This window comes from Ananas comosus, linkage group 4 (genome assembly GCF_001540865.1).
Source record: "Ananas comosus cultivar F153 linkage group 4, ASM154086v1, whole genome shotgun sequence".
In the NCBI taxonomy this organism is placed as follows: Eukaryota; Viridiplantae; Streptophyta; class Magnoliopsida; order Poales; family Bromeliaceae; genus Ananas; species Ananas comosus.
This window is the reverse complement of record NC_033624.1, coordinates 5,018,950-5,078,736: the sequence shown is the minus strand read 5'-3', so window position 1 is coordinate 5,078,736 and position 59,787 is coordinate 5,018,950. Positions and strand designations below refer to the sequence as shown.

Here is a 59,787-nt window from a genome sequence, read left to right as displayed (position 1 = left end):
AGCACCAAGCACTTGGTGCTTGTAAGTTTTTTACCGTTAGATCTACTCCTCGGATCATTTTCAACCATTAGATTATACTATTCAACCAACTACCCACTGAACCCTAGGGGGCCCACATCATCCTAGCCGCATATCTCTTAATCCAATGGTTAAAAATCTACAAACACCAATAACTTGGTACTTTTAAAAGTATAGGAGCTCAATTTTATATATATATATATATATATATAAAATTGAGCTAGAATAATTTTAGAAGTACCACCTCCTTGGTGCTTATAAATTTTTAGCCCTTGGATCTACTTCTTGATTATTAATAGTCTTTGAATCAAACACTATTCCACCTACCACCACCTACTACCATCTATCACCATCATCCCAACCCTACATTTCTTCATCCAAAGGCTAAAAACTCAAAAGCACCACCTTTTTGGTGCTTTTGAAAGTATTCTAGCTCAACTCATATATATATATATATATATAAAACTAGACTGGAATACTATTAATAACACCAAGTCATTGGTGCTATTAAGTTTTCTGCCCATAGATTAAAAGATGTGTGGTTAGGATGATATGGGCCCCTAGGGTTGAGAAGGTGGTTGGTCGAATAGTATAATCGAACAGATGAAAATGATAAAAGAGGTAAATCTAACGGCAGAAAACTTGATAGCACCAAATGGTTCGTGCTATCGATAGCATCCTAGCCGGACACGGAGGCCTCCATGCTACCAAGTTGTTTTCAATGATGTAGCTTTCAAATCAACGATCAGCTCTATTAGACTTGATCTACACTATTAAAAGTATTTGGAAACTAAATTTCATAATTTTTCGACATTATTTGGTTAGTAATTAAAAGGTCTCAAAATTGATAATTTGAATGGTCGATGTGATGTGTTTGTGAATTTAATGGTGTAAAACAATCCAAATCTGATAAAATTTTTATAGAAATTTTTTTTTCACTATTTAGAGTAAGATCAGTACTTTTGATCTTAAATTCAAGTCTTTTATCATCATTTTTTATGAGATTTATATTTTCAGCCGTTCATTTTTACACAACTCGTTTGATAGTTAAATGATGCCGAAAAATTATAAAATTTAGTTTCCAAATACTTTCAATAATATAGATCAAGTTGAACAGAGCCGATCGTCGATTTGGAAGCCGCATCATTGAAAACAACTTGGTAGCACGGAGGTCTCCGTGCTATCGATAGTATACCAGCGCATATATATATATAGAGTGAGGCTACTATGCTATCGGAAGCACGGAGCCTTCCGTGCTTTCAGCTCGTTTTCGATGTTGCGACTTTCGAATCGTCGATCGGTTCCGTTAAACTTGATCTAGAGTACTTGGAGTACCTAGAAAATAAATTTTATTATTTTTCGATATCATTTGCCTAGTGATCGAATGGGCTCAAGATCAACAAATTTCAACGGCCGTTGTGAGCCGTTTGCAAGTTTAACGGTGTAGAAATATCCAAATCACGTGAAATTTTGATAGAAAATTCTTTATACTATATAAAACAAGATCAATATCTTTGATTTAAAATTTTAATGTCATATTATTACATTTTGTAAGATTTTTATTTTCAGCCATTGATTTTGAGCCACTTCGTTCACTAGGCAAATGATATCGTAAAATCATAAAATTTATTTTCTAGGTACTTCAAATACTCTAGATCAAGTTTAACGGAGCCGATCGATGATTCGAAAGTCGCAACATCAAAAACGAGCTGGAAGTACGGAAGGCTCCGTGCTTCCGATAGCATAGTAGCCTCACTCTATATATATATATATATATATATATATATAATATATATATAGAGAGAGAGAGAGAGAGAGAGAGAGAGAGAGAGAGAGAGAGAGAGAGAGTCCGGCTGGGATACTATCGATAGCACAAAACATTTAGTACTATCAAGTTTTCTGCTGTTAGATTTACCTCTTTTATCATTTTCATCTGTTTGATTATACTATTCAACTAACCATCCATTCAACTCTCGGGGGCCTACATCATCATAACAGCACATTTTTTAATCCAACGGCAAAAAACTTAATAGCACCAAATCATGCTCCTAGGTAATAAGACATTATTTGGATGCTAAAATCTAAAGGTAGCTCTTTTGGCCTTCGAAGCAAGAAGTTTGATTTTTTTTCTCCTTGAAAAGCCGATATCTATATTTGGTAGGATAGCACATTTCGGCCCTGGTTGGATGTTGGAAATAAGTTATCCTTGAACAACTTATTTGGCATGAAGTTTTTCTTATGCAATTTGCGGCAAAAAGTTTGATTTTTTGCTTCATGAAAGGTCTAGTTCTCCATGATTTGGTAGGATAACATATTATCTACAGTGTGATTTAGAAAGTGGAATATGTTATTTCGTTCTAGATGTTTGATCATATTTCTCATCTACCAAATATTACACTTAATTATTGAGAAAATCAAAAATATATCCATAGTAAGGTATTCATGGATCCATACAAGCCTTTCATCTACGAGATGATTTAACTTATTCCAGAAAAAATGACTTGAAGGGCGAATATGATATTCTATTCTAGACGTATAATCACATCTTGATCTACCAAATGTATGAGTTTCCTAAGTAAACCAAGGAGATGTAATGACGGTATATTTTGGGATTCAAACAAAGCCATATAGCCCTATGTAGATGCATGAAGATTTACTTATGATGATTTACTTAAGAAGTATGTATTATTTGGTAGATTAGGAGAGTGTTGCCTAATATGAATATCATATTCGGTCTTTAAATTATTTCTTCGTAACAATATAAATGACCTTATAGGTAAAACATGTCATTCTACCAAATCATGGATGTAAAGACTTTTAAATGAGCAAATATCAAACTCCTAACTACTTGTCATCCAAGAAAATCTTCATACTGTGCATGTTAGCATTGGAGATTTTATCATTGGAGATTTTATTCTGACAACCAAAGAAGGCCTAAGACAAATCTAGGACAATCTTCTCTCGAACTAGAGTTCTCTGACATATTTCAATAAAATAAATGATAGACAACACCTGTAGACCAAGCTATATATGCATCTTAAATCTCATGCTATGGAACGAAAGTAGCTTCTCTACTTATAGTTCTATGAGACAATCAAATAAACAACTGGCAGGCAATACCAAAATCTAACTTACACTACATGTCGTCGATATTAAAGATTAAAACAAAAACAAGTAAGAACAAAACAGATACATCATATATGAGCGTTATTAAGCATGTGCAAGGCATGAAGCAATACCTCTCTACCAGAATTAGCCTTCCGAAGGATGAAAATGGCTATCGACAAACATGCGGGCATGTGTATACACACACACACACACACACATACACAGAGTATTTTGAGGGGTGGAGCAAAAATTAAGAACTACAATTTGCACAGTTAATAGAGCAATGCTAGTGCTAGAACTAAAATTGGTTGTAATCTTAGAACTCTACACTCCAATAATCCATCTGTCTCTACTATTTTTATTGTAGTGTCCCTGGTGTTTAGTAGTTAGTGTGACTTCACCATCTATGGCTTGTCGATACGACAGGTGGGTGTTAAGACAAGTCAGAGTCATTTTGGCGCGAAATAGACGCAAAACGAACTCAGCGCAGTGCGAGAGTGAAGTATTGACACTGAATCTACAAAGTGTAGGATTTCAGTGTTGAGTACTGGTACCTAGGGAGGAGTACTGGTACCCCAGTGATATTGCAGAATTGGGTGCTCTCGGGTTTGCGCATGCCTCATGCTGAGTACCGGTACCTGTTTTCGAGTATCGGTATCGAGCTCGAACCCTCAGTGTCCGAGACTGCGGATTGTGGGGCCGAGTACTGGTATTCAAGCTGAGTACCAGTACTCCAGGTGGAAAAGTGAGTTGGTGAGGGGTATTTTGGTCCTTTTGAAGTGTCGTTCATCCCAACCAACCCAGCTTATATAGAGTTGTGTAGAGAGCCTTAGGAGAACAAATAGTCATTCTTCTTCTTCTCTCTTTCTAGCTGGGTTACGCCGTTCGTCGGGTACGCGCTGATCGAGCTCATCCGGATTTGACGTTTCTCCGGAGGACCGTTCGTGCACGTGGGTGTCTCGGTTGAGCTGTTGGAGGTCGAGCGAGCGCACGGGTTTCCTCCTGTCGACTTCTTGCCGACGTTGAGCGAGCGTTCGAGGTGGGTTAATGTTTACCGAAATCGTCGAGTTTTCTTCTAAATCCTAGCATTACCAGCATGTATTCTTGGCTTTGTTCATCATAGTTAGTGGCTCAAATTCGTGGATTTGCATGCTTTATTGACATCCAAATTTTGGAGCATTAATTAGTGATTTTAGATGTTGTATACATGTTGAACTGGGATTTGAACTAGGAGAAAACTCGTTAAACCTACACTGTCATTTTCTGAAAGTTACCAGATTTAGCTTTGAGCGCTGTGATTTTCTTGTATCCCCGCTGTTAGTGTGTATTGGATACTAAGATTAGTGTAGGTCAGTTTACGCTTGTGCTGGGGGCTGAGCTCGTTTTATAGTAGTGTGTAGACTGCTTCGTACTATCGGGTGCCGTCGCGGTTGACGGTGGACCAAGATTTGCATCAAATTGTGCCGAGGATACATGAGCTTTGGTTGGTAGACCAATTAGACCTATTTGCATTGACTACAGCATGTGAGAGCATGATTGAGCTTGGCAGAGACACGGTTGCATTCTCGGTTCGGTCGCGCCCACAAGTGCCACTCCAGAATGAGGCTTTGACTTGCGTTGATGTCACAGTCGTCCTGTTTTGGACTGTTTACTTGGACCGGTCATCCCCGTGGGTGGTGTATGGTGTAGTTTGGTTATAGGCATGGTGGGTCCGTTTGGGCAGCCCTAATGAGATTGGGTCAGAGTGATGCATGTTTATGTCTATAGATAATTTGTGTTGATTAGCGATAGTATAAAGGGATATAGCTGTAGAGTTCTTTCCAGCTTTCCTTACTATCCTGTGCATATCATTTCTGTAGACTTAGTGGATGGGCCGTTGAGGTCGGTGACAGTACCCACTGAGGACTACTCTGTTTTGTAGTACTTTTCACACCCAGTGGTTGACATCTTTTTGCAGAACCTTCATCTACTGATGCTGCTGTTGTGGATTCGAATCGAGGCAAGGGAGTCGCGAGCTAGAGCCGTCCTTTCTCTGGTCGTTTGCTAGAGAAGCACCTATCAGAGGTAGATTTGGGTTTTATGGACATACTGTTTTGTTGTTACTGTACTCGCTGGAGCGAGGAGGTGTTGTAGACCGGTGTATGTACAGTGAACCCATTTTGTTTTATATATATGTTTTAGCTCTAGTAGCTCTATACACTTAGTTATAGCTTTGTAGTGCTTGCATGTACAGTTATCGCTTCGTATACACGGGAAAGTTCTATGTATACTGCGGATCTGTTGGCGTGCCCGGAGAAACATTGTAATCCGGAGCGTGACAGATTAATTTGGTATCAGAGCTTAGAATTAGGTCGTTGGGATCTAGAAACCATAAGCTTGGTAGACCTTAGGAAAGCAAGACGCGAGTCGGCGATTGATTTATTAACTCATCCTAGAGTGGAGGGAGTGACTGAAGGAGTATCTGTTTCTACCAAGAAAATTATATCTGCTGTAGACGATATAATTTTTAGGAGGAACAGGGGCGACTTTGTAGACTTTCGCTTGATTGGGTCGAGAGTTGGTTATGTGTTGTGTCTGACTCTGGCTTTGGTTTCAGGTAGCCAAGTATCGACGCCGAGGTCGACCGTCGACGCGGGATCATTCCGCGCCATCAGAGATGCCGGAGCAGGCAGGACCGAGTGCACCCCCGGATGTGAGAGAGTAGTTGGCTACCTTGACTGAGGTGACCATGCTGTAAGGGGTGTTACTACAGAGAATGTGTGAGACTTTTACTCAGCAGTCGAATACAGCGCCCAGAGTGTCAGAGCAGCAGGCGCCACCTTCGACTACTCCAGTGGCCGCACCAGCCACAGCTGTACCCCCACCGGCGACAGTTCCTACCGCACCAGTTGCACCTACTGGAGAGGCATCTCAGATGTCAGAGGCTGAGCAGGAGCAGATGACCGAGAGGCTCGCTCGTTTTTGTCGGTTTGATTCGCCGCACTTCGATGGTAGTCGCACCGAGCCCTGAGTAGTAAAGGCATGGGTGAGTGTGATGGAGAAACTGTTTGAGGATTTCTTTATTTCGGAGCGAGAGCAGGTACATTTGGCAGTGCACTGTTTAGCAGGTGATGCGCACGCCTGGTGGAGGAGGACGCGGCATAATCGAGGTTTGGTTGCCCTACAGATGAGGTGGGACAAGTTTTGTGGACTACTGTACGGGGCCTATTTTCCAAATAGCGTGAAGCAAAAACTCAATGAGGATCTGAAGAAGCTACAGCAGGGGGAGTAGTCAGTTCAGGAGTACACTCGAGAGTTCACCAGGCTTCTTAACTGTGTTCCATTCATAGCTAGGGATGAAGCCCACAAGGTCTATCTGTATGAGAGAGGTCTGAGGCCAGAGATCTTTGTTTTGGTTCAGGGGCAAAGGTTGCGAACCTTGGATGCGTCGATTAAGTTATGCGTTGTGGGTCAAGAGGATCTGTATCGGTCCGTGAGCGAGCGACGGTGCCGAGGCAGAGTCAGGACACGAAGCACCCAGTTCCAGATGACGGAGGACAAACTAGTAGCAGGCGTCCGCCGAGGCCTCCACGATCACGCTCTCAGGGTCGTGGGTCTTCGGGGCGGCAGCGGTCTGGGGGGCTCAGCAACGACAGCAGCAGGGTACTCTGCAGTGTGTTATTTGTATGGGACCGCACTGGCATCGTTATTTTGAGTAGAGAGGGCCGGTGTTTTGGATGAGGATAGCCAGGGCATCTGTGAGCGGCTTGTCCCCGAGCAGCATCACCAGCACCTTCAATGGCGTTGGCCTCGCCAGTACCCCAGTAGACCTATGAAGTGTCTTTGAGCTACTGCGAGGATGACAGAGCTTCAGTGCTGCGACAGAGTGAGCGACGATAGCAGGCATCGAGTAGTAGGGTGTATGTAGCTCAGGTTGAGGACTCCACGGCAGCAGATCATGATGTAGTAGGTATCATTTTGATTTATGGTATTAGAGCTCGTACTTTATTTGATACCGGTGCATCACATTTTTTTGTTAGTCAAGCATTTGCATCATTACATGGATTAGCGATAGGGCCGCTATTGCCTGCAAGCGATGTGCAAATTTTCAACAATGTTTTACATGTGGCGGAGTGTTGTTGGGCTTGTCCAGTACAGTTGGGCCCTTGGATTATGCCTGCATACATGTTGGTCTTGGGGCAGTTGCAGGACTTTGATGTAATGCTTGGCATGGACTAGCTGGCTCAGTACTATGCGACGATCGACTGTGGAGTTAGGACAGTGACGTTTCGCGAGCTAGGCCAGGAGGAGTTCACTTTCAGAGGCTGCAGGAGTACGCTGTTTGCTACTTGGATCTCTTCGGCGAGAGCTAGACAGCCGATGAGCCGAGTATGCATCGCGTTCTTGGCGACGACAGTAGAGGTGCCTATGGTGACAACAGGACTCGAGGAAATCCTTGTAGTTCGCGAGTTTTCAGATATTTTCCCCCGTTGTTGACGACTATGCCGTCGGATAGAGAAATTGAGTTTGTGATTGACGTGGTTCCTGGAACTGCGCCAATCTCAAAGGGTCTCTACCGAATGGCATCGGCAAAGCTAAGGGAGTAAAGGCGCAGCTTCAGGATTTGATGGATAAGGGGTATGTGAGACCCAATGTGTTGCCTTGGAGAGTGCCGGTGTTATTCGTAAAAAAGAATGATGGTTCACTTAAACTGTGTGTGGATCACCGGGAGTTGAATACAGTGACAATCAAGAACAAGTATCATTTGCCGCGCATCGATGATCTGTCTAGTCAGCTGGAAGGATCTTGTGTCTTTTCAAAAATTGATCTCCAGTCAGGTTACCACCAGTTGAGGGTGAGGGCCGAGGATGTTCCCAAGACGGCTTTCCAGAGTCGGTACGGGCATTATGAGTTCACAGTGATGCCTTTTGGATTGACGAATGCCCCTATCTTATTTATGGATTTGATGAATCGAGTATTCATTGATGATATTCTGATTTACTCCCAGAATGATGTTGAGCATGAGGAGCACTTGACAATAGTATTACAGCTTCTGAGGGAGAAGAAGTTGTATACTAAGTTGAAAAAGTGTGAGTTTTGGCTTCGGAAGGTTTCTTTTTTGGGCCATGTAATTTCTGCAGCTGGAGTAGCAGTTGACCCGAAGAAGATTGATGCGATTCGGGATTGGCCGAGACCGACGACGGTTACTGAGGTGAGGAGTTTCCTTGGTTTGGCTGGTTATTACCGTCAGTTTGTGGAAGGTTTTGCGAAACTTTCCTCACTCCTCACTCGATTGACTCGAAAAGAAATTAAGTTCGTCTGGAGTGAGGATTATCAGAGGAGCTTTGATGAGTTGAGATAGAGATTGATGTCGGCTCATATCCTTGCCCTTCCAGTTATGGAGGAAGGATTCGTGATTTACAATGACACATCGCATAGTGGGTTAGGTTGTGTTCTGATGCAGCATGATAGGGTAATTACTTATGCTTCCCGGCAGCTAAAGGATTATGAGAAGAATTACCCTACGCATGACTTGGAGCTTGCCGCGGTGATTTTTGCTTTGAAGTTATGGCGGCATTATTTGTATGGTGAGCACTGTGAAATCTGTCACGCCCCGGATGTCTCGTTCCCCGGGCACGCCGACAAATCCGCTGTATACAAAGGAATTTTCCCTATATATGAAGCGACATCAGTACCTGTAAATCAAATAATACTACAAACAGTAGTATAGAGCTGCTCGAGTAAACAAAAGCTAAACAAACTGAGCTTCATATACATAGTTCAGAATCCAAAATACAGCATCACTTGCACTGGCGAGTTAAGTACTATGTACATAAGCTCGAAGTAAAACAACTACCTGCAGTAGGGTGCCTCTAGCTCTGCTCAGCGGGTAGGGCTCTAACTCGCGACGCCCTTGCCTCGATCCTGATCCGCGGAAGGCGTAGCAGCCGAAACCTGTGACTCTGCAAAACAGGGGTAACTTCTGGGCGTGAGAACTACTGTAAAAACAAGGAGTGCTCAGTGGGTGCCGCCCAAAACAACATCGGTCCACCCACTAAATCTACAAAAGGGAGCCAGGATAATAGAAAAAATGCAGGAAATAACTCAACCGCTGTAAGTCACTACACTATCATGCTCTACACTAACCAACTGTAGAACATGTCAAATCTGACCCAATCCAATCGGGACTGTAAACATACCCGTCCCTGGGACTGTGAATACACCCGTCCCTGCGCCGTTGCGACTATCGAGCTCTATCCACACTAACTGGTCCGTGGAGAGCAAGTCCAACTGGCATGAGCGACACCAACGCGAAAGCACAAAGGCCGTCTCCGGGGTGGCACTCGTGGGCGCTACCCAACCGAGTATGCAGCGTATCTCTGTCGAGCTCAATCAGGCTCTCAATAGCCAAAGTCAAGTAACCGGCTCAAACTGGTCTAACAACCAACAAGTAACTTGCCCTCGGCACAATCTGACGCCAAAAAGGCGATACGGGTCCACCGTCAACTCTGACGGCACCCAACAGTCCGGAACAACCTGACCGACCCTGTAAAAATTCACTCGACATACCAGCATGAGCGTAAATGCATTCTAAACTACCTGGAGTACTCGTCTTGAGGATACTGCGACAGTATAATTTTATAACGGCTCCTAGAGCTAAATCAGGCAGTTTAAACAGGTGACAGGTCCAAATCGCAGGTTTTCTCCTAATTCAATTTCCAAGTCCAACATGTATAACCTACTTAATTTATTACCATATACTCCAAATTCAGATTTGCAATCTACCATATAATCCATGAATTCGAGCTAGAATAGATTATCCAAAAATCGAGATCTATACATGTCGACGATTATGAACTTAGGAGTCAAAGCCGATGTAACCCACCTCGCACGCTAATCCCTGGCAGCACGGAACCCCCTCGGCTGCGACACCACCTGCTGGATCGACCAAAAACACCCGAGTCTCGAAATCGAGCTAACTCCAAACTAAAAACACCAAAAATCCTCAATTCAGTCCAAAATCCACAGCAGCAGAGAAGAGAAGGATTTCGACCAAGCTAACCTTCACCAAAATTCGTAAGTAAGGGCTTCGTGGATTCCTCTCAAAGTCCCGAATCCAACGAACCAAGTCTCGTCGCAATCCAATGCTCCTACGTCGAGAACAAGCTGAAATACTAACAGTTGACGACAAGATCCTGCGAATCAGCACTTAAGCTTGAATTAATGATACCCGAAGTATGCGCAGCAATTCCACAGAGCACTCACCTTGATAGATCCTCAAGAGTCGGCGCAATGTCGAGGACGACGGAAATCCACGCTCGCCCGAGCTCCTCACAGCACCAAGACGACACAACGTGCGCCCGAACGGCTCCGCGGCACCACGTCGGCGACGAAACTCCACCCGAGCTCCACCTTGCTCACAATCGGCTCTAGAGAGAGAGAGAGAGAGAACCAAGAGCAAAACTCTCTCTCTCAGCCTCACTCTACATATAAATAAGCTGGGGAGAGGAGGGTGATACGAACGAGGTAGAAAAAGACCAAAACACCCCCTCACCTACCCTGGTGTACCGGTACACGGGATCGCGTACCGTTACAGGAAGCCAACCTGAAAGCAGTACGCGCTCAGCCAGCGTAGTGTACCAGTACACCTCGCTGGCTGTACCGGTACAGCAAGCAGGAAAATCTGCTATTTTGCAGATTTCTTCGCTGAAAGCTGCCCTCGCGTCGCACGGAGTCCGTTTTGCGTCTATTTGACGCCAACGCTACTCGGACTTGTGCCGACACTCTCCCGAGCTGTCGACAAGCCTCCACAGTCAAACACCAGGGATCTCACATCTTTACCGATCATAAAAGTCTCAAGTGTCTGTTCACCGAAAAGGAGTTGAACCTGAGGCAACGTCGGTGGTTGGAGTTATTGAAGGATTATGATATTAGCATTTAGTATCACCCCGGCAAGGCGAATGTGGTGACAGATGGGTTGAGCAGGAAGTCGGTGCAGAATTTGAGCATATTGATTACTCAGCAGAGACTGTTACTTGAGGAGTTACAGCGACTGAGGCTCGAGATAGTGTCCCCTGGGACTACTGCAAGACGGATGTCTATGGTTTTATAGCCCACTCTGTTGGATAGGATCAGAGAGAAACAGAGTGGAGACTCTCATTTGTTGAGAATCCGGGAGCAGATAGAGAGGGGATAGGCGGAGGCCTTTACTGTGGACAATTCGAGAGTACTGCGGTATAGAAACCGACTGTGTGTGCCTGAGGATTCAGAGATCCGAGAGGAGATTTTGAGAGGGGTCATTACTCGCCTCATATGGTTCACCCTGGTGGAACCAAGATGTATAAGGATTTAAAGGTACACTTTTGGTGGAGGACATTGGCAAATGCGTGGCTCCGTGTCTGACTTGCCAACAGGTGAAGGCAAAGCATCGTGTACCTGCTGGCAAGCTTCAGAATCTTCCAGTACCTGAGTGAAAATTGGAGCATATCATGATGGATTTTGTCATGGGTTTACCGAGAGCACAGGGTAGATTTGATTCTATATGGGTGATAGTGGATAGACTGACTAAGTCTGCCCATTTCCTACCAGTGCAGACCACTTGGTTTAGAGAGTGACTCGCCCACCTATACTTGGATGAGATAATGAGGTTACATGGAGTACCTACCTCGACTGTATCTGATAGAGACCCGAGATTTATCTCGCATTTTTGGAGGAGCCTTCAGACGGCTTTGGGTACGCAGCTCCACTTCAATACAGCATTTCATCCACAGACAGATGGTCAGTCAGAGAGGACCATTCAGACTCTAGAGGACATACTGAGAGCTTGTGTTCTGAATTTTGGAGGATAGTGGTATCGACACTTGAGATTGGTTGAATTTGCGTACAACAACAGCTATCAAGCGAGCATTCGGATGGCTATGTTTGAAGCGTTGTATGGATTGAAGTGTCGATCACCCTTGCATTGGAGTGATATGGGTGAAAGGAAGATTTTGGGACCTAGATTTTGTTGGAGGTAGAGAAGAAGGTTAGGGTTCTGCGATGACATCTTGAGACCGCCCAGAGTCGACAGAGGAGCTATGTTGATACTAGGAGACGAGACTTGGAGTTTCAGGTTGGTGACCATGTTTTCCTGAAAGTCTCGCCGTCCCGAGGCATTCGCAGATTTGGAGTTCGTGGAAAGCTCAGTCCACGATTTGTTGGCCCTTTCGAGATTTCCGAGCGAGTCGGGCCAGTGGCATACCGGATTTCACTACCCCCGCGACTTGCTGGTATCCATGATGTGTTTCATGTATCGGCATTGAAGAGATATGTGTTTGATCTCTCACACGTGATTGACTTCACTCCACTTGAGCTTGGCGAGGACTTAAAGTACGAGGAGCGACCGGTGTGGATTCTTACTCGTGAGACAAAAGAATTGCACAACCGGGTCATACCGTACGTGAAAGTGTAGTGGAGTAATCACAAGGAGCGTGAGGCGATGTCTAAGCCGGAGGATGTGATGTAAGAGTCCTACCCATATTTGTTTGAGGCTCAGGATTAAGGTACGATTCTAAGTTTCGAGAACGAAACTTTTTATAGTGGGGGAGGATATAATGTCCTTGGTGTTTAGTGGTTTGCATGACTTCAGCATTTGTGGCTTGTCGAGACAAGTCAGAGTCGTTTTGGCACGAAATAGATGCAAAACGGACTCAGCACGGTGCGAGAGTGGAGTACTAACACTGAAATCTCCAAAGTGCAGGATTTCATGTTGAGTACCGGTACCTAGGGAGGAGTACCAGTACCTAAGTGATATTGCAGAACTAGGTGCTCTCGGGTTTTTGCATGCCTGATGCTGAGTACCGGTACCTGTTGCCGAGTATCGGTACCGAGCTCGGGTATCGGTACCCCAGTGATATTGCAGAACTGGGTGCTCTCGGGTTTGTGCATGCTTGATGCTGAGTACCGATACCTATTGCTGAGTACCGGTACTGAGCTCGGATACCGGTACTACATCGGGCTGGTACCGATACCTAGTATGCGAGACTGCGGATTGAGGGGCAGAGTACCGGTATTCAAGCTGAGTACCAATACTCCAGGTGGAAAAGTGAGTTGGTGAGGGGTATTTTGGTCCTTATATAGAGTTGTGTAGAGAGCCTTGGGAGAACAGATAGTCATTCTTCTTCTTCTCTCTCTCTAGCTAGGGTACGCCGTTCGTTGGGTAGGTGTGGATCGAGCTCATCCGGATTTGACATTTCTCCGGAGGACCGTTCGTGCGCGTGGGTGTCTCAGTTGAGCCATTGGAGGTCGAGCAAGAGTGCGGGTTTCCTCCTGTCGACTTCTTGCCGACGTTGGGCGAGCGTTCGAGCGTTCGAGGAGATTTTTGTTGTTGCTGTACTCGCTGGAGCGAAGAGGTGTTGTAGACCGGTGTAGATTTGTCGTGCTTACAGGTACAGCTATCGCTTCGCATACACGAAAAATTTCTATATATACGGCGGGTCTGTTGGCGTGCCCGGAAAAACATGGTAATTCGAGGCGTGACATTTATTATCCAAATTTTTTACTACAAGAGCCAAAAAGAATTGTTGATAGGAGAAATGCTATGTCTACAACTTATTCGATGGTCATTAATTGCTAACCGATTTGGTCCTAAATCTTTACAGTTGGTTTCTAATAAACATTGACTACATTTCTTTATTTTATTTATACCTTTAAATTTAAATGTAATTTAAATTTAGATTTTTTATTTTAATAAATTTTAACTTTTAAATTTTAAATTCTAAATATTAAGTTTGAAATTTCAAAATTCTAAACTTTTGAATTTTAAATTTGGATTGTAAATTCTGATATAAATTCTAGTTCGAATTTCATATTTTAAAGTCAGATTCGAATGTTATATTCAAAATTTAAAATAAAATTCAGCAAAAAAATTATTATTTGCAAACACTTAAAAAAATTTCCAAACAATTTTCTAAAATTATTCTAGAAAAAAAATCCACTTTCTTACTAGATTTAGACAAAACTATACAAGTTTTGATCAAATCAATTCTTCAAACCAAAATCAATTCTACATAAATTGTTTTTCAGAATCTATGCCTACCAACTTCTTAGACTCTCTTTGAATATATAAATATATTATTCAATATATTAGTTTGATTTACTCAAGAAATTTGTATATTTATAAGATGAGAAATATGATTAAATGTGAGAAATTGAACACTATACTCGACTTTCAAATCATTTTTTGAAAATAAGATAAATATGCTTTTCTACAAAATCTAAGCATCAAGACATTTTAAAAGTGAAAGAAATTAAATTTTTTCTTAACAATCACAATGAAAAAACTTCGGTTTGGCCTAAATTCTGAAAAAGTAATTTCTGCAGAATTGATTTCGGTTTGGAGAAGCGATTTTGGTTAAAAACTGTAGAGCATTTGGCTGAGTTAAGATAAAAGCAATTTTTCTGAATTGATTTCGTAAAACTGTTTGGTAAAAAATATTTTAATATCTGCATATAATAATATTTCTACTAAATTATATTTTAAAATAAATTAAAATTTAAAAATTATACAAAATTTAAAATTTGATATTTTAATTTTTTAAAAAAATCAAAATTTGAAATTTAAAATTCACAATTTGAATTTTTAAAGCTAAATATAAATTTTTAATTTCAAAAATTTAAAATCTAAATTTAAAACCTGACATTTGAAATTAAAAATATAAAAATTTAAAATTTAAAGTTTGAAATATAAAATTTCAAATTTAAAACTAGAATATTTAAAATTTTAAAAATAAAATTTTAGAATTCAAAATTAAAATTTAATAATTTAAAATTTAATATATGAATTTTAAAATTTTGAAATTTGTAATTTGAAAAATTAAAACATATAATTTTAAATTTTCTAATTAAATTTTAAAATTCTAGAATTTCAAATTTCAAATTTTATTTGAAATTGAAATTGAAATTGAAATTTTAAAATTTAAATTTAAAATTAAAATTGAAATTGAAATTTAAAATGTAAAATGTAAATTTTAAATTTTAATTTTTAAAAATTAAAAAAATAAATTTAAAAATTTAAAATTTAAAATTAAATTTGAATTGTATTTTGAAAATGGTGTTACCAAAGGCTTTATTGGACCGAAAATCAATTTTAAACTCGCTATCCATTAATTCATGCATATCGTGCAATATTAAGTTAACTATACGCGGAGGTAAGCTTATTATTCGGTCACGCCGTTCGTATAATAATTAGCACCATCTGATTACCGTTGTTAAATTACGCCCAAGTTGAGTCCGATTAGGAATCCTAGCTCCCAAACCCATATACAATCTTAAACCCAAGAAAGGAGCGCGCGAGGATTTACTAACGGTCGCCTCGATCACGATCAAATCTCTCGCTCTCTCCACCCCGCCAACTTCTTTTCTTGATCTCTTTCTCACCCTCCTCCCCTTCTCGAGCCTTTCTTGGAAATCCTCGTTCGTCTCCTGCCAGAAATCCACAGCGAGCTTCCTCCTCCGACTCCAATTAAGGTTCTCAGATCGATGGCGCAACAATGCCATCCCTCTTCCCGCGGAACGGCGCCGCGGCCGAGCCGGTCGCAGTCGGAAGAGTCGGTGGCCCTCGGCTTCGCCTTCACCCCCACGGATGAGCAGCTCATTGTCCACTACCTCCGCGCCTACGCCGCCGGCCAGAGCCTGCGCTGGGACCACGTCGTTGAGGCCCAAGTCTACTCCACGGATCCACGGAGCCTCCTCGGCGACGACGGCGAGATTGGGTATTTCCTCACCAAGAGGACCCGGCATGGGAATCGTGTGAAGCGCACTGCCGGCCGGGGGACGTGGACCGGCCAAACCAAGAAAAACGAGATCGTGTCCGCCGGCGGCGAAGTCATCGGCTTCAAAGCGATGTTCTCGTTCTGTATCGGCGACGACGACGACTGCTCATCCAAGAAACCATCCAAGAAGACGACCGGATACGTCATGTACGAGTATGAGCTGCCGTCGACAGCCAACCAGGGTACGCGGCAACAGGTACGCGCTAATCAACGATCTCTTGCTCGCCTTTTTCCGAAGATCACATTTTCTTTAATTTCGGGACTTAATTTGTCGAATTATAAACAGGGGGCATCGCAAGAACCGGTCCTGTGCTGCATCAAGAAGAGCGCAAGAGAGATCGCGAGGAGCCACAAAAGAAAGCGGGAGGAAGCGGCGCGCACACCTGCGGCAGAAACCGATATTGCGGCATCCGTTCGCGACGTCAACAACGTCAACCTTGTCTCCGATGGTCTGCTCGGGAGGACTATGGCTGCTGATCAGCAGCAGCCAATTCCATATCACGGCAAAAATGTGGCGACGGGGAATGCTGATTTCTTCGAGGTTGGGGAGTGCAGCTACAGTAGTACAAACACAGAATATGCTGACTCTGTCGCATCGGCGGATGGTATTAAAGAAAGAGAGATGGCGAACGGTGACATCAATCTTGCCTGCCACGGTGCGCTTGGGATGACGGCGGACATTGATCTGCTGCCAATTCCATATCTTCGTAAGTGGACGGAGACGATGAATGCCGACATTTTTTATGGACTCCGAGGAGATGTGAACACTGGAGACATAGGTAGTAGCACGGCCATGGAAGGAGCTGGGGACCGTCAGCCACCTCTGCTGTCTTATGAACTTAATGGGACGACAGCGGCGGCTGCAACTGCAGACCAGCAGCTGTTATTGGCGCCTGATCAGGACGAGCGGACGGTGGTCGACGAAGCAGGCGATTGGGATCAGCTGCTATCGGTACTAGAGAACGAAGACTATTCTGATTGGTTTGACTCGGTGCTCAATGATGAACCGTCGCCACCGCCACTCATTGATTCAGAGACGCCGTTCAGAAATTGTCAGATGCCGCCGCCAGCATCGTCTGATGGCGCTGCATCTTTCTGCTGTGATCCAAGGAAATGAGCATGCAGGAGAAAGCATGAGGAAGGAAGCATGAGAAGGCGGCATGTAATTGGAGTTAATTTTTGTTACATTAATTTGTTTATACTATATGCACGCAAGATAGTGCGGGTGTTGATTTAGTGCTCATACAGGTATTTGGGGGTTAATGCAAATGTAAAGTTACTCATTCATTGTTATAGTGAATCTAACATATGTATATATCTTCTTATTTTCTTCATAAACATTGGCCATGTAAAAGTGTCCATTTTCTTTGGCGACTCGTAATGTTCTAAAACAGAATTTGTTTATAGGCTTCAATTAACAAAAGCTGCTTTTTTTTTTTTTTTTTTTTTTTTTTTTTTTTTTTTTGGTTAATGAACTGAGAATGGTGAATTAATATTCTTGCATTATTGGGGGAAGGCAAGGGAAAACACAAGAGTCCCAGATGTCTTATGCATGAACAAATATATGCACCATTGCCTAAGTAAATTCCAACGACTCAAAATTATTATTTCCATAACATAACTTGCTCTCGCACTCCTAGCTTTTCCAGTACTGCATATAAAAAATCAAAAGTTCATAAAAGACATACACATTAGTAAACAAAGCCCATGATCCAGTCGGGCAAGTTTTCAGGAGAATGAGTAAAAACTAATTCGTAGATTTCTACAAAGAGACTTCTGCAACGTATGCAAACTTCACAAGACGAGCTCAGTTCCATTTCAAGATGTAACAGATGCAGACCATCCAGAGAGAACAGAGAACTAAGTAGATAATAGCTGGGATGAGAACAAGTTACTACTGTTTATGTCGCACTTCATCAGTCTCAATAGGATTTGGATGTGGATTCAAGTTTCGCTGATTATTGAATCAGTGGGGCAATCAAATTGGGCTGTTTGGCTAACGTTGTAGACTAAGGCTGTAAGGCAAGGCATGCACCTAGCTAATTCACATCTAATAATTTTAGTGCTGAAATTAGTTTGATACCAGATATTGACGAACCCCACATTAAGATTTTCAAAAAAAATTTAAGAATAGATATGCTAAATGATGATGACACACACACTGTTTTAGTTCTATTTACAAAAGAGAAGAGTAGATTTTCACTTGGCGCGATGGCTATGCTTGATCAAAATTTTCTGTCATGGACTACAGAGCATTCATATTCGTGCTGTTAAGATATCAATGAATAAAAATGGCAAGTTATGTTTAATCATGAGTAAAGTTATTTTGACGGTAGGAGAAATTGATGGTTTGATACGCAGTCAAACTGAATGGAAGCAGAATATATGTTAAGGCTTAATATTCCTTCACCATAGCAAGTCATTGTAAAATAACATGAGTCCGGCTATTATACACTGAAGTCATTTTCGATGATAGAGCCTCCGAATCGACGATCCATATCGTTAAATATGATCTTGAGTATTTCAAACTTCTAAAAAATAAATTCGTAATTTTTCAAAATCGTAATAAAGTCCATCAAGTGGGTATAAAATGAACGGTCAAAATCGAATGACATCCTAAAAATAGATGATTGGATCCTTCAATTTAAGATCGGAGTTTTTGATCTTTATGTAGATAGTGAATAGAATTTTCTATCAAAAATTCAATCGATTCCGGTTTTTTACATCGTTAAACTAGCAAATATTCCATACCGGCCGTTAAAAATTGTCAATTTTAAGATTTTTTTGATTGTAAGGTAAATAGTGTCAAAAAATTATAAAATTTAATTTCTAGAAGTTTTAAATATTCTAAATAATGTTTAATGTTATGGATCGTTGATTCGGAAGCTCTATCATCGAAAACGACTTATGAGTGCGAAGGCGATCGTACTTATAAGAATATAGTAGCCGGACTTATGGATCAAGCTTTTCGAGCCTAATTCGAGCGAGCACAGTAATACTCAAGCTCAACATAAAATAAATTTTGAGTTTTTTTTTTGTTCAAAGCTTGAATCATTTAATTTCAAGTTGAACTCAAGCGAGCTGAATACCGAGCTGAACACAAGCCGGCTCGCTCCTTTGCCATCCCTAACTACCATTTAATGACGCTCATTTATTCACTATTCTCATCAATTTTTTTTTAATACTTAAAATTTTAAAGAGATTTTACAATTTTTTTAGCAGTGGGCATAAGATGTACCACCTAATTACAGGACGTACAAATTGCATTTTTTATTTGTATTTAATCTGAACTTTGTTATTTAAAATTCTGTATTAGATTTAAAATTTTATAAAGATTAAAGATGAGATCTAATTATACTTAGCATACAAGTGTAATTTCTCAAAACTCTCCCTATGTGTATCTTCATGTTATTCTCAATCCAGATTTGATATACATATTTTTATTACATAAAAAAAATAAAATTTTGAAACAGCTACACGCAAAAGGACTATTATATCTAATACATGAAAGAAGGATTTGATTAGACCCCTCAAAGCTGTGCGTAAGGCTAAACAGTTGTCGAATTCGTGGGATCAACTTTTGTCGGCTAATCAGTAATCCTTTTTTTTTCATCCGGTTCGAGGCTCAGCTGCCTCACTCCTGTAGCCTAATTCATCAGTTCAATGAATGAAACAGGTAACACGCTACCTTATTCTCAATATATATATATATATATATATATATATATATATATATATATATANAAATAAGATTTATTTCAAATTTTCAATATGTTTACTTTTTCAAATTTTATAGTTAAATTGACTACTTTTAAAAGGGGTTATAAACTATAACTACTAGCAAATCAATTCTCACTAAATCCGACCTCAAATAATCGAAATTGGATAAAAATATTCATTTGTATAGTGAGGAATCTCGTCAAACTACTAGCAAATCAATTCTGTAATGCACAGATAAAGAAGTAGTTTTTCTAGTTTCTTTATTTGAAATCACTAGTTAATAAAATTTTAATTCATTTATAATAATTTGACGAGATTCCTCACTATACAAATGAATATTTTTATCCAATTTCGATTATTTGAGGTCGGATTTAGTGAGAATTGATTTGCTAGTAGTTATAGTTTATAACCCCTTTTAAAAGTAGTCAATTTAACTATAAAATTTGAAAAAGTAAACATATTGAAAATTTGAAATAAATCTTATTTTTTCACTGGACTATAAAATGGAATGAAGTTCAATTAAACTCAAATTTATTCCAAACAAATATTTTATTTTATTCGTGTTTGTTTTTGTATGGCATTTATACTTCTTTTTGAATGGAAAAGTAGGGGGAGAATTAAAAAACTTAGGAATTTCATTTAGATTGAAACATATGCTGGAAAAAAAAATTAAACAAAAAAAGAAAGGATATTTTTAAACAAATGAGGAGATTCAAATTCAATACACACATTTTATTTCCTCTTTTCCAATAAATACAACAACACCAACACCCATACACACTCACAATGGTATGAATAATCCTGCTTATTCTCCATCCTTATGATTCTATCAATACAATCAATGCCAAAATAACTTCCGCAAAAATAAAAATACATGTAAGAAATTAAAGAAAAAAAAAATCTTTACACAACATTTCATACAGCAATAAGTTGACTCCACACTCATTAATCACAAAACACACACACACACACACACACACACACCTCTCATAAGACATAGAATAAAGATGCAACAATAGCTGCTCCAAGTGTGCTCATGAAGCCCACAACTTGCGAAGAAGCCCCACTAGGTGGAGGGGGAGAGGGAGGTGAAGTTGATGGTGAAACCTCTATTTGTCCCTTAGGCGGGGGCGAAGAAGCTGTAGAAGTTGATGGAGGAAGAGAAGGCGAGGGCGAAGGCGCTATTAAGCTCGTTCTACCGTTTCGGCCCACCATGACCATGACGATCAGCTTCTCGTCCTTCTTGCAGTTGTCTTTGTTTCCGCTGATGAAGTAGAAGGGACCTGACCTCGCGAACGTGAACGCCGTGCTCCCGTCCTTGAACTGATCGATGAACGATGACGTATCGCAGCTGTTGTAAGCATTCTGATCCACTAGCAGCACCGAGTCCTTGTCGGGAGGATAGGAGAACACTGCAACACGAACACAAGTTGAAAATGCTTTGCGTACGACTTCAGTTGTGTCAGATTGATGTACAAACAAGGGGTAGTGACAAATTTCATCCCGAAAGTTTGATCTGGATTTTGATTTTGGCGTGTTTAGTTTCCATTTGACGAGTTAATAGTGAAGTCCTTTTGGTTTAGCTAGTTTAAACATTTGGGCTAAATTGAGAGTCTAAATATGAACTTGAATGTAACAATTGAAACAACGAGGAAATATATAATTGAAAGGGAATCGAACTTTGAAGACTAAATTTGTACTTAACCCGATGAACAAACGCAATCGATGATCGAGAGCGAGTCGAAAATGCTTACATAGAGTGTCGCCAACTTGGAACCGGGTTCTCTCGGCCCAGTCATTGTACGACATCGAATTAGGATTAGGACTAGTCCATTGGCCCGAGCCGCCAACCTTAAACTGACTTGCGGCTGCAATAGTCAATGTTAGGAGAATGGCGAGGACGAAGGCCGAGCCCCGATGCGTCGCCATGGTACAAACCTCGATGCAATATATTTAAGTTTAGGTAGTGGTTAGATCTTGAGTTCCGAGTGCGCACGCAGAATTCGATATGATGTTGAGGGTATTTATAAGGTCTGAGAAGAGCCTTTTCTTCAATTGTGAGGTTACCTTCTTTAGTATAAGATACCCTAGTGTCTGCAGTAAAGTATATATTTGGTTACCTTTATGTTCTGGAGCTATATTGTTCTTCAAGTATCATATTTAGCACAGTATGTTGTCTTCACAAAGTTATACTTTGCTTCCTCCCTAGAGAATATTCATGTCTTGTAGATTAGGTCATACCACCGGAAATGAAGTTTACAGGTAATGTTATGGTTTACCCCTTTATTTTTTACAGGTAATGTTATGGAACAATTTCTTACCTTAGCCGTTCATTCCATCTCATCCGACAGCATCAAGCAGCTGTGACAATAGAAGGCAACCACATCTCATCCTGGTTGCTCGAGCACGCCGACAAGTTGGCATTCATCATCATAGCCAAAATTGTCCCAAACAGATGGCATAAATCTACTGAGCTTTCAGGTGAACTTACCCTACAGAGAAAAGAAATGAAAAGACAATACTTCATCAAATTCGACTGGAATAAATTAAAGTAAAATTTTGAGCTGCCGTTAAGTTATTGATAAAAGTAAAGGTACTTATCTGACACAAAAGAGCAAAAGCGCCAAGGTTCGGTGCTTCTAAAACATTCTGGTTGTACTACACGTATATGTCTTGTATGTCTTGTATGTCGAAACATAAAACTGCATACTGCAGAATGAATTTTCTACAAAGATGTAGGAATTTCATAACTAAAATATAGACTCAATCAAAGACCATCTAAATTACAGTATCGAAAAAAATACATTTACACTACCAAGGAGTATTTCATAGGTCTTTGCTTAAGGATCAAGTGTTTTGAAAAAAAGGAGACATGCGATAGTGTAATCAGGAGATATCAAATATCATGCACCTTTGTTTGTAAGGGCTCCATGTAGTAATACTCTGATGATCAATGTATATTTCAACACCGGAAGTCCCATCACGAAGTATAGAACATGCAATTTGACAAATTAAGTGGTTGTAAATTATAAACTCGTCATCCTAATTGAGACATCAAATAAATACTGGCAATAGTTAGGTCCTAGATCTGTGTCGGGCAATCCAACTACCCTCCTGAAAAGTAATCAAAGCCGAACACGGTGCGAATCAAATAACACACCCTATTGTTATTACATCACAAAATCCCCAAATAGTTCTTGTTCTGTTATTTTCGCCAAACATAACACAAGAAAAAACGGGTAAGAAGATCATCTTTTTCAATCACCCAGAAGTACAAATTCAAATTCAAATTCAAATTCAAATAGACTTCGGTGTTCAGTTTGTAGAACCGACAAACTCTCTCATACAACGTATAGAAGACTGAACTTCGCAACGAGGGGAGTCGACAGGATAAAAGAGTCCAAGGAATTAAGCTCCAAATATACAATGAGAGATTGAATACGTCGCACTCAGTTGCGGCTTTTTGAGGGGGAGATGAGGCGACAGCATTTCAGACAACTGAAAAAAATAAAGAAGTCAAGACCACAGAAATAACAATTCTGACGCTGTTCTGCTGCTGTCAATTGCTTCTTTCGCCAGAAACATTCAGCATGCATAGTTTTGGCAAGTAAACCACGAAATGCAGTACCAGTACATCATTAATAACACATCGTCATAAGATCAATACAGGTAGGTGATCCCAATAAACAAAGAATATGTTGATACAATTTTTCAACTACTTCATGATCAATTTGCATAAATTAGTAAAAGACTAACAGGGTTAGCATCTAGAAATCAGATATTGACCTCACCGCAGTTAACATTACATTCCATAAAAATTAGCACTCATTTTACCTCTTGCCCAGGGGCAATTTCTCCACAAGAAAGACAGGAAAAAAAGAAACCCTCACTTCAGCCACATTCAGAAGTTTCAAAAAGAAAAGTAAACTTCTACACATTTCCACAGCAAATTCGCCTGTGATGCCCTATCAGCATTTCCCTTTCATGTGGAATTGGAAAAGAATACTCATTTTGCACAAAAAATCCTCCTTTCCTTCCATTTTGCAATGTTGATTCACTTTTTTTGCCTCTGCAATCTTGCATTAAACTATCCGTGCATTGACCAGAACACCACCAGATGGAACTCTAGCAGACACTGGCCAGGGGCATTTCGGACCATTAAAAATAGATTTTGGCCCAAAGCAGTAAATAATAATAATAATAATAATATAATAATAATAATGAAGAAGAAGGTAAACTGTTGCAGAATAGAGAAAAAGGACTTTTTCTGCAAAAATTCCGAAAAGAATAAAGAGGATGTTAAATTCCCGCCAAAAGCTGTTTGAAGACTAATCCTTTGTGCAGTGCGCATCGTTACCGTGCTTTGAACAATGGCTGTACCCAACACTTCGAAGGAAAGTCCTTATTTCTTGTGAGCTACTGTTGCTTGCCTGCAGAAGCCGCTCGTCCTCCTCATATATTAGATAGGGGGCTTCAGCTTTTCTCCTGGATAGAAGCCGCGAGGCCCCTCGTAGTACATGGTATTCCCAACCTTGAACATCGATTTTGATCAGTAAAACCCGTTCTGAATCAGGAATTACTTCATCCAAAGGGATTGTTGGGACCTCAATCGCGATCTCTTCATTGGACTTGAATGCAAGCTTCGCACCGGTCGCAGAGATGGCACTGTTGTCGAGACGGCCGACTAACTGATTCATCAAAGCAAGATAAGTTTTAAGAAATACTCCACTAAAGGAGAGCCAAAAAAGTAATATGCGAGAGATCAAAAGGAAATTTATTGGTTTTATAATGTGCTGGTTCAAATTTCAAATTATAAACCTGCTCTTAGATCTCGGTCCATGAGCACTATCACGTGAAATACAAAATATGCCAAATTATCCATAATGTCACCGTTTGGTACTTGGTACTGGATTAGAAGGATCAGACAAGGGAACAAACATGGGGGAGCAAAAGGGCTTAGCAACGCGGAGGCATCAGATGTCATGACTAATACAGGGTTGGCAGGAGGATCCAATGAGATTTTTCGAATTCAATCACACACCATCCCAATCTCTTTTGTCGGATTCAATAATCTAATTGCAGCGGGATTGTTCGATCCAACCAGATTCCTCTAGTGACCCTTGATACCACCAAGTTGCTAAACTCTCCCTCCTCCCCCCAAATATTGCTCTCTTATCTTATCTTATCCAATTCAATCCTTGGTGCCAAACGAGCCAATATGTGAATCTGATATGCTATTATAAGTCTTACAAACTTCAAGTGAAAGATGCATGTACGAGTTATCAAAGGAACAAAATACATCCCTGAAATTTTGAAGCAGAGATATGAATAAAAAACACATTTATTAATATTGAAGAGACTTTCATACATAAATTTGTCTATAGAACACACAATTATACGAAACCTAGTTTCATATAAGTTTCAAGGAAAATGACACCACCCATAAAACAGAGGCGGACAACATAGAACCCATGAGCTATTCGACATCAACAATTAATGATTGAAAGATGAATGCACCTCTTGGTTTCAAATACACTAGTGTTCATTCATTGGATCTTGAAATTTTCTTAATATTTACTCAACTTTTAAAAACAAGTTGATAATGGGGTTCATGGAAGTAAATACTCGGATAAAAAGGTAGGAACTTGAATCATGTTGGTGGTTTATGTAATGAGCTTGTTCTCAAACAAAGTGATGAAAACCATAACCTCAGAAAGAACAAAATAATTTATGAGCTCATGTATCGATGGATAATGAATACCACAGCCAACTAAGGCTCCGTTTGGAATTGTAGGGAGCTTGTGTTACGTGCGGTGAGAAAGTACGATGGAAAAAAATCCCGTTTGTTTCGGTATGTAATATTGCATTCCGCATATCGCAATGAGTCAGTTATGATATATTTTCTACGGTCCCACCAAAGAACGCAGAAGGATATCTTGTATATGGTCCCAACGAAGAACGCAAAAGTATATCCCTATATACTTTTTTGCCCCTACTCCATTATATCAAATAGCGTTAGATGTGCCTCAACACCAATTACGTCCTAATATGTATTTCCTAAACTAATGACAAGATGTAATGTGATTATTTATCTGCTATAGATACGAAAAATTTTATTTTGGAAACTATATTTTGACAGTGTATTGTATATTTATCGGCTCTTACAACGAGTTGGCAAGTACAGAATCTACAATTGGTGTTTTCAGCAGATTATAGACAATTTAAATTTTAACTAGGTAACAGCTCCATGATAATCAGGAAAAGAGGGGTGAAAGTGCCGGATGTAGATTTTTGAGATTTGCATACTTCTCCTATTTCAATACTTCAACCTAGCAGAAAACTCACGATCATATAATGTGGTCTTTTGCTGAAACGATCACAAGGAACCTAGATTCAGCACTAGATCAGTGAAAGTATCATAAGAAAGAAAGGCGTTCAGGGAAAGAACTGAGAGTACTTCCATGAACACAAGTGCTCAGAATTTAAACATAGTAGCATATAAATTTGCAAAAATAACTTATGTTCAAATTTATTAGTGCACTTTGCCGCCCATTAGAATTATCAATAGTCAGTTAAAGAAGTTAGAAAATACAACCTTCTTATTTAAGCAGCAGTATATAATATTCAGTGCAATTTCACCAAAAAAAGAAACTACTAAATTTTTTTCGTGTAGTTGTTTCAATTGCAGATATAGTTGAATAATTGAAAAGACTCTAGATAAAAGGTTTGTCTTTCTATATAATCAAAAAATATCTGTCTTGTGGAATTCTGAACAAAAAATTACTGTATGCTGATTACTTATGAACTAGTCAAAGATAAGATGCTTTGAGCTTTCTCTCCTAGGTTAATGGCCAGTCTGATTATAAAATAATAGCTGTCTAGTAAGAAGTTTAACATCAGTGGCAAATGAAAAAGGCTTAATTACATTTGACTACACTGTACTTTATGATTTTATTCATTTGCAAAATTGCACTATCTTTTCTTCTTCTTCTTTTTTCAAAGACACCACTACACTATTGATTTTTGTCAGTCTCTACACAACCATCAATAAAACCTACTGTTTTAGACAAAAGCTAGCAGTTCTATTAGCATGCGCTAGTGGCATATATTCGGTCCATTTTTGACAGGCAAAATTAAGAAAGCACTTAAGCACCTAGAACAACTTGATAGAAACTTTCAATTAATCTTTTCCGGAGGCCCACTTCATTTCACCTCCCCCCCCCCCCTCAAAAAACACCCATCTTCTAACCAGTACCTCTTAATAGAGTTGCAATATTCTGTCTAAAACGATAGATTTGTTGATAGTCACGTAGCAATTAACAAGAAAATGATAATTCAATAGTGCCTCTGAACAAAAACGTCAAAGAGTATAGCAAATGAAAATAAAGGTAAAGTACGGTGTAGTAAGATGTAATTAAGCCTTTGGAAAAGTCCTTTAAAACATGGTCTTTTGTATACTATTCTTTTCACCTAAACTGCCCCATCGAAGAACTTCTAATGAGGATCTCCTAGATATCCTTTAAAATAAGATACATAATGACAATTGAAAATTTCCAAACCATCCTGACAATGTAGAGAAAGATCTCACAATGAAAATAATGGATAACTAGCATTTAACGAAATGAGGCTATCTACTACAATACTACAACTCTTTTGATACCATTTGTTGATTCTCAACTTATTTTAACCTTCTTTAAAATTCTGTTAAGGAACCGAGGCCCATTAAGATTCAAAATATCCTCAAGATTGCCAATTAATCCATATAGAGCTCGAGCCCAAACAGAACACTTCGAATAATACTAACAAACTGAAAAATAAAAGAGCTGAAAATCCCCTTAAATTGAAAATTGACTCATTATGCCTGATTAAATCCAAATATATCTAGAGACTCTAAAGCTACAATTGATACAATCAACTGAATCTGGAAATCACTTGATCCATCCCAATATCATCCAAGTGCTCTCAATAGGACTGGCGATTTAATTTAGATCCAAGTGAAAATCCGAAATTGTTGATTGCTGAAGTTTGCTTCCCTTGCACCTCAATTCACCATTGAAGTTAGTTGTCTAGCATTGCTGCTTTCCAATATGGATGTGGTATCAAAATCTCATCTCCCTGCCAAGTCGCTTTCCATGCAAGGCTGGCTCCTTTACTTGGCGCTTCAGTTAGCAGAAGATGAAGGATGATCTCCTTGTATCCTTAGAGATAAAAACTCTGGAAAGTACCATGCTTGACCTTCCTATAATGTCAGACCAAATAGCGAGCCACTGTTGTAGGGGCCACATCAATGCTTCACAAGAACCTGTTCATGATCATCAAGCCATACCGATCAATAGGGATGCTTCATCCACTCCATCTCTGGATTAGTATTATCTAGAAATTAAGAAGAAACTATTTTCTTGGTTCTACTCCCATACAGAGGGTAGTACACAGATTTTTCTGTAGCACTTGACTCTTGGTTGGAAGATTCAAACCAACATCATTTCCTTGTTCTCAAGTATATGTAGTTTGTACAGAACAATTCATAAAGAATGTTATTGCTCTCTTTGTCAGACATCTTCATGTTCTTCAATACTTGTTGTCTCTTTGACTAGTTATTTTGCAGCTTCTTCTTTGATGGGTTCATGCCACTTTGGCCAAGTAAAGACAATTAGGAAAAGGAGTGAACACCCCTAAAGGCCTAAATAAGAAACTTTAATCCACAATTTTCCATCATACAATTACTGTATTCTGAAAACCTCCTTTTCTATGGCCTACATGAAAGTCTGTGATCATTCCAAACCTTTCCCATACAATTTATTAGCAATAATAGGAAAACGTTATACCATACTTCAGCCTAAACTTATCTTGACTCTTGAGGGCTCCTAATTAGGAAAGTAGAAAAGATTCAAGCTTTCCCAAAGATTCTCCATTCACATAACCAGATTGGAGCCCTAAATAACATCTAACTGATATAGACAAACATAATCCACAAAATATCCAAAATTCAAGATTGGCTTCTTATGCCCAATAATGACCTCATTATAAACCTAAGAATAATCTAAATCCACAACTGGTTCAATCTATTTAATTTTAAATAATAAAATAAAATCAACCAATTATCACCTGCTGACCTGCCTGTTCTTTCTTGGACTAGAATTGACTTCGACTTTACTTGAAATCTACAGTAATTAATGGCAACATATAGAAGACTCCAGGGACAGTGACATAGATAACCTTAAGACTGTCAGATGACATTAAATAGAGAATTATAGAACATTATTATTTTAACTACTTTCTATAATTAACCTCGATAACTGCACCTCAAACACTGCAAAAATCTTTAAGGGCCTGTATGGATACATGAACATCTTATTCGGCACATCTCTTTTTTTTTTTCTTAGGGATAATGCAGTTATTGGTGGATGAGTACTATTAAATGCCTACAACGTCATAACATATTCGACCTCTTAGCCTCATACTGGAAAATCATGACCGTCAAGACCTTACACGGCCTACAACCAAGCTCATATGTTGCAATGAGAGAAGGGAATCCCCATAGGCATAAGTTTAAATTGGATAACTAGTTCAAAGTTCGAAGATCCAAACAAGCCCCAATTATTCTCTATGTTGCCGCCCAAAAAAAAGTCATAGCATGAGTTGGCATTAAAAAAATAAGTGTTTCAGTATACTTCTGCACATAATATGAAAGAGTACGTGGCATTGCAGGTAATATTAAGTTTGACTGGCAATGTAAATCATCATTATTCAAATTAGTGACAATATATTTAGTGCACCGGTCATAACTGTCTTAACTCCAAAGCCTATTAAGTAGCAACTGATACTGCTACAATACTGCATTGTTGCTCAAACAAAAATAATTTTCATAAGTTCTTAAGTTTTCACAATAAACTTTGTTACCATCTTGAATAACGTGTCTGATAAATTTAGTTAATGAATGATACATTGAATAGAAACCTAATAAATTACTAAAAATCATCATTTACTCACCACAATTCTAATTTCTAGAATGGGAATCTAACATCAATGAAAAGTCAATGGTTACAAAGAGTTGGCATACACCTGTGTATCACGGACACTTCTATCAGCCTCGCGTGTCCGTGTCGGACACGTGTCTGATGTGGCATTCGTTGGACGCACGTTTAATACCGATCCATAGCGCAAACAATTAAAAAAAGGATATACATATGTTTATTTTACTTTTTTTATGCATTATAAATGTAAGATGATAAATATTTTAGCTTTTTGATGAATGCATACAAATTTTTTGACAATATAAATAAATTATGTATGGTGCAAATGTTTTTTTCTTAGAATATATGAATTATCAATAAAAATTTTACTAACTTTCCTTCGTATAAGAAATATAACAATATCTTACCAAAATTAATATTTTATTTATAATAAAATATATTATTATATTAATAATATTATATTTTATTAGCGGTATTCATGCCGTGTCCGTGTTCTAATTTTTTAAAAATTTTCGAGCCGCCGTGTCCGAGTCGTGTCTTGTTCCCCTGTCCCGTGTCGGTGTCCGTGACGCCTAGACATACACTCACAATGTATCAAATTTGAACTCATGTAGTTCAAGAAAGAAACCATTTTTTTCTCAGAAACAGGCACTAAACATGCGCTAATTCTCGGAAAGAGACCCTACCTTATGGAAGGTGATGTTCCCAATCCGATCCGAGGCGGCTGCTGCATACACGGTGACCCGATCCCCGGCTCGGTTCAGGAAGACCCCGTCGCAGATCCGCTGCAGGTTCTCGAGCACAGGCTCGAACGCCACCACCCGGAACCCCATAGCGGCAGCCGCGAAAGACGCCATCCCCACATTCGCGCCCACGTCCACCACCACCGCACCACGGCCCCTCTCCTTCCCTTCCAACAGCTCCTGGATCGTCGCCGATATGTCCGGGCGCCGGAAGGGCTTCCCCTTCAGCATCCGCACGATGTTCTTGTGCGGCTTCTCCGGCAAGGCGCCGAAATCGGAGAGGGAGAAGAAGAAAGGGTATCGCACGCCCTCCACGAGGCTCGCGAACACGGGCGACGCCTGCGGCGAGGCGAGGCAATCGTAGGGCCGGATCCCACGGGCGTGGGCTAGGGTTTTGTAGGGTGCGATGCGGCTAGGGTTTGAGGTGGAAGGGTAGAAGAGGAAGATGAAGAAGAGGATGAGGAAGATGGAGGAGAGGGAAATTAGGGTTTTGTGGGAAGAGAGGGAGGAGGGTTTGTCTCTTCGCCATGCGTTCGCCATTTTTGTTATTTTTTGCTCCCTCCAGTAACGGAAAGTGGGAAATTTGGGAAAGGAGCGAGTGAGACGAAGATATAGCACGGGGAAAGAAGCGCAGAGTTTAATTAGCCGTTAATCACCCTACTTAAGAATTTTTTATATATTACTGCATGGAGTTAAGCTAGAATACTATCAGTAGCAAACGTGCTCCATTGCCACCCATTTATTTTCGATGATGGAACCTCCAAATCGACGATCGGCACCGTTGAATATGATCTATACTACTTGAAGTATCTAGAAATCAAATTTCATGCTTTTCCGATATTATTTTCTTGTCCATCAAGTGGGCATAAAAATGAACGGCTAAAAATGAATATCCTCTAAAAAGTGATGATAGGAATTTTGTAATCAAGATCGAGAGTATAGATCTTATTCTAAATAGTTTAAAAAATTTTCTAACCAAAATTCAATTGATTTGGATGGCTTTACACCGTTAAACGAGAAAACGCCTCATATCTATCATTAAAATTACAAATTTTGAAACCCTTTGATCATTAGGTTAATGATGTCGAAATGATTTGAAATTTAGTTTCTAAATATTTTAAGTGGTATAAATTATGTTCAACGGTGCCGATCGTCAATTTAAAGGCTACATCATTGAAAACAAATGGGTGGCAACGGAGCCGATTTGCTACCGATAGCATTCCAGCTCAACTCTTACTGCATGGTTATCTTTACGATATCAGACATTCTCTATTCTTTCTTTCTTTTTTTTTTTTTTACATTTAAAAAAAGGTTGGGGGAAACCCTAGAGGGACACCTGTCGCCCTTAAACCCTCCGTTCTCTTTCTCTCTATTCATAAATTTACTAATTGCGAATCTTTTTTAGCTTTTCCCTCGTCTCAGAAAATATGGGGTTCACTATTCTATTTAATTTATTAAATTTAGGGTAAACTTTAAAAACCATTCATGTGGTTCTTTACTTTCTGATTTTGATATTCTGTGGTTTAAAATATATCAAGTTAGGGTTCGTTTGGGATTGCGGGAGATTGTGTTACGTATGGTGAGAAACAACAATGAAAAAATACCGTGTTTGTTTTCAAACGTAATATTGCATTCAGTATATTGCGGTTAGTCGGATACAATATATTTTCTATAGTCCCATCGGAGAACGCGGAAGCATATCCCTATATGTTTTTTCTCAACTCAATAGCGTTAGATAGACCTCAATACCAAACTAAGCCTCATGTGGTTTCATTTTATCTTTTCGTCAGCTTCTCCGTTAATATTTCGTTAAATTATATACAAAAAACTTCAGATACCCCATCTAGGTATTCACTTTAGTACTCTTTAGTTTTAATTTTATCACTAATTTAACAAAGAAGAATTAGTGGAATCGATAATAAAAAAATAAAAATGAAATTACAGGGCACTAAATTGATACACTTTAAACCACATAGTACTAGATTGAGAAAATGTGAAACTGAATGATGGTATTTAAAATTTTTCCTTAAATTTATTAGATAAGAATAATTTTTTAATCCTAAACTTACTAATTGGGAACCTTTTCCAGCTTTCCGAACATGGGGCCCACTATTCTATTTTATTTATTAAATTTATTAGATGAAAATGGTATTTTAATTCCCATCTTAAGAAACATGACTCAATGAAGGAATGTGGGCCTATTTTATCTATAAATCTATAATCTATCTATAAACTAATATGAATCCCCAATAATTTTGCCACATGGCAAAATTTCCTTCACCCTCACTTTGGTCCTCTTTTAAACCGAACCGTTTTCTTTTTCACCCGAACCGTTTTTTTCCACGTGGCAATAATTGGGTTTTGAACCGTTGCAGAGTTTCTTACAATAATTGGCCACTTGCAGAATGACGGTATCCGCGGACGCGGGGAGCAACAGGGTGACGGTGACGGGGCCCGCGGATCCGTGGGAGGTGAAGGAGAGGATCGAGACCAAAACGAAGAGGAAGGTGGAGTTCGTCTCCCCAGCGAATCCACCCAAGAAGGATAAGGACAACAAAGTCGGCAGCGACAAGAAGTCCGGCACCGACTCCCCCAAGCAGCCCACGAAAGACGCCACCGCCGCCGGCAAGGGCGATGACAAAAAGCCCAAAGAGGTGCCCAAATTTCTTTTTATTTATTTTTATTTATTTATTTATTTTACCAATTAATTAATTAATTGAATCAATTAATTAACCTACTGGTCGTTTTTAATTAATTAATTAATTCATCGGTATTAATTCCTTAATTTTTTTTAAAAAAAATTTATAGCCTCCGGAGTCGACGGTGATGCTCAAGATCCGGCTCCACTGCGAGGGGTGTAACGACCGAATTAGGGTTTCTTCTTTTCTTTTCTTTTTTTTAATGTGAAGTTAAATATTAATAATAATTAGCGGTTGTGCGGCGCTGTGACGCCCCAACTTTCCAGGGGGTCACCCATCCTAGGACTACTCCCGTCCTAGCACGCTTAACTCTCTTAATCTCTTGGGCCTTGCCACCACCCAAAATGCTTAAGCCGGGTTAAGAGTTTAGCCCTATTATATCTCATATATAGGACTATCTGGGGTCTCACAGGCGCAGGGGTGAAGGAGGTGATGGTGGATGCAGCGAAGGACCTGATCACGGTGAAGGGCCACTTGCTTGATCAATTTTATAAAGTTTCATGCTTATTGTCTTTTGTAATGATATTTGAAGTGTAGGTGAATGATTGTTTTTAGATTGTACAGCACCTTCGATAGTTTCAAAAGTGATAGTTACTTCTGAACATACCAAAACATGTAAGTCATCTCTCTTAAGTAAAATACATTATTAGGTCACGACTTCAGATATACCGTAGGAAATTTCTTCAATTCAGATATAACTTTTCTTTGTCTATTTTGTATCTATGCATTTTTGGAGTACTTACAATTTTTCTCTAAGTATCCAGAAGTAACTGATATTTTAGTTTGGTCTAACCTGACAATGTAGCAATCTATCTAGAATTTTTAAGTCAATAATATTTTAAATTTTAGTTGTATTTTATTTTAATTTGCTTTTGAGGCTTCAATGAATGTTGCGACTCTCCAAAGCCCTCAGCTATCAAGTTCTTCTCCAAACTCTAAGGTAATTCATCCTTACCCATTCCTTTCTCTCTCTAGATCTTTGTTTATTTAGATCTATGTTATAATGTTTCAGTCAATTGAGGTTTTCAAACTCTGGTCTTCGGTATTAGATTTTCTATTATGATTTGTATTTGATTTGTACTGAGGTTTCACGATTGGGATTCCAATCCTCTGTTGGTAGTGATTATACTTTAGTTTTTTCTTGGTGAATTTTACTTTTTTTGTTGTAAATTGGGTGATATGAGGGAGTTGGTTGATTGGATTTGTATATTGCCGCTATAGTCATTGAGAGTAAAGTGATGCAGTTTAAAATATGCAAACAATTATAGTTCGAGAAATGGTGACTGCAATAAGTATAGAAAAAAAAGAGAGTACATAAGTGATTAAGCATCAATTAATTAGCAGGATGGACCGAGTTTTAACTAGAAATTATAAACGATAATTTGATTGCTAATTTTGCTCAACTAGCGAAAAACAACCATGGAGTATTGGATTGCCTACGAAGTTGAAAACATACATCAAATAATAATAATAATAATAATAATAAGATCAATTTTGATAAAAATAAGGAAAGAAATAAAATTTAGTGTCTTTAATACCTTTCTGCTGAAAACTTTGAAAAGTTCTTTGACAATGGGACATGTCCAGAAAAGTTGTTGTAACAGAGGTTTCTGAAATTAAAACCAGATGGCCAATAATGTAATTTTAAAATTGATGTAAATATTTTTTTTAAAATGATGTTGAAATAGTAAAAAGTTTACAATGAAGTTAAGCTAAAGCAGTTGGTTAACTAAGCAGGTATATCTCCATACAAGTTGTTATTCAGGATCCTATATATTCATGAGAAGTTTGTTAAAATAATTCACAGAAGAAAGTCTCTTTTACGACAAAATAAGAAATATATAGAAAGTGGGACTTACAAAGTTCCAATCTTATATCCTGCAGCTGCCCCAATTCTCCAGGAATTTTACCAGATAGGTTGTTGTATGATAGATCACTGTATAACAACAATGTGAGTTGCCAAATCTAGGAGATGAAAGAACAAAAATGCAGAACATTTTCACTACAAGAAAAAGGATCTATGCCGACGCTTTTACGCCGACGCACTTAGAAAGCGTCCACAAATTTTTACCCTGTCGAAATTTTATCGACGCTAGGGATGAGCGTCGCCAAAGTAAAGCGCGAAAAATTACTTTGGTAAGGCCTTTTTTTTGGCCTTTTCATTTTCCCTCGTTCCACTCCCGCTCCAACCCTTTCCTTAGCAAATAAGGCTAGGGTTTGGCTACCTCTCCTAAATCCGCCCCTCCTCGACCTCGTCGTCGCCATCGCCTCCTTCCAGGTCAGTGCGCAACCCTCCGGCTCCACCTTGTCGACCGACAAGGTAAGCTGCTCCACCTTCCCCTCTAATTTCGAGGCGACATCTCGCCGGTCTTTGACGATGGTGGTGGTAGCGAAGGACGAGAAGGCGAGGGGGAGATAAGTATTTCGACACCGACGCATCGAGAAGAATCTATCCCATTTTCTGGTTCGATTTTCTCTTTTTATCGACTATTACAGTTATGCTACCAGATAGATTTAGAAATCCCAAGGTTGAGAGCCATTTTTTGAATTTTTCGACCCATTTCTTGAAATTGGGTGTGGGTTAGGGTTTTTCCCTGTGGGATTTAAATTTTAATTTTAATTTGAGTTTAAATTTAGAGGAGGTGAATTGTGTTTTGGGAAATTTTGGGGTGATTTGTGTCATTGTGGTTGGAACCAGCAGCAAGAGGATTGAAGGAGAGAGCATTGTTTCTTTTTTCTTCACTCTTTCCCATTGTGGGATGTAGAAATTAGATTTTTTTCTCCTGAAATATATCGATATTATCTAATTGTTTGCAGGATAATCCCTCAACTATTCCTTTGATTTAATTTTCAGTTCTTTGGCACCAACAAACAGCTCTGAGTTGTTCTCTTCCCTAGTAATGTTTTATTTCACTAGCTCAAACCCTCAATTTTACGACACCAGAGTGTGTAAAAGAAAATTTGACAAAATTAGTGACAATTAATAGGCAAATCTTTCGAACCTACTAATTATGAACTACTCAATCAAAGGAGATCATAGGGTGACATAAAAACACATTAATGAACTTTCTTGATCGATTCTTGCTGAAATAAATCAGAAAAAGAAATCCATACAAAAGCATGGCTACAGAAAGATTTTAGGAAGAGAAACGATATGCTATGTTTTGGCATGGTAATTTTTGGTTAGCACATGACAAACACGAGGGCTTAGGGTTTTTTTGTTTTAATTAACCTTTATATTTGATTGATTGACATATTTTTTGAGTTAGGATTGATATTTATGTAATACAATGTCCTTTGGATGTTTCTATTTGTCTTTACTTGCATCTTTTTTGTTTGTATGAAATGTTTGTATTTTAAATTATTCCTAATAGATATCTTGTTCTTGATGAAACTTTAAGCTCATTATTACTCTGCTAGAACAAATGAACTCTGATATTCCATTTGCTAATGTCTTAAGCACTTCATTGGTTCAAATTACAGTTAAAGAGTGCACTAATGGTTACCTTAAGTTCTTCTACAAAGCAAAATTTGATTAGTAATTAATAAAGAATCCTTCCTCCAGTGCATAATTTACCTATAAGTTGTGATTTTATCATATGTCTGATGAAATGTTTCTTCCGATACAAATGTGCTACAAGTTGTAATAATTTATTTCTTTTTCTGTTTTGAAACTATAGTATATTTGGGTATATAATTTGTGAGTTGATGCATNAATTATTCCTAATAGATATCTTGTTCTTGATGAAACTTTAAGCTCATTATTACTCTGCTAGAACAAATGAACTCTGATATTCCATTTGCTAATGTTTTGAAACTATAGTATATTTGGGTATATAATTTGTGAGTTGATGCATTTGAATTCTAGTTTTTTATTTTGACTATTAATGTCAATTTTGAAATTTCTAATGGTTTCTTTGATAAGTTGAATTCTATTAATGGTTTCTTTAGTCAGTTGTTTGATATTTCTCTTTTTGCTGCAGCTTCTTCAGAATTATAGTTTATGCATAATACATAGCCTGCTATTAGCATATTTTCCTTTTGCAGATTTCTTCAAATGAATTCGATAATGTAGGAGGACTTGCAAAACTAAAGATCGAGAATATATTTATCAAGCCTCAATTAATTTTACAGTATTCAATATGCACTTTATTTTATATTATTTTTATTTTTTGCATCAATAAAGTTATGTGGCATGCAATTGATATATATGTTCAATTTTTTTTGCTTTAATGTAGAAGACTTATTGGGAGATCTAGCTAAACAATCGACTATGCCGGAGTTCTCAAATACCACCAAACAAATTGAAGATATAATATTTTCAAGTTAAAAAAAGGGAGAAAACTGGTATGATCGAGTGAAGGGTTGTGGCATTGGTTCCTCACCAACACAAGTTTTTGGAAATTCAGGCTCAGTTAAGAAATGTAGAGAATGAAAGACATGATCCAATAAAAGAAGAAGTTCAAAAGCTGCAAGTTCAAATGCAAGAAATGCGAAAGAAATACGAATCGGAAATGAATGAGATACTTGTAGGCCAATACGTGAACTTCGGCTCAGAGACGAGGGTGAATTGTGACTTTTTTTTAGCTTTATTTTTGTAAATCTTATAAGTACTATAATTCTAGAATTAAGTTTATATGCCAATAGCTTGTTATTGTTTTGACTTAGTAATGTAATACATTGACATGAAGTTTAAATATTTATTACTTTCTTATATAAGTTATATATTGTTATTGTCATTAGTTCTTTAATTAGAAATGTGCATACATACTAGATTTTAGTTCTTGGTTGAATAAGTTGAACGGTGAATTTTGTTTAAACAGAAAATTATCAAAAAAATAAATATATATTATAATAAGTTGCCGACGCATAAAAGTGTCCCTATCTAAAAATAAAAAAACAAGTTACCTATTTTGCCGGCGCTTTAAAGCATCACAACAAAGGAAGACAGGCTTAAGCCTAACTACCATGCCGACGCTTTGTAGCGTCGAGAAATGTAGCCGACGCTCTAAAGCATCGTAAAATGATTTTTGTTCATGTGTAGATAGTTTCGAATTAACGACCAAAATGACGACGCTTTTGTGCGTCGGCCCTATTTACCGACGCTTTGCGATGCGTCGGCATTTTTCTCCCGTCACTGCGCTTACCGACCCAGCGCCCGACGCTTTTTCGAGCGTCGGTATGTGATTTAAAAAGCGTCGGTATAGTCCGCTTTTTTTGTAGTGTTTGTAGGTTCCAAAATTTAGTAATGAGAAGATTATATGATTTAAACACTTCTTAGTTCCTCAAAATATATGATTTTTTTTTATATATACAAATGTCATATGATAAGCAATTATGCATGTTTTATTTTTGGTGTTTGAAATTTTCATGTGATTTTGGGAGATGTTGACAGTCATTTTCTCCTTTTATTTTGAACTCTATCCCATGTTTTCTTTTTATTTTTCCTTGCCACCATAGCAATACAAATTTCTACCTATAGAAATTCATACTTTCTACTACTGTATTAAGGCTACCTCTTTGAAAAGAAAGATATAACTGTACATAACTGAACTATGAACCATTTTGAATAGGCTTCCTAACTTTTCAAAATTATAATTTTATTATTTAACCTTTCAATCTATTTGCTTTAAGTCAGTCGGAGATATTTTGACTCTAAAATATAAGCTAATTACTTACTATAATTAAATTCATAGCTGTGAGAATCGGTATGAAACATACAAACTAATTAAATATGTAAAGACAAACGAGACATTTAAATTTTACAGTCAAATACCATCGATTAATTCAAATCAAATAAATTGATTGGTTAGATAGTAAAATCAAAATTTGCAAAGATTACATCGCCAACTTAAAATAGTTCATAGTTTAGATAAGTTTTATATGTTTTTACCAATAAAAAAAAAAAAGATGGTATAAATATTTCTCCTAAAGTTTTTGCTTATATTAATTATACTTAATACTATGCTTTCATGTTACATATGAAGTTCAATAGTCTATTTGCATTAAATGTGGGTCTTATTCACCGAAAGTAAGGGTGAAGGTTCACACGAATAATAATTTGCAATTAATTAGTATGTATAAAGAAATGAGCAATGATAAGTAACTCTTGCTTCTATTAATTGTTCACAAATTACTGATTTGCAAGAAGAAAAAAGGGTGTATTTAGTGCAAAAATACTGATGAAAATCTACTTATTTTTGCTTACTGCTTCGTTGTTCCTGTTTCGTTATTTTCCATTGCAGATTTTTGCTCTATCTACTATTGAGTAAATTAGATATATTTCATCTCATAACATCATAATGACAAGTGCATTTGTGATTATTCTATTCTTAACTAATTTATATTTTCTATTTAAAATTTAAATTATTTCAAACCTAAATTTCTTATCTATTCTAATTTTGTTCTTTTTTTTTTTATTTTGTTGGATTTCAGTGCATTAAGAGCTATAATACATTGAGAGAAAGATTTCTGACGATATAAGGCAATTGATGAAAGCCCTATAAATATTTGAAGAAGGGGCATTAAAGTTATAGGATTTACTAATGAAAGAGAGTTAATGTATAGGAATTATGAAGTTAATTTTAAGTCTCTTTGTATTTGTAGATCATATTATTCTCTCATTACTATGATAAATATATCTTTAAACCCATTTAATGAAACATAGAGTAGGGCTTTCCACTATCATTTTATGTATTGCAAGTACTTTCCGATTTTTTCATGTATTCTAATGAATGAAAGCTAATTATGAATTATGATATCATTTTGATTAATTGTTATATATATTGATTTACTTTATAGAATTGCCCGCTGCAACGCGCGTGTATCTACACTAGTTATTTATTAAATAAGAATGATATTTTTATTTATTAAATGACAATGGCTAAGTTTAAGTTAAAATAATTCTCAATGTTTCTAGAAAAAGCATATTATCGGAAAGCTTACAAAATGTTTTACTATTGATTGCCAAATTTTTCGTCCCAAATTGTGATTTTTCTATTAAAATTTTTTTTATCTCCTCTTTTTAATTGTTATTGTTATCTTTTTTTTTGTTATCTTTTTACCTGCTATTTAGTAAAATTATTATAGTTTTGATGACATGTAAAAAAAAAATCAAAATACCTCTTTTGCCCTTAACTTAAGAGCAAATAAAAAAAGTTAGTAATGGTAGAGAGGTATATTTGAAAAAATCAAAAATTAAAATATTTTTTTTTTGCCTCTAACTTAAAAATAAATAAGAAAAGTTAATTATGATAAAAAAATATATTTGAAAGAGCAAAATAATAATTTTACTAAAATAACGACTATTGTTAACAGTTCATTAATAGAATTTAACTCTAGAGGTATATTTGAAATAACTTAGAATATAAAAAAAGTGTTTTTAATATTGGCTTTTTAAGAACAGTAATAGAAAGTCGGAAATTTTTGGGCGTATATAACCAATTGCCCCTAAACAAAAACACCGAGTATGTACAAACATGGTACAAGCATTCTTGCAGTGAATCCGCGCAGAATACACGAACCCGTCAACACGCGTCGTCCTCCGCGGCCGCGACCGCCACCGCCGCCCCCGCGCAGTTTCGAACCTCCCTAAAACCCCCCCAAACCGCCTGCTGCCATTTCTTCTTCTTCCTCCTCCTCCTCTAATGGCGATTTTTAAAACCCTAAGGTCCCTCTTCCAAAACCCTAACCCTCGATCTCTCCTCTCATTCCACTCCTCCTCTCCTCCATTCCCCCTTTCGTCCTCCTCCTCCTCCGCCGCCGCCTCTGCCGCCGTAGCCGCCGTCCCCCACTTCTCCGGGCCCCTCTTCCTCTCCTCGCCCCCGTGGAAGCTCTCACAATCGGCCACCCCGCTCTACCTGCGCGGGAGAGAGGCGATTTTCCCCAAGGATTTGCTTAACGGGAGGCGGTTCCCCATTATCGGAGAGGTCGGAAGAGGCGTCGTTGGGGGCGTTATCGGGTGGCGGAAGGAGCGGAGCGTGGGTGGAGAGGTTGGGGAAATTAGGGTTGATGAGAAGTTTCTGAATTTGCCGAATTTGGTATCGATCAGTCGGTTGGTTTCGGGACCGGTGATTGGTTGGTATGTACCATCTCATCCTCAATGCACCTTTGTATGATGCTTTTAATTGTTTGCTATGTTCATAGATCAAAATGTATAGCACAGGGTTTTAAGATGGGAAAACAATTATATAATCTATCAGAGCTTCTGTTTTTGTTGATTGTTGAGTTATTATGTGCAAGCTACTTTGTTGTTCATTTCGGCTTATGAAAATGAGTATGAATTAGCTATGTTATTTATAAATTTGGGAAGAACCGATGAAAAGAACAATTTTGTTAGCATGTAGTACATGTGCTTTGATTGTTAGGGAATATGCAGGCATGGAAGAGGAAGGAACAAGATTATTAAGAAAGGGAATTCTTATGAAGTTGCTTAGTTGTGCAACTTCATTTAGCATATTAATTGTTGATCAAAGTGCAAGTTCTATGCCTGTTTCTCAGCTGAATGTCTGTACAATTCTTACAGATGTATTATTCCTTCACACAAACCTACAAAAGGTTCAACTATCGTTCAGCCACAATTTGAATTTGATTCATTTGGACATTTTATTAATTGTGAGGTTTCCTTCAAGGGAAAATTTATAGAGTAAAACAACATATTATTGGAGGTTTCCGAAATGCAAAAGCTCCGACAGGACGTCCACCGTGTGTGAGGAAGGAAATTAAATATTTTATGGCCAAAAATGTGATAGAGAAAAAGCAAAATTAACTCATACCTGACTTTGAAGATGCATATCACTTTGGCGACGATGAAATCGAAGATGATGTCGCAGAAATGAGCTCTCTTAGAAAAAGAGTTGAGAACAAAAGTAGTGGATCTAGTGTAGGAAGTAGTGAATGTACGCTCAAAAAGAGGGGAAAAAAATGAATTCACTCTTGATGCAGAGAATTCACTCCTGATGCAGAAAAGGTAGTTTAAGCTACAAGCTGAAAAAGAGTAGCTAGCATTGTATTGATGCCTACATTTTGGACTAGCATCATTTATTTTCGTGGTTTTTGGTCACCTTGTTTGCGTACTTCTACTGGTTGATGGTAAGAAAAGGCCATTGAAGGGATGTGTTTACGAGGCCATTGATTGAGGGAAGGAAAGCCATTGCTAGGTGTTTTAAAAAGAGAGAGAGGAGAAATATAGTAAATTATCCAAAATTATTAATGATCATCGCAATGCCTACTCCATCGCCTTTTACATGCAGCCGGTTATTTCTTGAACTCGGAATTTTTTATTCAAATTTCATGGAGGTGAGGAAGTTTGCCTTTATTGATTATTTAGCAAATAAAAAGTAAAAAATATAGTCATTTACAAATTTACTCATTTATACTAGGGTAAACTTCAAATTCGCCCCCCCCCCCCCCCCCCCCCCCCCGGTGGTCACTTTGCTTCCCGGTTGTTTAATTTTTATTTCACCAAAAAACTCCATGTCAAAAAGGATGGTGAAGTGAAAATTTTTAAAAAACCATAGGTGACAAAATGAAATTTGCGCTAAACCACAAGGGAACAAACTGAAACTTTTTAAACCACAGGGTGGCAGAGGAAAAATGAGCTAACCTCAGTGATAACGAAGAAGCTCGATTATGATAGAAGTAGCGAAGGAGAAGAGGAGGAGGAAAAGCGGGTCACAAAGAGAGAGAGAGAGGTTTAAGAGTTATATATATATATATAGAGTCTAGCTAGTATGTTATCAATAGCACCAAGCGCTTAGTCCTACCAAGTTTTTCGTCGTTAGAGCTACCCCTTTGATCATATCCACCCGTTAGATCATGCTATCAACCAACCACCCACTCAATCTTAGGGGATCACTATCATTCTAACCACACATCCCTTCATCCAAGGGTTGAAAATCTAATAGCACCAATGACTTTCTGCTATTAATAGCATAGTAGCCTAGTTCTATATATATATATACTAGTCATATGCACGTGCAATGCACGTGAGAAAAAATCAAATAATTTTTTTCTAAAATATATATTAATTTTAAGTTATTAATGAAATTGAAATATAGACTAATACTACTATTCCCCAATTATTACTGTTCAAATTAATTGGGCTTAATTTGGGCAAAAATTTTAACATTTTTTATACCCTTATATATATATATATATATATTATATATATATATATATATATATATATATACACCAATTGATTTGAACAAGATAGTAAAAATATTAATACAATTTTGGGAGAATTTTGAATCCTATCGAGATACTGTTCATATTTTGAAAAAATTTTTGCCTGTACCAATATACATGTTTTATACACCACATTCAATATTTAACATTTATTTTTAAAAAATTATACATTAAAATTTATAAATTTTTAAAATCATAATATCTAGGCATTAAATAAACATAAAAATTAACAATATAAAAAGAGTTGATGAATTTGATAAATAGATGCTCAAAATATATAATGTCATAGAGGTATGGTTATATTTATGAATTTTGTGATTTTTTTTTTAATTTCACAGAATATGAATTGAATTCTAATTTAAATTCGTGAGCTTTTTAGAGGTGTGGTATACTTTTGTATAAATTGAGTATGTGCAGGTGATAGAAAATTAATGCAGCATTTATTTATATATTAAAGTTTGATAGAAGGTGTTAGTATATTATATGTAAAGAAAAATTATATTATTAAAGTATGTTAACTAAAGAAAAGGAAATATAATTTGAATTTAATTATGAAACTTGTTTAGAAAGAAATTAAAGATAATGAAAGGGAAAACAATTGGGCAGAAACTTTGAAATTTTTAATTAAAAAAAGTAAATCTAGCTAAAAATTAAATTACTAAAAAAAGATATTTGTATTAGAAAAGAGAGAAAAATTCAAAATATATATATATATATATAGTTCAGCTATGCTGCTTGTAAAAGCACCAAGCACTTGGTGTTTGTAAGTTTTTTATCGTTAGATCTACTACTCGGATCATTTTCAACCATTAGATTATACTATTCAACTAACCACCCACTCAACCCTAAAGGGCCCACATCATCCTAACCGCATATCTCTTAATCCAATGGCTAAAAATCTAAAAGCACCAATAACTTGTTGATCAAAGTGCAATTTTGGGAGAGTATTTAGATTGATGTGTATATGAATTGTCAACGCATAAATTGTCGACCACCGATGACGTGCATATGCTTGTATCTCGACCACCGATGACATGTCGGTAAACCATCAACAACGCTGATATGATTAGTGGATTTCCGTCGATATATATGCAATGTGAGGACGACTACGTCATTCTAGCAAAGGTGACAACGAAGTTGTGCCGGGCCGATGAAGGTGACAAAAACGATGTGCCGGAGCCGGCGAGGACAACGAAAATGTGAAAAAATGCGCATTATATAAGAAAGGATTGCCAGCTATGTCACAAAAGAAATATTTAAAAAGATATTATTAAAAATATACATACTTTATATTTGAGAAACGTACAGGTAAAAATATGAAAATACTCAAAAAAAAATGCTATAATAGTATAAAGGCATATTAAAAAAATTTTCAGTAGGATCAAAATACCTATAGCGAAGGTGACGAAGGCGACAATGTGCCGGCACCGGTGATGACGATGACGATGAGGAGGACGATGACCATGTGCCGGTGCCGGCAAAGGTGACAAATGAGAAATGATTTACTAAAATATATATTTGAGAATAATTAAGAAAAATATAGGTGAAAAATTCAAAAATTTAAAATTTTATTTAATTAACAATTTAGTTTACTTACATGGGTATTAAATCTTTCTAACAATATTTTACGTGATTGGTGCACGTATTACGTGTGAGAAAGAAAATATTTGAGAAATACGTAAATAAGAGGATATTTTAAGTTATGGCGATAATTACGTTTGAGAAAACACGTAGATATTTGTAAAACGCGTAGATAGAAGATAACGGATATTGAGCGTATTTTTGTCAAGAAAGTAACAGATACTTTTATTTTTAATCGTTGGATGAGATCCAATGGTAAAAACTTAAGATCTATATTTGAGAATAAATTATTATTTGAAAAATTATTTGAAACGAATGGTTGAAAATTACTGGACATAAAAATATTAGTAAAAAAGATAGAGGTATTTTTGGAAAAAGGAAAAAAATTTAAAACTCACGCTTTTATAAGTAGTATAGATATTCTCTCTTGTTTTAATCATACCTGACTTGCTATCACTTGTCAAACTTGACTTGTTATCGCCTCTTCCAAGCGCGCCTAGTGCGCTTAGTGCCTTAGGCCTTAGGCGCTGCTCCTTGGCGAGAGCACCACACCTAGGGAAGCACAAAAAGCGCTGGCCTTGGCGCCTTGCGCCTAGGCAACCAAGCATGTGCCTTTTAAATTACTACTTGTTACTTTGCATGAATATTTTGATTAAGCTTGACAGCTAGAACACTATGCTAGAACACTTAAAGTGTTTTTGGCTTGTTACTTTGGTTATCTTATGCTTATATTGTTTTATGCTTACTTGTGATGATCTTTTTATGTTTGTTTCTTTTTATATCTTCAAATATTACGAAAAGTTGCACCTCACCTCTCTCAATCGCACGCCTGCGCCTTGCGCCTTAACTCTACAAGCCCCTTGTGCCTTGGCACGCCTTGGGCCTTTTCAAAAACTAGGTATATTAAAAACTGCCTGTTGCTGTTAAAGTTCAGTGTAAAGGTGTAACATCTTATTGGAAACATGCGTGTTGAATTCCAATCTGGCCACAGAGTTACAGGGAAAAAGAAAAAAAAAATAGGGAAGGGCATAAAAACTTTTTATGTGAGCTCATTATTTAGCTTTTAATTCAAAAGTAAATTAGTTCAACTGCTCAAACCCCTTCTCTTAACATGTAAACTTGTATGAAGTTGCTGTTGTTTGTTTGTTTGGTTCTGGAGTAAAGATTGAGTGAAGAAACTTATAATGCGTATCGTTTGTGTGATTGCTAGTGTTGGTTCTGTATTGTTCTATCTTCTCTAGTCTTCAAAATCAAGAGGCAAATCTCGAACTGCATTTATCACATCTTTTTGTTCTGTATACAAATATGTAGAAGGATTAGATTTGTAAAGGCAGATGCAAAAGTCAGATTCATGAGTTAAAAAGCTTAAGCAGAGCAAAGAATTGTTGATTGAAGCTAGATAAGTTCATATCTAGAATTTTCATTTTTTCCCCTAATCAAAAGTTAGATAATTCAATAGGAGTTAAACACTTTTCCTGGAGAAATATTATCTTATTATGATACGAAAGTTTGTTATGACACTTCACAGAGTTGAAGTTCCACAATTTATTGGGCAAAGAAAGTCTATTATGCTGCATCTCTTTGAAATTCTAATGAACTACTAACTTGGTGTAGGATGATTATCAATGAATGGTATCTTCCTGCTTTTGGTGCTCTAGTTATTTCTGGAGCAACTGATTGGGTGAGAGAATGCATATTCTGTGAATCATTGTGATAATAAATTTGCCAGCATTCTTAATTTGTCACTTGTTCCTTTGTGTGTGTGTTTGTGTGTGTGTGTGTGTGTGTGTGTGTGTGTGTGTTAGTTGGATGGCTTTCTTGCCAGGAGGATGGGAATCAATTCCGTGTTTGGCTCATATCTTGATCCACTGGCTGACAAGGTTTAATGTCAATCCATGGAATATTTAAGCAAATAAAACATTTATGTTTGTTAGTTTCTTTGTAGCTCCTTATGTTCTGGTTGTCATTAACCTCTTTGAACAGGTTTTAATTGGTTGTGTTGCTCTGGCTATGGTTAAAAAGGACCTCTTACACCGTAAGTAACTTCTCTATGATTCTTAGATGCATTCAGTACGTTGTGGCGGGGATATGCTGGATTTGTTAAAATTTCATAGACTTGGTATCTAATCTAATCTATTTTATGCTCAAGTAGAAACTTCATTGCCGTTTTTGTCACAATTGACGAAAATCCATCCGAAGATAATACTGTGCATATGATTATAGTTAGGGTCTGTAGTAATGTGAAATGTGTTTCAACGGTCAATTTAGTTATTCAGCTTTAACTAGAATCTAGAGGAAATTGTTAAATCTAATGAAACTATCTACTTGAAGTTTAAATTGAATTTAAGTTCATCATATCTAAACCAATTAATCCTGGTTTAAATACAGCTATAATCTTATCATTTCATGTACTTATCTTTATCACATAAAAAATATTCTGTATTTTGCAGTTAAAATCAAATTTTGCCTATGCATCACATAAGCAATGGTTGTTGGATAAATAATGGTGACTAATGAAATCCATGAACATTTATGAAGTTGTCTATCTTAATTCTTGTTGGTTCTAAACTTCATAAGTATTGTATTGTTTCTTACGCTCTGATGCGATTTGTAGCTTCTTCTTGATAAATAAACTAGTGATGGTCTCACAATCAATATGTAATATCATTATATTTTCTGTATCAGTTGTGCTTGTATCCAAAGTTACATTCATGCTTTATGGGAGCTTTGCCCTTTCTCTTCTGCTATGAAAGTTGTGAAGGTGCATTATGCAGTTCATATTGCAGTTTGCTTATCAAATCGGATTATTATTGTCCTAAGAGACAGCATATAATCTATTTTCATTTATATTGACAATATCAAGCACTACTTCTTTCTTTGGCTTTTTTCCCCTGTTGTTATACTCTTAAGGTCCCGTTTAGTACGGGTATAAATTTTTTTATATTCGGGATAGCTTGCTATTCCGGAATAGTCAGGAATAAAAATAAGATTGTGTTTGGTTTATAAAGTTGTTATTCTCTGGAATAAATGACATTGTGTTTGGTTAATTATATGGAATAGTATAGAATAGTGAAAAAAGATGGTGGTTGAATTTACAAAATGCCAACTTTGCCCTTGCCTTTTATTTACGAAGAACGATGGTTGAATTTACAAAATGCCAACTTTGCTCTTGCCTTTTATTTACAAAAAATGATTTTTATTTCATAATAAATTAGATATAATAATTATTAAATACTACACAAAAGAACAATGCAACCCAATATTTAAGTTTACCTAAGTTCTGAAAATGAAATTACTTTGAGTTCCACATGAGAGAGTAACAATAAAATGGTAGATTAAACTTCCAATTACATTCGATTCAATCATTAATCAAATTGAGTACCCTAGTGAACAAATTAGCAGTATCATGTTTTAATGACACGTTATTTAGCCTAGCCTCAGTATCACTAGCTATAAAATGGTTTATAGTAAGTTTAAAATGGGTTTACTATCTTATCTATTTGCTGAATCATGTACTAGTTTTCTCTAAAACATCTTAAAATCCTTGAAAAAAAGAGAGAATAAAACAGTGGTATAATTGGACCAAGGATTTGTTACTTCCCCCCCCGCCCCCCCCCCATTTTTTTCCTTTTTTTTGTGTTTAAACAGCTGAACTAGTTGGACTGGTGATCTTAAGAGATGTTGCCCTTGTCAGTGGTGCAGTCTACAGAAGAGCTTCTATCTTGGGGTGGCAGGTGAACTTGACATACGTTTATGTAGTAAATAAGTAGATCAGCTTACTCTAATCTCACCAATATATTTTTGTTGGATTTTAGTGGAACAGTTGGTCGGATTTTGTCAACCTTGATGCAAATCATCGAGAGAAAGTGGAGCCTCTCTTTATAAGCAAGGCATGTTTTCCCCCATTATGCAAAATGTCAATTGTGTTTTTTTTGTGTATAAAAAGGATATTATTGTTTGCTTCAAAAATATAAAGCAAAATGTGCAAGTAGCAAGATCTTAAGTATTGTGGAATGGGTTGTGCTAAAAATTTGTTGGCACAATATGACACGGTATGGCATGGTGCGTGTCATGCCGTGCCGATGCGTGCTAGTTACTAAAAATATCTGAGCCCAGCTACAAGGGCATAAAATATTTATTTTCTTTGGCGCTAATTTATTCTACTTATTCTATGTCCAAATCTTTTACACTTTATTAAGGTAACTATTTGCTAATTTCAAAGAAAAGAGGGTTTTGAGTCGTGGCATTGCATGGAGGCCATATCAGGCCGATATCTTGTCGGCACGGTATCGCACTGTCGGTACGGCCCGTGCCAATGTGCAATTAAATTCTTGGCGGTTGTCCTTGAATTTTTTATGAATAGCAATGTAGATTCATCTTTCACATAAACAGGTGAAACTAGGTGAGTTTAAGGGACTACCAGGCAAGTGAGAAATCAGGGACGATTTTGTAATGTATTGAAAGTTCAGGGACTACCTGGTAGTTTTAGCTAAATACATATGCTTCAGTTCTTTCTAATAGTGGAGTTTGGTGCAGTTGAATACAGGATTCCAACTGGTTTTAGTTGCAGCTGCTCTTCTTCAACCAGAATTAGGCACTGCAGAAACCCAATTGTATATAACAAATTTAAGGTAATTATCCTGTTTTAAAATCTTTTATGATTGATCTTACAAAGCTCTAATTAGTTAATCGAAACTAAACTAATCGATTAACTAGTTGAATTATAAATGAAGCTTTTGCTGTCATCTTGCTTGCTCTGATCTGAATATAGACAACTCAAAAGCTTAATTATTTGTGATGTTATATTTAACTAGTTAATGCAAGTAAAATGAGGGTTTCCTTTGAGATTTATGTTTCATAGACAGTGCTTTTGTAATGTGTTTCTTTATACTTTTTCCTTTCAAGTTATTTGTTTTTACTGGCATGCTGGTAAACCAACAGAGTAGCTTGAGGAGGTAACTTTTGGATGTACAGATAGCATTGATGAAAAAGGCAAGGTTAAATGCTTCTTTCAGAAGGTGAAAAGAAATAAACGAAAAAGAACTGGAGAGGGTTTTCAGTATTTGCTTGCATGAATCTGTTCATTAAATGCCTACAAAGTGTGTCGGACAGGGACAAATATGTGATATAGATATGACATAGCACATGAAGAACAATGATATGACAAATTCTACAAATCTTAGTATATGACAAGGTGGGGGATATTGGAATAAAAGTTGTTTCAAGTGTAGATTTTCTTAATAACAAAATATTGTGAAATAGTTTGGATGATTGTATGGCAGAATACAGTAAACTCATTAACTTATCAACTGTTAATCCATGATGCAAATTTCATCCAAATGCATGTTTGGTAGCTTATGTAACGTATTTTCAGATCTCACTCCTTACAAATCGCCCAAAAACCTGCCTTGTATCCTGCTCATATCTATTGGATATCTAGCACGTGTCCTTATGAGTATCCCCCAATTGTCTGGCCATTTGCCTAATTTCTAAAACGCTGAATGCTCCTTTGAAGTATCTGACACTTATTGGATGCATCAGTTTTCTGTGATGCCATAACCAATATGGAAATGGCACCTTAAATCGAGTAAGCATCTGTCCACAGCTTGCATGTTGTAATGATGACGGGCGGAGAGTAACTGAAATGGTGCAATTTTGTGCTCCTAATGCGTATATGACTAAGATTCTCACTGTTATTTGTGTAATTTGCTTATTTTTCTTGCTTTATCGAAGAAAAGGTTTGTAGGTTTTCTTAAAAACGTACTGAATTAATGCTTATATCTCTTTGCAGCTGGTTGGTGGCCTCAACTACGGTAACATCATGGGCAGCTTATGGAGCGCAATACTTTTGCAGGAGACCTGCTGTTGCTTCGGGGAAATGGTGATCAAGGTGAACTAATTTATGCCCCATAATCCCACTGCACAACCTGATTGGTTAGATGCCACAAGAATATTGCATTTGCCGCAAAAATTGTCGTTATCCGGTCCATGCGCGTCTAAGCTTCTTGCTTTTGAGGATTTCCCATAGCTTATACTGGTTTAAGATGAGGCTTCTACGTGGAAAAAGGCTCTATGAATTGGAGATCCCCCTCTTGGGTTAGGCTGAGAGTTAAATTTCGCAGCAGATGAGGGAGAAAAATCTTTAAACAACACTCTCAGAGTATATTTTTTAATCTTTATGAAGTTCCTCCTTTTTTTCGTTAAATATAGGAGGGAGATGAAATAGGGCTAAAATCCTCTTGTGAATATTTTGTGATTTTCGCTTGGCCACCATGAATTATTTGAGATCGGTATATCAACCCTGTTAACAAATACTTCTTTTGGTTACATGTATATTTACTTTATCTTGCCTACTCCCTTTGATTGATCAATGTTCCATTTGGTAAATGTTGTTTTTAATAGGCAAAAACTATGCAAAATTTATCTGAATTAATCCAAAATTTGATTTTACTATCCATTTTTTTATTTTATTTTGTTTGAGTCAGTAACAACAGTGTCAACTTCTTATTTAAGTTAATTATTTATTTTAATAAATTTGAAGTTGTGAGAATTGCATAAAATATACTAGCTAAATTTGTAAAGATAAATGAAGCACTTAAATTTTGAAATTAAAGTGTTGCTGATTAATTCAAATTAAACAAATTAAATAATTATATAGAAAAATTAAAATTTTGAAAAGTTGGACGGACAATTCAAGATTAACCCATTTGTCCGGTAAGTTTCATAGGTTTTAAATTTTTTAATATTTTAGAATGGAAATGTGGAAACCACAATATTAATTAGTCTTAGCCAATGTAGGAAAAAAAAAGAGTTCGGTTATGTCACTCTGACAATGTATACTCTTCTTATTTTTTTTATTTCCCCCTCGTTTACTCTTTGAGTGTTTAATCATATTAGTTCATGGTGAATCTAAATTCACTTTATTTTGTCTTTGTTGATCAGAGTTTTCCAAACTTGTTTGGATTTATTTGGCCTCATAAATTTCATTGAAGATAAGTCAAAAATGGCAAATACGGCATAAAAATCAAACAATCGAATGTCATGTCAAGATAACACTGCAGCTTCGTGTATTGCTGTAAAAGTCATATTTACTTTATATTGTATTCGTGGTAATCAAACTTTGTATTTATATAAGTGTTTAAAGAAGTGTTTTGAGTTACCATGACCTAGGTTAGGTTCGGTAATACATTTTCAAAAGTATCCAATTTTATATAAAAGGTTTAAGAAGTCTAAAAAATGATTTCATTTTTTTTTTTCCGTTTAAACTATAAATTTGCAGTGGTAATTGTCATCGAAAAAGCAAGTAGCAAAATGCATTACTAGACACTAGGCTACCATTTGTAAATAAAAAGTCATATTTGCCTGTTGTAGCATTGGCAGAATATTTTCTCTTACTGCTTATCGACGATGTAATTCGGAATATTTCTTTTGCTGCCTACTGACGATGTAATTCAGAATATTTATTTTATTGCTCATTGACAATGTAATTCGTTAGAGCAAGTGCAGTGAGCTTGTTTCTATCTTAAAAAGTGAAAAAGCGCACAACTTAAATCAAGCAGCAAAGTAGGAGATTGAAGGCACTGATTCACCATTTGTGAAAATTCTAATTTGTGTTAATATATTTGTTTTTTGAGAGAATAGGTAGTACGCTACTTGCTTCATTCATTAAATGGATAAATTAGGCTACAAAGGTGAGGCAACCAAGGCCTCAAGAAAAGAACGATCTTTCCAAGAAGAAATCAACAGCTTGAGCCTTTGAACAGCTAATACAGGGTCTAGCTGTATGTTAGGAAAGATAAGGTTGTTCCTGGCCTTCCAAATGGTCCACCAGCAGGCGGCTAATTCAGAAAGTCCATTCCTTCTATTATGCGCACCATTCCTCCCCGTCCTCCTATCCCAAACTACCTGTACATCATCACCCAACTCTCCCGCCTGAACGTCCTCGAGGCCCATCACCACGATATACTTGATTGAGTAAACAGATGGTCCACAAACTCGTCGTAAGCCCTGCACATCACACAGGCCGTATCTCCGGTCCATCCTCTCTTTATGAGGTTATCAGCTGTAAGAGGTCTTTTCTTAAGGACTAGCCAGCAGAACACTTCGACCTTAAGTGGTATTTGGAGCCTCCAGATCATGTTAGCCCGTCCTATAAGCAGAATTGGCAGAAAAAATACCGTTGCTACACCATCTCCACCTTATCTTGTTCGACCTGTGTCCTACTCTAAAACTGCTGACCCTATCTTTGAGCGCCGACAGGTTGGGACTCAGACTAGGCGGAAAGGACGACTCATCGCCCAGGATCCTAATCCAATTCTAGTCCTCACTTTCAAAGCAATCCCTAACCAGAATTGGTTTGCAATCGGGCAACGCGTAAACCTCCGGGAAGGATGTTTGGAGTGTGGTATCCCCACACCATCTGTCCGACCAAAAGTCAATATAGCTCCCATTGCCTAGCTTGTGTTTGATTCCCCATTTGAAGATATCGTTGGTGGTTAAAACTCCTTTCCACCAGTGTGAGGAAGGCCTGAAGCATTTTCCCTCCCGCAGCGGTCTTCTTCTTTGATAAAATAATGCACGGATAATCTTGATCCACTGCAGGTGAGATGCTGTGTGAAATCTCCACCACCATTTGGCCAGGAGTGCACGATTCATAATAACAATGTCCAGAATGCCTAACCCGCCTGCCATTTTGCTCAAGCAGACGTTCTTCCATGCCACTAGGCACCCCTTGCCTGAGAAGTTGCTTTCTCCACTCCAAAAGAAATCTCTACGCAAGGCTTCGATACGCTTGATTACCCAACTGGGTGTCTTGAATACCGATAGAAAGAAAAGAGGTGGTTTGGAAAGCACGGCGTTGACAAGAATAAGTCAGCCCCCTCTTGAAAGGAGTTTGGCTTGCCATCCATCGATTCTATGTTGTAGTTTCAGAATTACCCCTCTCTAAGCATCCTTTGTGGGGGGTGTTGGGGAAAGGGGGAACCCTAGGTAGGTGGTGGGGAAGGTGCCAACTTTGCAGTCAAGCACATTCGCTAGTCTTGCCACTTCGCCCTCAACCCGTCCGAGATAATAGAGCTCAGTCTTCTCTCTGTTGATTTTCAAACCAGAAGCCCACTCGAAAAGGTGCCACATTAGTCTGAGATTTCTCATATATCTTTTTCTAGCCATAGAAAAGAAGAAAGTATCATCCACGAACTGTGTGAGAGTCGTTGTACTCTCGTCAGATGGACCAATACCCTTGAATAGATTGTTAGAAATGGCATCGCTAGTTAATCTAGCGAGACACTCCGCCACCAACAAGAACAGGAATGGTGATAGCGGGTCCCTTTGTCGCACTCCTCTCTTAGTTTTAATCCAATTGGTCGCTTCTCCGTTGACCAATATAGCTACTTTAGCGTTGCATACACATTGTTCGATCCAGTCACACCATTTCGCGTCGAATCCCCACCATTGGAGAATACTAAAAAGAAAGGGCCAGTGGATCTTATCATAAGCCTTTTCGAAGTCCACTTTAATGCCGACCCCCTCGGTGGCCTTCTTACTACCCCAGCCAATTATTTCTGACACGGTGACATACGCGTCGGTGATGTTCCTCCCTTTCAATAATGTTGATTGTGAGGGTAAAACTAGCTCGTTTGTCACTGCTGCAATACGATTTGCTAGGACCTTCGAGATGATCTTTTGGGTACTGTTAATGAGGATGATAGGTCCGAAGTCATTTGCTCTCTCCGCCCCTTCCTTCTTGGGGATCAGACATATAAAGGAGTAGTCGAAGGGAGCGGTGGACAGCCTTCCCTCGTACAACTCCTGAAACAAGTTGAGTAAATCGCCCTTGTTGGTCTCCCAGAAAGTTTGGTAAAATCATAATGGGAACCCTTCAGGGCCCGGAGCTTTATCACCACCCAGTTGGAAAACCGCTTCTTTTATCTTGTTAGCACTGAGAAGGAAAATAACAAACTTCAATGAGCAAAATCCTATATATAAACCTTCCATAACAGAGGATGAATAGGTGAAACTCCGATAACCTTTATCTCATTAGTGCTTTCAAATAAAACCATCAAATTAATCATGTCTTTTAGTAGCGAGTAGCGTTGTTGGGAGAAATATTGTATTTATAAGTTTCTCAATAATTTCTCTCTATAACAAAATCAAGAAATCAAGAAATATCAAATTAAGGCCTCTTTTGGTATTCTTAATCTCACTAATGCTTTCAAATTAAATTATCAAATTAGTCTTGTCTTTCAGTAGTGTTATTAGGTATGACGTCCTACTTTTCAGATAGTCATCCATCCTAAGACTATTCCGACGTTTAACTCTTTTAATCTCTTTGACCTAACAACCGCCAAAAATATTATAGTCGGGTTAAGAATTTTAATCTTATTATATCTCATATATAGGATTATTTGGATCTCACATTAGGAGAAATAAGTATATGTTCCTCAATAATTTTTCTCTATATAACAAAATCAAAAAATATCAAGTTAAGGTACCTTGTTTGTTTTTTATTTTTTTAAAAATGCAAATTTCATATAACTTGATGTGTTGGAGGAAAGATCTTTTTTTGTTGGCTAGTTTATAATACATCTGGCTAAGTAATAGATGATGACTTATTTTGAAAAAAATTCGAAGCAAAAATAATTGCTCTCAAATTTTTATTTTTCTTTTGCTAAATAAATAGTTTGAATGAAATAACACAATCAATTCACGATCCATTCCTGTATTTTCTGATATACAAAATTCTATTAAAACTTAAAAACAAACACAGACGAGCTTCGATTTGAGGCCAAAGCTTCGATTTGAGGCTCAAAATTTAAATTTTGCTTCTTGCAGTTAGAAATTATAGATAAAAGTGTCTATCCAGAATAGGTAACTCAGACGAGCTTCCAAGCTGTAAAAGCACAAGAACCGCCGCTAGGGGTAGGAATGAGCCGAGCTCGAGCGAGCTTATTCCAGCTCAAGTGTATCTTGAAATTATTTTCAAGCCTAAATTTAAGCTCAAGCTCGGCTTGAAATAAATTAGAGTCGAGCTCGAGCTTGCTTGAGTTGACTTTGAGTCGACCGAGCTCGAGCCATAAACGAGCCGCTTGAATTTCTTAACATCATACAATTTATAGTTTAATTTTTATAAATATTATCTAGAATTTGATATAAAAATATGTCTAATAGTTCAACATGCAAAATAAATGCATAAAATACAGCATTATAATATTAAAAGAATTGATTTATAAATTGATTTAGAGGAAGCAACTCTACGAAAAAGTGAAAAAAACGGACAATAATTAGAGTACAGTTTTACTGATTTGGTCTTATAGACTAGTAAATATAGTACAATACCCTAAACTCTATATATAAATATAATTAAAATACATAGTACATACTATTATTCTTATATATAATTAAAATACAATTATATAAAATTATATATTTATAAAATTTTTTAATATACATATATATATATTAAGATATTTATAAATATATATAATTATATATTAATAGATATTTTAGTTACATTTAATAATATATATTCAAGCTTTTCGAGCTCGGCAATACTCAAGCTCGATTTGAAATAAATTTCGATTTTTTTTGCCTGTTCAAGCTCGGCTCATTTAATTTCGTGTCGAGCTCGAGCGAGCCAAATACCGAATGGAACACAAGCCGAACACGAGCTTGCCCGCTCATTTGCCAGCCCTAACCACTGCCCGTTGTCTTCTTCATCTAATTGTCTCTAAATAGTTTTATTCAAATAACACTTTTGTCTGAGAGCAAACGATCTCATCGTAGATCCAAAGTCAACATTCTCAAGAGACAGCAGAATAAGGCATTCACTAACAAGTTCTTCTTATTTTTATTTTTTTTTCTTTTGGTTTAATCATCCTTAGTAGACCAAAAATAAGAAATATCTCTCGGAATATAAATCTAGCCATTCAGTCCTGTCAGGTAAAAGCACAAGCAGACCAATCTTCACCCAAATTAATTCTGACATTTTTTTGAAAAAACTTGGATTAACCAAAACGTTAAAACTAACTAACATTTCATTGAGAGTTTTATTTAAATTTTTTTTATTGCCTATCTAGAACGGGAGATTTAAAGAAGAGGATGTGCGGGTGAAATAATCATTATGCAGCTTCTATGAGGACAAAATGAAAGGGGAAAAGAAAATGGCAAAAAAGATCCAAACATGTTGAATTAGAGCAGTGAGGTGCATCCTTCAAAAGAGACTGATTGGATATTCACCATTCACAGAGGGCTGAAGAAAACAATTGCAAAAGAAGGTAAGATTAGTTTGAAAAGTGCTAATTTTGACCAAAATGATGCCACAAACAACACATCCCAGACTATGAATTCATGGAAAGAGAAAAGCCATCGAGGGTTAGATGGCGGTTACTATCATGTAAGTGGCAATCAGACATTTTTGTCCAATTTAATGGAAACTTAACAGACAGGGTAATTTATACCAGAATGCTGAATCAGATACATGATTCATGTACTACCAGAATTTTGGGCATCTTACTTAACCACTTCCATTTTGATGCAGGGGTATTCAAATTCTCTCCGGAAGTAAAATTAAGCATCAGAGCTACAGAACAAAACCACCCTTAAAGATTTGCTTTTAAGTAAAACAAAAAATATATCAAAGAGATTCATAACTCGTACCGCGATTGAATTTCAGCAAAACAAAGGACAGAGTCTCAAGAAGCGACAACAGAACCCCCTAGCAATTGTCGAGAAAACAAACGAAAGGATAAGTACTTTTTCAGAGGATAGAGTGGGGGATAGTAGAAGATAGTCCTGCTATCCTCCCGAATACAATGTCAACAATATCATCCATGTCCACTTGGAATTCGATCAGGAACCAGTATATTTTGGAGACAGCGATTCCGAAGTTGCAGCATCCTCACGGCATATCCATTTTCCAACTATTTATTAGGATTCTCAGCCAAACATGGTTAGTCAACCATCTTGAACTAAACTTCTCATTTAGAATGTATATCACTATCCCTGGGATTAAGTCCTCAAACAAACACTCGAGAATATGAGTTTCTCCACTAACTTCAACTGGAGAGACAGAAGCACTGCTGAATGATAGTAAAATTGTATCCTTCCCCATAGAGCTACAGAAGAAATGGAACAAGGAAGCGACTAAACACAAATCGTATTTACTTGCTTCCTCCCAATAAACAAAAAGGACAAGAAACTGCTCTGAGCATATATTTTGGTAAGCATAAAATAAAATTTTAATACTTCAAGTTTGTATGATATTGAGTAACAACTTAGTCACCTATACAGCTATACTATACGATATTGCAGATGCAGGTTTATCATGTAATAAGCGTGTCAATCAAAGTCCAGCAGCCAAGTGATGTGAAGATATATGGAGATGCCAACTTAGTTAAAAAATAAATGCTTGACAGATGATCTAAAGTATGTATTTACTACCTAAATTTGTGAATTTATACCTTATTGGTTCTCGTCCTTTAGCTCATCTCAAAATCCTCATATAGTGGCCGAGTACAAGCATCAATATGGTAATAACGTAAAACCTTAGGTACAAAATTACTTGCAATTTTCCATTTATCTACCTCAGATATCTATTCTTAGTTGAGTTTGGCATCTCCTTTCTGGATTTCCAAATGGTCGGTAACAGCCGGACTTGCTAAATCCCATAATTTCAACGACTTTAAATTGCAGAAACCAAATAAACAATTTAAGTTGTAGAACAAACTCATAGTGAGAAAGAAATTAGCCGAAATTGTTGCCAGACAGATTTTATTAGGAAAATATGCCGTTATTAATGAGTGAAAATTTTACAACAACCCTAGGATGAACTGTTACAGCAATTAAGTGGAAAAAAGGAGTTGAATTGTCCAAATATGAAGTTCCTGAAGGATTGTACCAACTGAATCCATTGAGAGTTTCTATAGTATTTGTAAGAATTGGTGAAGAACTAGAGTTACAAAGCATGTTAATTTATGTAATTTTTAACTTAATTTACATTGAAGCACAAATATATCAGAGATACAAGAGAAAAGCATTTACTGTATTAGGATACGCAACTGAAATATCTAAAATCTGTGTCGCCAACAGAATAAGTGATGCTAGAGTTACCAACTTGCTAGAACGGATAAAAAAAAGCTCTTCAAGATCTACAAGAGTTATTGTTGTGCCAACATAAGATCTTGTGTCTTTGTTCTCAACAGGCAGAATTCAAGTTTAAGTGCAAATGTAGCACTCTAAAGTTTGAGTTCTTGGCCATGCTGGATAATTAAACACCTCAGGCCACTTGAGGAGTTTACTAGACGCGAACTAGATACAAGCATTCCAAATTCTCATCTTCAAACTGTTTATTGTCATCTTTTGCCACTTTATAATAAAAACAAGGTTAAATTACAAAAGAGCCCTTTATAAATATCTATTTTTTCACTTTCTCTCGCTAACTTTCAAAAACCTATATTTTACCCCCTCAATATTTCAAGTTGTTGCATTTAGTCCCCCTCCATCAAGGTTCCATAACTATTCCATCAATTTCTTATAATTTATACCGAAAATGCCCTTTAAAATTACAGAAGTATATTAAAAAATCCTTATAGAAGAAGGCAATTTGATCATTTTGCCCTCTCCATTAACGCCATGCCCTCCTGAAAACATTTATGAAATTATAAGGGGCAAAATGTAGGTTTTTGAAAGTCAGGAAGGAAAAGTGAAAAAACGGATACATTCAAGGCGGTCTCTGCATTTTAGCCTAAAAAGAACCATTAAACATAAGGTGAGCCGGCTTCACAAATTACATGAAGGAAATATATATCCATCTATCTAATGCATATTTATGTACCAATTTAATTTATGGTGTATAATTTATACGGACGCAATCCTAGAATCTTTATCCATTTACCTAGTAGCAAGGAATTAAGTGTCGCCCCGTGCCGTACCATGCCCCCAAGAAGGGGGCACAGTACAGTGGGGGGGG

General features: G+C 37.3%; 3 protein-coding genes across 3 annotated transcripts; 1 reads left to right on the top strand and 2 right to left on the bottom strand.

Annotated features, from left to right (window-relative positions):
- LOC109709459 (early nodulin-like protein 1) lies at window positions 20,347-21,641 on the bottom strand. Its single transcript, XM_020231713.1, has 2 exons — window positions 21,392-21,641; window positions 20,347-21,049 (listed from the first exon to the last, which is right to left on the bottom strand). The coding sequence occupies exons 1-2, from the start codon at window positions 21,564-21,566 to the stop codon at window positions 20,625-20,627; spliced, it is 600 nt and encodes a 199-aa protein (XP_020087302.1). The 5' UTR covers window positions 21,567-21,641; the 3' UTR covers window positions 20,347-20,624.
- On the bottom strand, window positions 23,248-30,977 carry LOC109708459. Its single transcript, XM_020230211.1, has 2 exons — window positions 30,298-30,977; window positions 23,248-24,325 (listed from the first exon to the last, which is right to left on the bottom strand). Exons 1-2 carry the CDS (start codon window positions 30,892-30,894, stop codon window positions 23,966-23,968), a joined length of 957 nt encoding a protein of 318 aa, XP_020085800.1. The 5' UTR covers window positions 30,895-30,977; the 3' UTR covers window positions 23,248-23,965.
- LOC109709698 (CDP-diacylglycerol--glycerol-3-phosphate 3-phosphatidyltransferase 1, chloroplastic) lies at window positions 40,551-51,193 on the top strand. Its single transcript, XM_020232026.1, has 8 exons — window positions 40,551-41,133; window positions 46,437-46,503; window positions 46,628-46,702; window positions 46,806-46,857; window positions 48,471-48,556; window positions 48,638-48,712; window positions 49,359-49,453; window positions 50,614-51,193. Exons 1-8 carry the CDS (start codon window positions 40,700-40,702, stop codon window positions 50,705-50,707), a joined length of 978 nt encoding a protein of 325 aa, XP_020087615.1. The 5' UTR covers window positions 40,551-40,699; the 3' UTR covers window positions 50,708-51,193.

What these genes read in the sequence shown, in the direction of transcription:
- LOC109709459 (XM_020231713.1), bottom strand. Translation starts at nt 21,566, where the DNA reads ATGGCGACGCATCGGGGCTCGGCCTTCGTCCTCGCCATTCTCCTAACA. An exon ending in CCAAGTTGGCGACACTCTAT is followed by an intron (nt 21,050 to 21,391) that starts GTAAGCATTTTC and finishes TTCGTGTTGCAG; the next exon opens with TGTTCTCCTATCCTCCCGAC.
- LOC109708459 (XM_020230211.1), bottom strand. Translation starts at nt 30,894, where the DNA reads ATGGCGAACGCATGGCGAAGAGACAAACCCTCCTCCCTCTCTTCCCAC. An exon ending in GGAACATCACCTTCCATAAG is followed by an intron (nt 24,326 to 30,297) that starts GTAGGGTCTCTT and finishes TTGATGAATCAG; the next exon opens with TTAGTCGGCCGTCTCGACAA.
- LOC109709698 (XM_020232026.1), top strand. Translation starts at nt 40,700, where the DNA reads ATGGCGATTTTTAAAACCCTAAGGTCCCTCTTCCAAAACCCTAACCCT. An exon ending in TCGGGACCGGTGATTGGTTG is followed by an intron (nt 41,134 to 46,436) that starts GTATGTACCATC and finishes AACTTGGTGTAG; the next exon opens with GATGATTATCAATGAATGGT. An exon ending in TTGATCCACTGGCTGACAAG is followed by an intron (nt 46,703 to 46,805) that starts GTTTAATGTCAA and finishes CTCTTTGAACAG; the next exon opens with GTTTTAATTGGTTGTGTTGC.